The sequence below is a fragment of the Tamandua tetradactyla genome, chromosome X (genome assembly GCF_023851605.1).
Source record: "Tamandua tetradactyla isolate mTamTet1 chromosome X, mTamTet1.pri, whole genome shotgun sequence".
NCBI lineage: Eukaryota > Metazoa > Chordata > Mammalia > Pilosa > Myrmecophagidae > Tamandua > Tamandua tetradactyla.
In genome coordinates, this window is record NC_135353.1 from 22,359,909 (window position 1) to 22,420,856 (window position 60,948).

The window sequence follows — 60,948 nt, forward strand, 5'->3', positions numbered from 1 at the left end:
CACTCGGTCCTTGGGAATTTAGTGCTCTACTCTCCCCCTCCCCCACAAACCTCAGAACTAACTCCAAAAGCCGGAGTGATCTGGTCCCTAAGGATGCAAGTTTCCCTCTTGAAACCCAGGGGGACAGACAGGGACATCTATTGTGGAGCCTGCCCTATTCTACCCAGGACTGGGGGAGGTCTGGTTTAGACTCAGAACCTAGGAAGGGCCTTCACTGTAGTCCTTCCACCTGGACTTGAAACGCCAGCTTCCCCAAGGTGAGGGAATTCTCCTAGCCCCCTGCGAGTCCAGGTTCTGCTTGATGAGTCTGGCATTTAAGGCGTTTTACAAACATGGCTTCCTCCCGACCAAGGCCAGATCTAATCAATTTACGTAATTCAATCTGAAGGCTGGTGGTCATGACTTTTGCGTTATTTCTTATTTGGCTTGGAAAAAACACACACACACACTAAGAACGAATATTTCTTTCCTACTGAGCATTATTTCTCCCATTAGTGTTAATAACTTAGAGCTGGCTCCAAAGCTCTCTAGGGACTTTAACCTGTGACCTGAGCATTATTCACTACTATCTGCTTGGCATATAATCATAATTCACCCTGGAAAGGTAATCATTACTATGAAGAAGAAAAGAAACAATTGCTGGTAAATTCCACTCCCCACCTCCCAGATACCTGGTAACATTTTAGCATATTTCCTTCCTGTTATAGTCTCTCCTTTTTTTATTTTTTTAGGTAGTTCATGTTGTATGACCTTGGACCTTCTTTTCTTTTCCTTCTACATTCTCTCCTTGCGTGGTCTCATCCATTTTGATGGTTCGTACTACCATCTCTAAGGTAACAATTCAGCCCAAATCACAGCTCTGGGCACCAGATTTCTCCACCCCTTTCCTCAGCAAGCTTTTCCATTTTAGTAAATGGCATCGCTATCTGTCCTAATGTCAGATATTTTGGGAGCCCATCCATAATTACTGTTCCTATTTCCTCATTCTCACCTCAGTCCTTTCCCCATCTGATGATTCATTAGCAAATTCCGTCCCCTCTGCCTGTCTTATGAGTCTAGCAATTGTTCCCTCCTCCCCCAAGTTTACTGCTGCCACCCCTATTCAAACTGCCCTCCTCTCCCTCCTGTCTGCTCCTACAGCCACCTTATTGGTGTCCTTGCTTCCGTACAAGGTCCTACAATCTCCCAATGGATTCTAAGGGGCTGTCTACCTCGGTCCCTGGTACAAATCACAACATGCAATTATTTGGTTTGTTAATTTTAATTTCTTTTCCACGAGTACGACTGGTAGATAAAATATCAGATGCCCAGTTAAATTTGAATTTCAGTTAAACAACAAATGATTTTTAGTCTAGAAATCTGGGACATGTTTTTGCTAAAAAATTATTTCTTGTTCACGTGAAATTCAAACTTAATTGGACGTCCTGTGTCTCTACTTGCTAAGTCTGGAAAACTTACCCACGAGGATCTCTGCCCTTGTTTGGCATATTCTGAGTTGTACCATCAAGGCCTAGCCCCGAGTCTAAGTAAGATGAAACTGTATGGCGTTTTATGTTTTTACCTCACTGCCATTTATTTATCAGAATGTCACCCCATTCAGGCAAAATTCTTGGTTAAGCTAATTTTGGAAAACGTAGTTTATTACCTAACTTCTTTGTTTTCTATTTCTGTAAAATTGAGTTAGCAGGAGAATCTACACTCAGCATGTTGTGAGAATTAAACGAGTTAGTGGGTGTAAAGTGTTTAACACCGTCCGGACCTGTAGAACGCTGAATAAATTTCAGTTCTTTATTCAAGAAAGCCTGCGCACCATTTTAGCAGAAAGCAAAAACGCGGGTTTGGGCCTGACGGGTGGGGGTAGGGAAAACGGTTAGAAATGGGCGCCGGCCGGAACGCAGACGGCCCGGGGGGAAGGGGCAGAGCGAAGAGTGAATGACAAGGGTGGCAACCAATGGAGAGACTGGGAACTGCTCCCCTCCCTTTGCCTTTCAAATTCTAAGCTCCGTTTCCATCCGGGTATTTCAGCCTCGTTCCCGGGCAGTATAAAGTTTGCTGTCTCCTTTGTTCGCCCTCGTTGCGCAGTAGAGCTAGCGGCTTCCCCTTCCTCTCCTCCAACTCGACCCGGCTGCCCTTACGCGTGCTGAGCTTCTAGAAAGCGTCTGTCGGCAAGCTCGTGGAAGCTTGAAATCATCCTCACCTCGCTCCGGTACGTACATCCTTTGAGAGATCCATATGTTCTCACGTTAGAACGTGGGATTATTTCCCTAGAGACGGGGGTGGCGGCCGCCATTTTAAGAACCCAGAGGCGCCAAGGTACTCGATAAAGCTGAGGGTCGAGGAGGAATACTCAAGGGATACTTTTTCGTTGTAAGCCTCTGGAGAAATTCTGGAGGTCGCCTGCGGGAATAATAACGGAGATTGGGGCTTGTGGGCTGGAGCGGGACGACACCGCGCCGCCTCGCTCCCTGCATTGGGCTGGCGCTGGCGCTATAGATGGGCATGTGGACGTTATGGCGGGGTCCTCGTTCATTGGCGGCCGAAGGGAGGAAGCCCTGTGAATTTTCTTTCTCAGTCACCGTTGGTAAAAGTTAGTCCGCCTGATGGATGCCGATTGTTCTGGGCTGACGCCAAGTGTCGCCATTTTGTCTTTTCCACGCGGTATTTAGTGACCGGTTTTAATTAGGTTCTGCTGCAGTCTTGGAAGTGTTAAGTGTGGCTGCCATGTGCGCTTCCACATTCCGCTATTTAATAGAAAACCACGTTGATGCTCCGTTTTTGTTTTTGTTTTTTTTGTTTTTAGTTCAGATAGTAGCCTTTTCGCTGAGGCGGGGGCTGGGCGCACAACTTGGCTCAAACTTGAGATAACTGCTGATTACAATTACTAGGGAATCCCACTGAGGAACAGGAGCCGTTGGAAAAGGGCATGGTATTAATCTTAAGGTCCTGCGTCTGAACTGTGACCTTGAATTGGCGCGTTAGTTTTTAAAAAATTCTATCTTTAGGATATTTGGGTTGTAGAAAGCAACAGAAGTTTAGGATTAAAGGAACATTGGTTTTTTAAAGTCCTGAGTAGCCAACAGCTAAGGAGGTTTAAGGAGAGTGGTAAAACATAAGTTGGCACCTTTAACCAGGTTAAAGTAACTTACGTTAAGAAACTTGGCAATTTAAATTCACATTCGGTACTTTGGTTATTTAGGAATAATAGTTTTAGTAAAACATGAAACATGTGCCACAAGAAATATATGTTTAAACTTGAGGCATTTCAGGGAGGTAATAACTATTCTTTTTCAACAGACTCTGGGGGGAAAAATGGTTGAAGCAGATCGTCCAGGAAAGCTCTTCATTGGTGGGCTCAATACAGAAACAAATGAGAAAGCCCTTGAAGCCGTGTTTGGCAAATATGGACGAATAGTGGAAGGTGAGTTATCTGAAAGTATGTGCTGGTCTGTTGGTAAAAGGGGAAGCTGTGATGAATTTGATTGTCTTGATCATCTGAGATGATTTTTGTCCTCTAAGAAGTTCTGAGCATTTCCTTATTAAAGGATTCTCCTGTTATTTCATTTGAACTAGGGTTAATACTTTTCCCCCCTAAAAACTACTTTTTTAGTACTCTTGATGAAAGACCGTGAAACCAACAAATCGAGAGGTTTTGCTTTTGTCACCTTTGAAAGCCCAGCAGATGCCAAGGATGCAGCCAGAGACATGAATGGAAAGGTGAGACTTGTGCTGTATTTCCTGATATGTAAAAAAGTACGCTATGCTCTGAATCATGCAAGTCTTCCAGATCAGCTCTTGAATTTTTGTGTTGATTTCTAGGGCCCTATGACCACAACCCTTTGTAGTAACATTCTAAAGAGTATTTTGTAATATGTGAACAAGTTTTGTAGCCAATGTGTGGAGTATTCTCTTTAACGAGAGTCTTGGTTTAAAATACCACGTGGCAATATTTTATCTTGGCGTCCACAAACGTGATTTAATAGCTTGCTTTTTCCCTTTGCATATTTTATAACAAGTCGCTACCCATCTGGCATGGCTTTAAATTCTATTTAGCAGTAATAAGTGCCTTTGATTCAGGTCTTTAAAGATTGAGTAAATGTTTGGAGTCCCACTTTTACCTAATTAATACTGTCTTTAGCATTTTACTCATTGGTGAGTGGAATTTACCTGTCTAGAATATTTCTAATTGCATTTTGAAGGAGATTTTCGCAACTCACAAAAGATTATTAAATCTTGATCTAATCATTACGATGGTTTTTTTTTTTTTTTAGTCTTTAGATGGAAAAGCCATCAAAGTGGAACAAGCCACTAAACCATCATTTGAAAGTGGTAGACGTGGGCCACCTCCACCTCCAAGAAGCAGAGGCCCTCCCAGAGGTCTTAGAGGCGGAAGAGGAGGAAGTGGAGGAACAAGGGGACCTCCTTCACGTGGAGGACACATGGGTAATGATTTGGGTAGAATGTGGGGCCTTGGTTTTATGAGATTGGGGACTGTAACACCCCCCCCCCCCCAATATGCTTTGGTCAAGTTCTTCTCCAGCTTTTGAAATTAACAGTTGACTCATCTCCCAAGTGATTGTGGCTTAAAAGGGAAACAGAAGACATCATAAATTAAGATCTTGAGTGAATTGAGTGGTGGATAATCTATTCCTTATTAAGTATTTTATTCTGTAGGAGAAATGTGAGGAAAATTTCCTTTTTGGTCGTTTTTGGTTGGGCATTTAAACATGAAACAATTTGGAAGTAGCTTTTAAGACTGACCTTCAGTCTTACTTTTCCAGTCTATATGACTTCCTCACACTCAGTACAAGTGAGAACTAGGCTCCAACTGAACAGATGGTCTGGTCCTATTTTCCAGATAGGCATAGAACACAGCTTTTAATGATTCTTGTGATTGTTATTAACTTATTTGTTTCTTTATTTTAATATAGATGATGGTGGCTATTCCATGAATTTTAACATGAGTTCTTCCAGGGGACCACTTCCAGTAAAAAGAGGACCCCCACCACGAAGTGGGGGTCCTCCTCCTAAAAGATCTGCCCCCTCAGGACCAGTTCGCAGCAGCAGTGGAATGGGAGGAAGAGGTAAATGTTCATTTATAATAATCTGCACCTACCACCATAATACAAGAAAGAGTTAAGATGAATTCTAAAATTATTAAGACTGACACATGGACTTCAGGGCATCTAGAGACATGCAGTTAATGAGCATTGAAAAGAATAGGAAACTTAGAGAAGATCTTGCTCAATTTTTTCACATTTGAACCACTAGTGAGTTTACTTTCATGTTTTAAATTTTATCTTTGGGTATACTTAAAAATAATTTTTCCCCTCAAGCTCCTGTATCACGTGGAAGAGATAGTTATGGAGGCCCACCACGAAGGGAACCTCTGCCCTCTCGTAGAGATGTTTATTTGTCCCCAAGAGATGATGGGTATTCTACTAAAGACAGGTAAAAGAAAGTATATGGCTTCTCCTTATCATTTGTAATTAAGGGTGAAGGAGAAATCTTGATCTAAATTACTTTTGTTTTCATAGCTATTCAAGCAGGGATTACCCAAGTTCTCGTGATACAAGAGATTATGCACCACCACCAAGAGATTATACATATCGTGATTATGGTCATTCCAGTTCACGTGATGACTATCCATCAAGAGGCTATAGGTATGTGATTTCACTTCTATGGCTTGAGGCAAAAATTGCTGGAACATTGATGCTCTGAGACTTAACAGTTTCTTTATAATTTAGTGATAGAGATGGCTATGGTCGTGATCGAGACTATTCAGATCATCCGAGTGGAGGATCCTACAGAGATTCATATGAGAGTTATGGTAAGATTCTGGTTGAGGGTCTTGAATATCACCAGCTTGAGATTTTAGGTTCGTGAGCCAGTTTTATTAGGCTGTGTGGTGCTTGCTTTAAAAGGGACGTTTGCTTGCTTTTGAGAGGGGGTAATTTTATCAGCTGGGCTTTTCCTAGTTTTGTGAGGGGCTTGTTTTTTTCCTAAGTTTTTTTGTTTTGAGGCTGTTTGCTTGCTTTGGAGGGAATTTTGCTTGCTTTAAATTGGCAGCCTTATGTGTTTTCCCCCAACAGTGAAAATACAATTTAAAAATTTTATTAACAAGATCAAATGTTTACCATTGCAATATGAAGGAAAGTCTACAGTTCAAAATTGCAACTTATCACTGGAAAGTGGCTGAGTTTCTACTATAAAATAACAAGCTGTCTGGAATATCCTCTTGAAATACACACCGTCTTCAGTCTTTTCAAACAAACCTTAAAATCAATCCATTTCCGTATCTCAGCAGATGAGCAAATCCCTGTTATGGCCAGCAATGGCAGAGTTTAAAACCTCCCAGTTGAGAAAGTAAACGTTTAATACAGGAATTCTGTAAATTCAGATTTAATTGTTGTATATATACAATTTATAGTGTTGCCATATTACCTGACCATTGACCCTGCAGGTAACTCACGTAGTGCTCCACCTACACGAGGGCCCCCGCCATCTTATGGTGGAAGCAGTCGCTATGATGATTACAGCAGCTCACGTGACGGATATGGTGGAAGTCGAGACAGTTACTCAAGCAGCCGAAGTGATCTCTACTCAAGTGGTCGTGATCGTGTTGGCAGACAAGAAAGAGGGCTTCCCCCTTCTATGGAAAGGGGGTACCCTCCTCCACGTGATTCCTACAGCAGTTCAAGCCGCGGAGCACCAAGAGGTGGTGGCCGTGGAGGAAGTCGATCTGATAGAGGGGGAGGCAGAAGCAGATACTAAAAACAAATACAACTTTGGACCAAAATCCCTGTTCAAAGAAACAAACAAAAAGTGGAAACTGTTATAACTACCCAAGGACTACTAAGGAAAAATTGTGTTACCTTTTTTAAATTTCCTGTTAAGTTCCCCTCCATAATTTTTATGTTCTTGTGAGGAAAAAGTAAAACATGTTTATTTGATTTATGACATTGCTTTCAACAAGCAAATGTTAAGTGTGTAAGACTTGACTTGTGTATTAGTGTTGTAACTTTCCAAGTAAAAGTGTCCCTAAAGGCCACTTTCTGATTTTTCCCAGTAAATGCGGCAAGCACGCCTAAAAGCTTCCACAAACATCTAGCCATCTAAAATGGAGAGATGAATCTTTCTGCTTATACAAACAAGCTTAGATAATTAGAGGGTGGTCGGGGTAATGCTACTCTTAGGATTTCAGGATGTCTTCAAACTGAAATCTCAATGTTCTCAGTATGAAAACCTGAGATCAAATGCTTATGTAAGGAAAGTGCTATTCACCCAGTAAACCCCAAAAAAGCAAATGGATAATGCTGGCCATATTTTGCCTTTCTGACATTTTCTTAGGAATCTGCAAGAACCTCCCCTTCCCCCTCCCCCAATAAGACCATTTAAGTGTGTGTTAAACGACTACAGAATACTAAATAAAAAAGTTTGGCCAAAACCAACCATGAAGCTGCAAACGATGCTTGCTCTTACTGTTTCAAATTTTTGCAACTCTGTAGTGTCTCACTTTTAAAGGAACAGCTTGATTGCAAAGGAGAAAATAGATAAGCAATGAAGTTATCTACAACTTCTCAAAGGCTTATGACTTCTAAAAAGTGAATCTATCAGCATTCCACATCAGATTTAAAGCATCAAATGCCTGTGAAACAGCAAAGATGGTAAGCAAAGCAAACTAGTTTTTCCGTCTAAGTCGAAATTGAACAGTTACCTTCCTCATAGTACAGTGAAACATACTGTACATGGCAATGGAAATGCTTTCTAGATTTTAAAAAACCTTTTGGAAAAGCAAATGTTCAATAGCGTATTAGAAGTCCTCCAAATTCAGCACTTGGATTTTTTTAAAAAGCATGTCTGACACTTAAAGGCCTTAATACAACTGTTGTTTACCAATAGTGATCTGGGGTTTGGGAGGGGGGATCTTTTTTTTAAAGGCTATTTTTGATGAAGACCTTTAAACATGCTTCATATATTTTAACATTTTTTTCAAATTAGTCTTTTAATCAATATAGGAGATGGCTTAAGTTTGGGGGCCCCCACTTTAGCCCTGTAAGCCATTGCAAACTTGACATTTAGTTGGATGCCTGACTTGTTTTTAGTTCTATGGAACTACACTGTATGGAGAAAATCTATTGCAAGTGGTCTTTATAAAGCAAAACCTGAGGCAACATGACCCAGGTCCAGCCATGAAGTTGAAAAAGATGCTGTTGAATGTAGTAAACTTGAAGACCTCCAACTAAAAATCTTACACTGCATTTATTCCTTCAAATAAGTTTTGTCCGTTCAACTTAAGGATTTAACATGGCAGTGCATCATTGGAACAGAATGAGATCCATAAGCCATGCAACTTAACCATTTTAAGCCATTCCAGTCCATCCCAAGCCAGTGAATCTTCCACCACTTAAGAGAAATAGTAGAACATGAAATACATTAAGCTGCAAGTCTGAACTTGCCTTTTCTTTCTGGAAAGAGGGCAGTTATAGGCAAGTTGTAAATAAGTTCCTTAAGAGATAACTAGTCAACTTTAATTTTTACAGGTTGAGCATTATGGTCATTATGGTCTTGGAGTGCTGATTTATTCACACTAGATAAAGCTGGCAGCAAGAGATATCAAATGCTAAGGTAAGTTTTAAAAGCAGTCGACTTTATAGGTTTAAACAACTATTGCTATGATCTTGACAAGTTATTTGATTCTAGTTGCACCCATAAAAGGGATAATAAAAAAACCTGTGAGTTATGAGGATCAAAGTGCTGTAACGTGGAACTGGCACGTTGACTTATTTTCCATTAAGTCCATTTAAATGTTTGAGCTTATCTTAACATATAGGTATACTTCTGTTAGTTATGTGGTATTTTTAACTATTTCTGAACTCAAAACTTTCTAATACCCTCATGCAATGCAGGTTTTGGTATATGAGCAAACCTCACTGGTAAATGAAATTCAAGCTTGCTTCCATGCGTTTTGTATAAGGACATTTCGAAATTAAACCAGTGCTTGCTTGTTTGCACATCTGCAGTACAACTTGGAGTTACTGATGCAGCTGCTACCAAATTCCCTGCTTGAGCATTGTAGTCACATTAGCGTAATGACATAGTATGGAACGTTAATATTCCCAACTTGATCAGTTATTGTAATGGGTCTTTATGGTTGCGTTTTAGAGCTTGCAGTTTTAAGCAAATATTTTGTTGCCAGTTCACTATTTAAATCATAGGTAAGGGTGGTGGGAAATAATTTCTGATATAAGATAATACCCTGTGACTTGATCTTACATTTTTCATTTTACAGAGTTGAAGCAGAAGAATGCTGATCGACGATGAGGCACCACAGATGCATTAGCAGCACTGATCAGAGTTGGTTTGTAGCAGGCAGATTTTGCCTTCAAGGGTTCCTGTGGACCTGACTGAAGGAAGACATATTAATGTGTTGGTAGCACTCTTAACTAGGGAAGGGCTAGTTACTTAAAGCAAGTAATTGACCAAACGGAGAAGGAAGCAAGGAAATTGGTAAGTTGAAGGTAGACAGGAAGTTCTTGTGGTTCTTTATGTAGATTTCATAGCTTTGAATTTCATTTTGTTTAGCTAAAGTCATAGGGGTAACGGCTATTTAGAACATTTTAAGGTAGCATTAAAATGATTCAAAGTTAAATTTAAAAGATGAAAGGCGTAAGTGGTAAGTCTTGGTCCAGTAAAGTGATTTTCAGCACCTTTAAGTGTATCCAGAAACAGTTCAGTTGTAAAGGGAAGAATAAAAATCTGAAAACAACCTGAAGCATTGCTAAAATTATCAAAAGTATACTTAACTGGTAACAATTATACAAGTCACCTCATTTCCTTTTGTAAGCCTACTTGAGCCCCATCTCCTATTTTGGAATTAAATCAAGGTACAGCTTTAGTTTATTGCTTTGGAAACTAGAACCGATAATATAAAAACTAATATTCTCAAAGGAAACATGAGTTTTTGAACCAATTCAACAATGTTATAAAATGGGGGAGAATATTTAATATTCATTTTGACAGATTCTAATTAGATTGAGGACATTGGCCAAGTTTAAATAGCTTTTGCACTTACATAACAGTTTTAGCTCAATCTTTTCCTTGATCTGATTACTTGGGTAAATGCTTCTGAGGATGCTTCAGCTCTTTACATTTTATTTTGATAATCTTGAAGATAGTATTGAATGCAGAAATTATCTAGAAAATACGAAGAATTCAAAGTATGCTTTAATGAGCAGACACCTATATGCCATAGTTTACTGACCCAGCAGACTGAATTCTACTCCTCTTTGAAAAATTGGTTTTGATTCTTCTGACTTCATACTCATTGTAAAAGAAACAGAATGATAGAAAATGCTTTGTTTACCTGATAGTCAAACAGGTCTTAGGAATTACATTCACTTCACTTTCAGGAGTCTTGTATTTGAAACTTAATAAAATTTCACATGGCTTTTTTTTTTTTTGTGAAAGTGAGTTCTTTTTATGCTTTTAGGAAATACTTAACAGGCTTTAAATATTTCCCTCCTGCTCAATCTGGTATTTGATGCATTTAATCAGTTAGTTACAAGGAAATGTCCAGGCACTGAGGTGGCCTGCTTTCTATGACTAGGTCTCCTTTTATAGCAGTGAGCTTCAGCTATATGTTAACGCAATTCATATTTCATTAACTCCTTACATTAAGAACTAGAGGCTAAAATACCAAGGAGATACATACATATACACACACACATATGTATATACACGTATTGTAGTCCATTTATCCCCATTTCCTGCTTAACTGATTGGAACAGTTGGTAGTGAGTCTCACTTGGACAAAACAAACCAGCAGCACAGATGTGCAGCTGTATATGCTTGCAGTTTCCAGTTTCTTGACAATTTAGCCTTTGCACCAGTAACGATGTTTATTTACACCTAGAATGACATGAGTTATATGACCAGTTTAAAAACGAATGTAGCTGAACATCAAGATGACAGATAAAATCTGAAGTCTTTTCATCCTGTGAGAATATCCTCAGTGTCACATTATCATGGAAAAATACCAGTTGAAGTTGCACACATCAGTATATTTCTCTGAAAAACATTTGACTAGGCATCATTAAGCTTTCAATAAGGATTTTTTTTTGAAACCACGACTACAAGTATTCATTGAATTCTTCCTAACTAAAGAGAAAAATCAAGGCTCTAGATCAATGGGAAAAGAAAACCAAAGGTGCATATGCACAGCCTTTTGCTAATCAAGACGAGGGTATTTTGGGCAAAACATTTTGGTTCTCCAACTGATTTGAGATCGTGTTTTCCATAAAGAGGCCTTGCACATGGCCTGGGTAATTCAGATCTAGCCAGCCTTTTGTGCCCATTCATGGGCATTGGCTGTAGACATGGTGAAGGTAGCTACAGGTGAAGGAGAAGGCAAGTGGGAATTTGACCAGGTCTGCCTTACTCTAGACCCTGTCTTCTGTCCTCAGAAAGTGCAGGAAAAAAATCAGTTGTCACTCTGAAGTTCTCTCTGGTCCCATCCTTGAGAGGGCCGTATTTTAAGCCCAAGCTGTCCAGTTTAAACGGGTCTTCATAGGGACCTGTGCTTCATTTAATGCCTTGCTGTTATCTTGAAATTCTTAATATGTTGAGCAAGAGACGTTTTATTACTTTGCACTGGGCCCTACGAATTTTGTAGCTTTTCCTGGTTTTAATATATTCCATCCTCTTTCTTGCTCTTTCTGTATACCTGTAGTTTGTGTAGTGTGCCCATCCTATCTGGTAGAGGTATTTGAAGAATGAACTCGGTCCCGATATCAGTCCTGCTGCCTAGCACACTGAATTATAGCTGTTGGTCTTCTCCCAGCTCTCTACTGCACCTCTTACAGGCAAAAGCTCCAACCTTAGGTAGCCACTGTGTCCTCTTGGCATTTTACCCAGGAGAACAACATTGCTGGTGCACCCTGTGTATAGTGGTTTCACACAGCTGGAGACCTGTATGCTGAGCACTGGGTGAGGTCTGGAGGAGCATGCACCATTGACTTGCCTCCCAGGAGCTTATGCTTGAATTGGGAGCATAAAGACCTAAAAAATATCTTTATAAAAAATGCTTGTTCAACATTTATTGACCTAGTTACAATGCAAGTTTCATGATGGTTTGACTCACTACTTCATTCCCAGCTTATTGTATCTGGCACCGTAGAGAAGACATTCATTAAGCTATTGCTTTAGTGTTCAATAAGGATTTTTAAAGTGAAATTGGAATCTGAAATGTTCAAATATTAGAAGGTACGATAACCTGAGATTTCAAAATACGCTATCAAAACATTGCTGGCAAGGCCAAGGATGTACCTTGTGGCCAGACAATTCCTTCCCTGAGCCCTCATGGGGCAAGCACAGATGTTTTAAGTTTTCATAGTTGAGTGTTTTAGTACAAGTTTGGATGTAATTACTGAGAAATGGAAATACCTCATTGTGGGATTGATGGATAAGGTTTGAATTTTTTACCTACCATCAGGTTCTGGTTATATCATGGTATTGCCAGTGTTTGATAAATTTTGCCATCCTGGTACACACACTGCATCTCACTGTTTCAATTTGTATTTACTTCATGAATGACAAGCACTTAAATTTTTTTAATGAGTTATTTACAGTGAAATGCACAAGTTTCCGGTGTACGGTTGAATCAGTTTTGAAAAATGCTTTTATGTAATGCATGCTTATCAAGATGCAACATGCACTCCAGCAAGTTCCATTGTTCCCCTTTTCTACTTAATAGCCTATCTTCTACCCCAGAGAAATAACACTGACCTGGTTTATATCGTTATAAGATACTGCATTTTAAAATGTTTCTTGTAAATTGTACGCTATATTGATGTGCGTTTTTGTGTCAAGTTTTTTTTTGCACAGCATAATATATTTTGAGATTCATCCATGGAGTTGCATTTTTCAGTAGTTCTTTATTGCAAGAATAGAATTGCAATGTATGAATATTCCATTCTGTTGATGGACTTCTCTTACCAGTTTTTAGCTAATAGGAATAATGCTGTCAGTATTCTTGTATGGGTCTTTGTGGAAATAACTTCATTTTTTTGGATAAATACGTTGGAGTGGAATTGATGAGTGGTAGTGTAGATTGCTAAATGAATTTTTTTCTTTCTACCTTTATTAATATTTATTTAGAGAAGATGTAAGTTTACAGAAAAATCATATATAAAAGTGTCCATATACCACTCTGTTATTAACACCTTGCATTAGTATGATACTTCTGTAAAATTGATGAAAGAACATTTTTATGATTGTACTATTAACTTTAGTCCATGGTTTACATTAGGCTTCACTGTGTTGTACTGTTCCATTTTTAAAAGTTTTATTCTAGTAACAACTAGTTTTTAAGATGCTGCCAAATAGATTTTCCAAGGTTTTTGTACCATTTTATGCTCTCATTAGTAATGTACGAGGGTTCTGGGTGCTTCACAAAATATAACATACCCATTTCATTTTAACCGTCATGCTGGGTGAAGCAGTAGTATCACACTTGAGTTTTAATTTCCCTGATTGAGTACTTTTTAAAAAATGAACTATTGTGGGATAATTTTCTAGGAGAGTTGCAAATATAAAAGAGTTCCCGTATGTCCTTCATCCAGGTTGCCCAAATTTTAATATCCTACATAATTTAACGTTTTCTAGCCTTAAGTGTCCAAGTCTTTGGTTCATTTTAAACACATTTATTACATGAGTTAGGGTGGGAGGGAGGAATTATTTGCCTTTCTAGGCCTTGACTTTCTTCAGATAAAACTCCAGCTCCTTGCCTTCTAGCACACAGTTATCTGTTCACCCACACTAGCCTGGCCTCGAAGCAGTACAGGCAAGAAGCTTGCCCTGCTGGTACTGCTCCTTGAGAAGACCGCCTATCTTGGTGTTCTTTTTCCTTTCAAGCATATTCTGAACTTTGATGGTTTTTTTTTCTTTCTTTTAGTTTGTTTTATGTTTTTCTTTTAATCGTTTTTTGTTTAAAATTTCTTCAGCAGTCAGCTTGGCCTCTGTGCTGTTTTGAAAGGATTTACGTAGCCTGGAAAAGCCATGTTTTGATACTAATCAGTCTTGTGGGAGCAGTGGTTTCTTCTGATCCTTACTCAGTACTATAGTTTGGAAACTTGACTAGTTTACTGTAATCCTATAAAAAGTATTTTGGAGAAAGCTTCAGAATGCTGCAGAGCCACGAAGCCGAGTCCACCAGCCAGCGACTTGGAGACGAAGAAGGAAAACGCCTCCTGGGGAGCTTAATAAGACAGGCCTGGAGAGAAAGCAGACACAGCCCTGTTCGCCATATTCCCTTCCAGCTAAGAGAGAAACCCTGAACTTCATCGGCCTTCTTAAACTAAGGTGTCTTTCCCTGAATGCCTTAATCAGACATGTCTATAGACGTGCCTTAATTGGGACATTTCCATGACCTAAAAACTGTCAACTTGCAACTTATTAAATTCCCCATTTTAAAAAGCTGTTCCGTTTCTGGTATATTGCATTCTGGCAGCTAGCAAACTGGAACAGCCCACTTCTTGCGGCCCAGGGACAGAGCACAGTGGGACTCATACTACTGTTGGCATGGTGTGCTGTCAATGAGCACAATACAGTTCTTCACCACAGGCTTGGTATGGACCAGCTCATTGGATGCATTGTAGAAAACATCGATGATCCTTGCTTTGTGAGTATGACACTCAGAATCCCAGGAGAAGTTCCCCACATCCAGCTTCAGGGCAGGGTACTCTCACCCAAACTGTGTATGTGATGGGGGTCAATCTTTGTGTTGGCAGCTGGGCATCCTAACTCATATTTTCGCTTCCTTTGGTAAGGCTTTCTCTTGCCCCCAGTCTTGGGACACTTGTGCCAGTTGTCCTGGGAGATAGATGCCCATCACACAGCGCTGGCTGGAAAGAACTTGGGTCCTTTTTTTTTTTTTTTTTTTACTGTTCATTGTTTGCCTCTTTAATGGTGAAATATATATACAAAAAAGCAATAAATTTTCAAGTACTTTTGTGCACAACTTTTTTTATTTTTATTTTAAAAAATTTAAACTAAAACATTAACATGAGATCATTTCGTTCTACATATATAATCAGTAATTCACAATATCATGACTTAGTTGCATATTCATCATTTCTTAGAACATTCGCATCAATTTAGAAAAAGATAAAACGAAAGCAGAAAAAAAAGATTATACATACCATACCCCTCACCCCTTGCTTTAATTGAGTACTAGCATTTCAAACTAAATTTATTTTAACATTTGTTCCCCCTATTATTTATTTTTATTCCATATGTTCTACTCATCTGTTGACAAAGTAGATAAAAGGAGCATCAGACAAGGTTTTCACAATCATAGTCACATTGTGACATCTATATCATTCAATCATCATAAAGGAACAGCTACTGGAACACAGCTGTACATTTTCAGGCAGTTCCTTCAGCCTCTTCATTACATCTTGAATAACAAGGTGATATCTACTTAATGCGTAACAATAACCTCCAGGATAACCTCTCAGACTCTGGAATCTCTCAGCCATTGACACTTTGTCTCATTTCATTCTTCCCCGTTTTGGTCGAGAAGGTTTTCTCAATCTCAATGCTGAGTCTCAGCTCATTCTAGGATTTCTGTCCCATGTTGCCAGGAAGGTCCACACCCCTGGGAGTCATGTCCCACGTAGACGGGAGGGTGGTTGAGTTTTGTGCACAACTTTTTGCAAATAAAGTTTATTATAGAAAGGTATCACAGAGATAGAAAAGATATCATAAGTACCCAAAAGAGCATTATTGCTTCATTGTTTTCTTAAAATACAATTTTTTTAAAGCTGTTTAAAGGTTCTTAAAATACAGTATTTATCCAGAGAAAAATTTGGATAGCAAATAGGATCATTATTTTATGTGACACACCACTAGAGGGAAAGGGAAAAAAAAGAATCCCCGCAGTTATGATGTATTGAAGACAAGTTTTATGCAACTTTTCTACTTCATCTTCTGTTTGTTGGGTTTTTTTTTTTTTTTTTTGTACAAACCTCAGCAAGGTCTGGTTAAGCTGCTATGAAATATAACAATAACAACTGACAATCTTTTGTTTATTAATGCCTCATCTAATGTAAACCTTACAACAACCCAATGATAAGTGTTCCTGTTTTAGTTCCCCTCAATTAACAAATTACAGAAGTAAACTTTCCCAAATTTACCCAGGTATTTTAAATAACAAAGCCATTTCTGACACTCCTGTACTCTGAGTAATCACTCTCTGGCCTGAGGTTTATTTCCTCCAGATTTAGCAGACTCCCTACTCCAGACACACACAGATACACACTGAGATTAGGTGACTTCGGTCCTGGGTCAGAAGACATAATTCAGCTCAAATTTTCTGATGATCATCCTTCAGGACCAGGTGAAAGGCAATTGCCTCTCATGATAAACTGTATTTCCAAGTACATTTTTTTTCAAAAAATTTTTATTGATATATATTTTATATATTCACAAACCATGTAATCATCAAAAGTGTATAATCAGTGATTCACAATATCATCATATAGCTGTGCAATTATCATAATCGACTTTTTTATTTTTTGTGAAAAATAAAAAAGCAATAAATTTCAAAGCACATTGTAACAATTAGTTGTGGAACAGATTTCAGAGTTTGGTATGGGTTAAAAATCCTTAATTTTAGGATTTTTACTTCTAGCTGCGCTGTGATAGTAGAGACTAAAATATCAGTTTAATAATTCAGAAATCATATTCATTTGTTAGACCTTACCAACTCTGTTTAACAAAGCTAACCTTTCTTTTTTAAAAAAAAATTATTTATTAATTAAGAACAAACAAAAAGATTAACATATTCCGTTCCACATATATATTCAGTAATTCTCAACATCATCACAATGATGATATTCATCATTTCTTAGAACATTTGATCTGTTCAGAAAAAGAAATAAAAAGACAATAGAAAAAGAAATAAAACGATAACAGAGAAAAGAAAAAGATTATACATACCATACCCCTTACCCCACGCTTTCATTTATCACTAACATTTCAAACTAAATTTATTTTAACATTTCTTCCCCCTATTTATTCCATATGTTCTACTCGTCTGTTGATAAGGTAGATAAAAGGAGCATCAGACACACGGTTTTCACAATCACACAGTCACATTGTGAAAGCTATGTCATTATACAATCATCATCAAGAAACATGGCTACTGGAACACAGCTCTATATTTTAAGGCAGTTCCCTCCAGTCTCTCCATTAAATCTTTTTTTAAAAACTTTTTTTATTAATTAAGAAAAAATTAACAAAACATTAAGATATCATTCCATTCTACATATACAATCAGTAATTGTTAATATCATCACATAGTTGCATATTCATCATTTCTTAGTACATTTGCATCGATTTAGAAAAAGAAATAAAAAGACAACAGAAAAAGAAATAAAATGATAATAGAGAAAAAAAAGACTATACATACCATACCCCTTACCCCTCGCTTTCATTTACCACTATTACAAACTGAATTTATTTTACCATTTGTTCCCCCTATTATTTATTTTTATTCCATATGTTCTACTCTTCTGTTGATATAGTGGCTAAAAGGAGCATCAGACATAAGGTTTCACATTCACAGAGTCTCATTGTGAAAGCTATATCATTGTTCAATCATCACCAAGAAACATGGCTACTGGAACACAGCACTACCTTTTCAGGCAATTCCCTCCAGCCTCTCCACTACATCTTGAACAACAAGGTGATATCTACTTAATGCGTAAGAATAACCTCCAGGATAACCTCTCGACTCTGGAATTTCTCAGCCATTGACAATTTGTCTTATTTTACTCTTCCCCCTTTTGGTCGAGAAGGTTCTCTCAGTCTCTTGATGTTAATTCTCAGCTCATTCTAGGGTTTTTCTGAGTCCTTTGATGCTGAGTCTCAGCTCATTCCAGGATCTTTGTCCCACGTTGCCAGGAAGGTCCACACCCCTGGGAGTCATGTCCCACGCAGAGAGGGGGAGGGTGGTAAGACTGCTCGTCGTGTTGGCTGGAGAGAGGGGCCACATCTCAGCAACAAAAGAGGCTCTCTTGGGGGTGACTCTTAGGCCTAAATTTTAAGTAGACTTGACCTATCCTTTGTGGGGTTAAGTTTCATATTAACAAACCCCAGGACTGGGGGCTCAGCCTATAGCTTTGGCTGTCCACACTGCTTGTGAGAATATCAAGAATTCAACTTGGGGAAGTTGAATTTCTCCCCACTCTCACCATTCCCCGAAGGGGGCTTGCAAATACTTTTCCAGTCACTGATCAAATCATTCTGGGATTCATCGGGGGATCACTCTGGACAAACCAACAAAATCTCATGTGCTACCTGAGATTCCAAGTACTTATGACATTCAATCAAACTATCTACATGAGTTATATTAGAAAATGCTCTAGTCAAAATCTAAATTTTGTAACAAATAAACATTTTTTGCTTTAGTTTCACACATAAGGTGACATTTTAAAGTATTAATTATCATCTATTTTCAGCACCCTGCAATAATGACATTCCTTTGTTCTTCCTCATGCCAAAACATTTTTAAAATTTGTACATGTACATTTCACTATTATTAAACCCTCTAAGCATTCCTAGATTATACCATCTCGATCTTTAACATCTATGTTTCTTTCTGATTTCAGTTATGTCCCCAGCCCTCCTCCCTCTATCATTCTCACATGCAGCTTCATTCAGTGTTTTAACATAATTACATTACAGTTAGGTAGTATTGTGCTGTACATTTCTGAGTTTTTCTATCCAGTCCTGTTGCACAGTCTGTATCCCTTCAGTTCCAATTACCCACTATCTTACCCTATTTCTATCTCCTGATGGTCTCTGTTACCAATGACATATTCCAAGTTTATTCATTAATGTCAGTTCATATCAGTGAGACCATACAGTATTTGTCCTTTAGTTTTTGGCTAGTCTCACTCAGCATAATGTTCTCTAGGTCCATCCATGTTGTTACATACTTCATAAGTTTATTGTCTTAAAGCTGCATAATATTCCATCGTATGTATATACCACAGTTTGTTTAGCCACTCGTCTGTTGTTGGACATATTGGCTCTTTCCATCTCCTGGCAATTGTAAATAATGCTGCTATAAACATTGGTGTGCAAATGTCCGCTTGTGTCTTTGCCCCTTAAGTCTTCTGAGTAGATACCTAGCAATGGTATTGCTGGGTCATATGGCAATTCCATATTCAGCTTTTTGAGGAACGCCAAACTGCCTTCCACAGTGGTTGCACCATTTGACATTCCCACCAACAGTGAATAAGTGTGCCTCTTTCTCCACACCCTCTCCAGAACTTGTCATTTTCTGTTTTGTTGATAATGGCCATTCTGGTGGGTGTGAGATGATATCTCATTGTGGTTTTGATTTGCATTTCTCTAATGTCCAGGGACATTGAGCATCTCTTCATGTGCCTTTTGGCCATTTGTATTTCCTCTTCTGAGAAGTGTCTGTTCAAGTCTTTTTCCCATTTTGTGATTGGATTGGCTGTCTTTTTGTTGTTGAGTTGAACAATCTCTTTATAAATTCTGGATACTAGACCTTTATCTGATATGTCGTTTCCAAATATTATCTCCCATTGTGTAGGCTGTCTTTTTACTTTCTTGATGAAGTTCTTTGATGCACAAAAGTGTTTAATTTTCAGGAGCTCTCATTTCTTTCTTTCTTTCTTCAGTGCTCTTGCTTTAGGTGGAAGATCCATAAAACCGCCTCCAATTATAAGATTCATAAGATATCTCCCCACATTTTCCTCTAACTGTTATATGGTCTTAGACCTAATGTTTAGATCTTTGATCCATATTGAGTTAACTTTTGTATAGGGTGTGAGATACGGGTCCTCTTTCATTCTTTTGCATATAGATATCCAGTTCTCTAGGCACCAATTATTGAAGAGACTGTTCTGTCCCAAATGAGTTGGCTTGACTGCCTTATCAAAGATCAAATGTCCATAGATGAGAGGGTCTATATCTGAGCACTCTATTCGATTCCATTGGTCAATATATCTATCTTTATGCCAGTACCATGCTGTTTTGACGACTGTGGCTTCATAATATGCCTTAAAGTCAGGCAGCGTGAGACCTCCAGCTTCATTTTTTTCCCTCAAGATACTTTTAGCAATTCGGGGCACCTTGCCCTTCCAGATAAATTTGCTTATTGGTTTTTCTATCTGAAAAGTAAGTTGTTGGAATTTTGATTGGCATTGCGTTGAATCTGTAAATCAATTTAGGTAGAATTGACATCTTAACTATATTTAGTCTTCCAATCCATGAACATGGTATGCCCTTCCATCTATTTAGGTCTTCTGTGATTTCTTTTAACAGTTTCTTGTAGTTTTCTTTGTATAGGTCTTTTGTCTCTTTAGTTAAATTTATTCCTAAGTATTTTATTCTTTTAGTTGCAATTGTAAATGGAATTTGTTTCTTGATTTCCCCCTCAGCTTGTTCATTGCTAGTGTATAGAAACACTACAGATTTTTGAATGTTGATCTTGTAACCTGCCACTTTGCTGTATTCGTTTATTAGCTCTAGTAGTTTTGCTGTGGAGTTTTCAGGGTTTTTGATGTATAGTATCATATCATCTGCAAACAGTGATAGTTTTACTTCTTCCTTTCCAATTTTGATGCCTTGTATTTCTTTTTCTTGTCTAATTGCTCTGGCTAGAACTTCCAACACGATGTTGAATAACAGTGGTGATAGTGGACAACCTTGTCTTGTTCCTGATCTTAGGGGGAAAGTTTTCAGTTTTTCTCCATTGAAAATGATGTTAGCTGTGGGCTTTTCATATATTCCCTGTATTATGTTGAGGATGTTCCCTTCTATTCCTATCCTTTGAAGTGTTTTCAACAAGAGAGGATGTTGACTTTTGTCAAATGCCTTTTCTGCATCAATTGAGATGATCATGTGGTTTTTCTGCTTTGATTTGTTGATATGGTGTATTGCATTAATTGATTTTCTTATGTTGAACCATCCTTGCATACCTGGGATGAATCCTACTTGGTCATGGTGTTTAATTTTTTTAATGTGCTGCTGGATTTGATTTGCAAGAATTTTGTTGAGGATTTTTCCACCTATATTCATTGGAGAGATTGGTCTGTAGTTTTCTTTTCTTGTAATATCTTTGTCTGGCTTTGGTATGAGGGTGATGTTGGCTTCATAGAATGAGTTAGGTAGCTTTCCCTCCTCTTCAATTTTTTTGAAGAGTTTGAGCAAGATTGGTACTTATTCTTTCTCGAATATTTGGTAGAATTCACATGTGAAGCCATCTGGTTCTTGACTCTTCTTTTTGGGAAGCTTCTTAATGAGTGATTCAATTTCTTTACTTGTGATTGGCTTGTTGAGGTCATCTATTTATTCTCGAGTCAATGTTGATTATTCCTGCCTTTCTAGAAGTTGTCCATTTCATGTATATTTTAGAGTTTATCAGCATAAAATTGTTCATAGTATCCTGTTATTACTTCCTTTATTTCTGTGAGGTCAGTGGTTATGGCTCCTCTTCCATTTCTGATTTTATTTATTTGCATCCTCTCTCTCCTTCTTTTTGTCAACGTCGCTAAGGATCCATCAATCTTATTGATTTTCTCATAGAACCAACTTCTGATTTTGTTGATTTTCTCAATTGTTTTCATGTTCTCAATTTCATTTATTTCTGCTCTAATATTCATTATTTCTTTCCTTTTGCTTGCTTTGGGGTTAATTTGCTGTTCTGTCTTTAGTTCTTCCAAGTGGATAGTTAATTCCTCGATTTTTGCTCTTTCTTCTTTTTTGATATAGGCATTTATGGGAATAAATTTCCATCTTAAGTTGCTCCTTGTTTTCATTGCAGAAACATATATACAACATAAAGCTTCCCATTCCAATCTATACCAAGCAAATCAATCAGAGTGATTTATCATAATTACAATGATATTCCCATACTACTAACCACCACCAGAATCCTCCCCTCATCCCCCAAAGAAACTCTATATTCACTTTGCATCAATTCCCCTATTGTCACTGCACCCCAATCATAGGAACCTGTGCTCCATTTTCTGTTGCTATGAGTTTCTGTATTCTCTGATATTTTATTTGTGATTAACTAATTAAAGTAATTAAATGCCTAAACGCCAGCAAAAAAATAACAAATCACACTAGGAAAATTGGAGATATGGCCCAGTCAAAGGAACAAACCAACAATTCAGATGACATACAGGAGCTGAAACAATTAATTCAGAATATACGAACAGACATGGAAAACCTCATCAAAAACCAAATCAATGAATTGAGGGAGGATATAAAGAAGGCAAGGAATGAACAAAAGGAAGAAATTGAAAGTCTGAAAAAACAAATCACAGAATTTATGGGAATGAAAGGCAAGGTAGAAGAGACAAAAAAAAAACAGTGGAAACCTACAATGGTAGATTTTGAGAGACAGAACATAGGATTAGTGAACTGTAGGATGGAACATCTGAAATCCAGGAAGAAAAAGAAAATATAGGGATAAAACTGAAAAAATAGGTGCAGGGACTCAGGGAATTGAAAGACAATATGAAGTGCATGAATATATGTGTTGTGGGTGTCCCAGAAGGAGAAGAGAAGGGGAAAGGAGGAGAAAAACTAATGGAGGAAATTATCACTGAAAATTTCCCAACTCTTATGAAAGACTTAAAATTACAGATCCAAGAAGTGCAGCGTACCCCAAACAGAATAGATCCACATAAATGTACTCCAAGACATTCACTAATCAGAATGCCAGAGGTCAAAGAGAAAGAGAGAATCTTGAAAGCAGCAAGAGAAAAGCAATCCATCACATACAAGGGAAGCCCAATAAGACTATGCGCAGATCTCTCAGCAGAAACCATGGAGGCAAGAAGACAGTGGGATGATATATTTATTATTAAAAGAGAAAAACTGCCAATCAAGAATTCTGTATCCAGAAAAGTTGTCCTTCAAAAATGAGGGAGAAATTAAAACATTTTCAGACAAAAATCACTGAGAGAAGTTGTGACCAAGAAACCAGCTCTGCAAGAAATACTAAAGGGAACACTAGAGACAGATATGAAAAGACAGAGGTGAGAGGTGTGGAGAAGAGTGTGGGAAGGAAGACTATGAGTAAAGGTAAAAAGAAGGAAAATTAGTTATGACATATAAAATCCAGAAGGCAAAATAGTAGAAGAAAATATTACCCATGCAGTAATAACACTGAATGTTAATGGATTAAACTCTCCAATCAAAAGGCATAGTCTGGCAGAATTGATTAAAAAACAGGACCCATCTATATGCTGTCTCTACTTGAAGGACATGAGGGCAAGGACACAAATGGACATTTACACACCAATGTTTATGGCAGCATTATTTACAATTACCAAGAGATGGAAGCAGGCAAAATGTCCATCAACAGACAGTTGGCTAAACAAACTGTGGCATTTACATAAGATGGAATATTATGCAGCTGTAAGACAGAATCAAGTTATGAAGTATGTAACAACATGAATGGACCTTAAGGACATTATGCTGAGTATGATTAGCCAGTAACAAAAGGATAAATACTGTATGGTCTCATTGATATGAACAGACATTAGTGAATAAACTTGGAATATTTCGTTGGTAACAGAAACCATCAGGAGATAGAAATAGGGTAAGATATTGGGTAATTGGAGCTGAAGGGATACAGATTGTGCAACAGGACTGAATATAAAAACTCAGAAATGGACAGCACAATATTATTTAACTGTAATACAATTATGTTAAAACACCGAATGAAGCTGCATATGAGAATGGTAGAGGGAGGAGGGCTGGGGCATAAATGAAATCACAAAGAAAGATAGACAATAAAGATTGAGCTGGTATAATCTAGGAATGCCTAGAGTGTATAATGATAGTGACTAAATGTACAAATTTAAAAAACGTTTTTGCATGAGGAAGAACAAAAGAATGTCATTACTGCAGTGTGCTGAAAATAGATGGTAATTAATATTTTAAAATTTCAATGTAAGTGTGAGACTAAAGCAAAAAATATTTATTTGGTGCAAGTTTATACCTTGACTAGTGCATCTCCTAATATAACTCATGTAGATAGTTGGTTGAACACCTAAAGTACATGAAACTGTATAGGACATGAGATTTTGTTGGTTTGTCCAGGTGATGCCCTGATGAATCCCAGAGTGATTTGATCAGTGAGTGGAAAAGTATTTGCAAAGTCCCCTTCGGGGAATGGTGAGAACAGGGGAACACTCAACTTCCCCAAGTTGAATTCTTGATATTCTCACAAGCAGTTTGGGCAACCAAAGCTATAGGCTGAGCCCCCAGTCTTGGGGTTTGTTCATATGAAACCTAACCACACAGGGGATAGGTCAAGCCTACTTAAAATTAGGCCTAAGAATCACCCCCAAGAGAACCTCTTTAGTTGCTCAGATGTGACCTCTCTCTCCAGCCAACACAGCAAGCAAACTCACCACCCTCCCCCCGTCTACGTGGGACATGCCTCCCAGGGGTGTGGATCTTCCTGGCAACATGGGACAGAAATCCCAGAATGAGCTGAGATTCAGCATCAAGGGAGAGAGAAAAACTCTAGAATAAGCTGAGACCCAGCATAAGGGATTGAGACAATCTTCTCAACCAGAAGGGGGAAGAGTGAAATGAGACAAAGTGTCAATGGCTGAGAGATTCCAAACAGAGTCGAGAGGTTATCCTGGAGGTTACTCTTATGCATTAAGTACATATCACCTTGTTAACCAAGAGATGTAATGGAGAGGCTGGAGGGAACTGCCTGAAAATGTAGAGCTGTGTTCCAGTAGCCATGTTTCTTGATGATGATTGTGTAATGATATAGCTTTCACAATGTGACTGTGTGATTGTGAAAACCTTGTGTCTGATGCTCCTTTTATCTACCTTGTCAACAGACGAGTAGAACATATGGAATAAAGATAAATAATAGGGGGAACAAATGTTAAAATAAATTTAGTTTGAAATGCTAGTGATCAATGAAAGGGAGGGGTAAGGGGTATTATGTAAAATTTTTGTGTGTGTGTTTTTGTTTTATTTTTCTGTTGTCTTTTTATTTCTTTTTCCGAATTGATGGAAATGTTCTGGAAAATCATCATCATGATGATTATGCAACTATGTGATGATATTGTGAATTTTTGAGTGTATGTGTTGGGAATGTTTGTGTTTCTTTCTTATATATATTTTTAATTAATAAAAAGAGATTACAAAAAAAAAAGAAAAATATGACCAGGAACTCAGGGAATTGAATGATAATATGAAGCATGCAAATATACATGTGGTGGGTGTCCCAAAAGAAGAAGAGAAGGGAAAAGGAGGAGAAAAACTAATGGAAGAAGTTATCACTGAGAATTTCCCAACTCTTATGAAAGACCTAAAACTACAGATCCAAGAAGTGCAGCATACCCCAAAGAGAATAGATCCAAATAGAAGTTCTCCAAAACACTTACTAGTCGGAAAGTCAGATGTTAAAGAGAAAGAGAGGATCTTGAAAGCAGCAAGAGAAAAGCAATCCATCACATACAAGGGAAGCCCAATAAGACTATGCGCAGATCTCTCAGCAGAAACCATGGAGGCGAGAAGACAGTGGGATGATATATTTATTATTAAAAGAGAAAAACTACAACCAAGAATTCTGTATCCAGCAAAGTTGTCCTTCAAAAATGAGGGAGAAATTAAAACATTTTCAGAGAAAAAATCACTGAGAGAATTTGTGAGCAAGAGACCAGCTCTGCAAGAAATACTAAAGGGAGCACTAGAGACAGATACGAAAAGGCAGAAGAGAGAGGTGTGGAGAATAGTGTAGAAAGAAGGAAAATTAGATATGACATATAAAATCCAAAAGGCAAAATGGTAGAAGAAAGTACTACCCATACAGTAATAACACTAAATGTTAATGGATTGAACTCCCCAATCAAAAGACATAGACAGGCAGAATGGATTAAAAAACAGGATCCTTCTATATGCTGTCTACAGGAAACACATCTTAGACCCCAAAATAAACATAGGTTGAAAGTGAAAGTTTGGGAAAAGATATTTCATGCAAATAACAACTAAAAAAGAGCAGGAGCAGCTATACTAATATCCAACAAATTAGACTTCAAATTTAAAACAGTTAAAAGAGACAAAGAAGGATACTATGTATTAATAAAAGGAACAATTCAACATGAAGACATAACAATCATAAATATTTATGCACTGAACCAGAATGCCCCAAAATACATGAGGCAAACACTTGAAACACTGAAAAGGGAAATAGACACATCTACCATAATAGCTGGAAACTTTAGTTCCCCACTCTCATCAATGGACAGAACATCTAGAGAGAGGATCAATAAAGAAACAGAGAATTTGAATATTACAATAAATGGGCTAGCCTTAACAGATATTTATAGGACATTACACCCCACAACAGCAGGATACACATTTTTCTCAAGTGCTCATGGATCATTCTTAAAGATAGACCATATGCTGGGTCACAAAAATAGTATATATACAAAACAGCAATAAATTTCAAAGCACACCACAACAATTAGTTATAGAATAGATGTCAGAGTTTGGTATGGGTTACAGTTCCACAATTTTAGGTTTTTCCTTCTAGCTGCTCCAAGACACTGGAGACTAATATAAATATCAATATAATGATTCAGCAGTTATTATTTAAATCCTATCTTCTCTGTTATAACTCCACCATATCCTTTGATCTTTTCCCAATTCTTTAGGGTATTTCCCATGTTGGAAAGGACTGTCAAATATAAGGGGATGGGGGATGGAACTAGTTGATGTTCTGGAGAGCCTAGCCTCTCTGGGTTTCAGGACTTATCTGCCCTAGGAACCCATCTGGAGGTTGTAGGTTTCTGGAAAGTAATCATAGTGCATGGAACTTTTGTATAGTCTCAGATAAAGCCCAAGGAGTTTAGGGTTGGCTGGAATGGTTTGGTTGGGGGTTGGCAAACCATGATAGCTAGAATGGCTAGATGAAGCTTGCATAAGAGTAGCCTCTAGAGCAGCCTGCCAACTCTATTTGAACTCTCTCAGCCATTGATACCTTATATGTTACAGTTTTTCCCCCACTTTTGGTCAGGATAGTGTTCTAGTTTGCTAGCTGCTGGAATGTAATATACCAGAAACAGAATGATTTTTAAAAAGGGGAATTTAATAAGTTGCTAGTTTACAGTTCTAAGGGTGAGAAAATGTCCCAATTAAAGCAAATCTGTAGAAATGTCCAATCTAAGGCATCCAAGGAAAGATACCTTGGTTCAAGAAAGCCAATGAAGTTCAGGGTTTCTCTCTCAAGTGAGAAGGCATGTGGTGAACACAGTCAGAGTTTCTCTCTCAACTAGTAAGGCACATGGTGAACGCGGTCAGGGTTCCTCTCTCATCTGGAGGGGCACATGGCAAGCACAGCATCACCTGCTAGCTTCTTCTCCTGGCTTCCTGTTTCATAAAGCTCCCCGGGAGGCATTTTCCTTCTTCATCTCCAAAGGTTACTGGCTGGGGGACTCTGCTTCTCGTGGTTATGTCTTTCTGCTCTGCTCTCTCTGAATCTCTTATTCTCCAAAATGTTTCCTCTTTTATAGGACTCCAATAAACCAATCAAGACCCACCAAAATGGGTGGAGACATGTCGTCACCTAATCCAGTTTAACAATCACTCTTGACTAAATCACATCATCCAGGGAGATGATCTGATTACTGTTTCAAACATACAGTATTGAATAGGAATTATTCTGCCTTTATGAAACGGGATTTTGATTAAAACATGGCTTTTCTAGGGGGCATACATCCTTTTAAACCAGCACACTTGGCATTGTTGATCCCATGGTGCCAGGGCCAGTCTCATCCCTGGGAGTCATATCCAATGTTGCCAGGGAGACTTTCACCCTTGGATGTCATGTATCTACAAAGCAAGGAGCATAATGATTTTACTTGCAGAGTTGGGCTTAGAGAGAGGCCACATGTGAGCAACAAAACGGTCCTTCAGAAGTAACTCTTAGGCATACCTATAGGTAGGCTTGGCTTAGCTTCTCTGCCTCATAAATAAGCTTCAGAAAAGCAAGCCTCAAGATTAAAGGCTTACTTGATCTTAGGGTTCGCCCCTGTGAAGCTTATTCCTGTAAAGGATGGGCTAAGCCTACTTTGAATTGGGTTTGAGAGTCACCCCTGGAAAGCCTCTTTATTGCTCAGATGTGGCCTCTCTCTCTAGGCTGATGGGATAGGTGAGCTCACTGCCCCTCCCACCACACATGTGGGACATGACTCCATGGGGTATAAATCTCCCTGGCAATGTGGGACAGAGATCCTAGGATTAACCAGGACCTGGCATCAAGGGATTGAGAAAGCTTTCTTGACCAAAAGTGAAAGAGAGAAATGAGAAAAAATAATCTGTCAATGGGTGAGAGATTTCAAGCAGAGTTGAGAGGTTGTCCTGGGCATTGTTCTTATGCATTGTATAGATATCCCTTTTTAGTTTGTGGTGTGCTGGAGTGGCTTGAAGGAAGTACCTGAAGCTGGTGAGCTGTATTCCAGTGGCCTTGTTTGTATAGTGATTGTATAATGATATAGCTCTTACAGTGTAGCTGTGTGGTTGTGAAAACCTTGTGTCTGATGCTCCTTTTGTCTAGGATGTGGACAAATGAATAAACAATATGGAAGGAAAATAAACAAATAGTGGGGATGACATATGTTAAGGTGAATTGGGTGGATGAAAATAGTGGTCAATGAGAGGGAGGGGTGGGTATGTATGAGTTTATTCATTTTTCTTTTTTTCTTTTTCTGGAGTGATGCAAATGTTCTAAAAAATGATCATCATGATAAATACACAACCATGTGATGATGTTGTGAACCATTGATTGTACACCATGTATGGAATGTTTGTATGTCAAGTTGTATCAGTAAAAATATTTTTTTAACTTTTTTTATTAATTAAAAAAATTAACAGACAAAACATTAAGATATCATTCCATTCTACATATACAATCAGTAATTCTTAATATCATTACATAGTTGTATATTCATCATTTCTTAGAACATTTGCATCGATTTAGAAAAAGAAATAAAGACAACAGAAAAAGAAATAAAATGATAACAGAGAAAAAAAAAAGATTATACATACCATACCCCTTACCCCTCGCTTTCATTTACCACTATTACAAACTGAATTTATTTTATCCCCCTATTATTTATTTTTATTCCATATGTTCTACTCTTCTGTTGCTATAGTAGCTAAAAGGAGCATCAGACACAAGGTTTTCACATTCACAGAGTCTCATTGTGAAAGCTATATCATTGTTCAATCATCCTCAAGAAACATGGCTACTGGAACACAGCTCTACATTTTCAGGCAGTTCCCTCCAGCCTCTCTGCTACATCTTGAACAACAAGGTGATATCTACTTAATGCATAAGAATAACCGCCAGGATAACCTCTCAACTCTGTTTGGAATCTCTCAGCCATTGACACTTAGTCTCATTTCACTCTTCCCACTTTGGTCGAGAAGGTTCTCTCAATTCCCCGATGTTAATTCTCAGCTCATTCTAGGGTTTTTCTCAGTCCCTTGATGCTGAGTTTGAGCTCATTCCAGGATCTCTGTCCCACGTTGCCAGGAAGGTCCACACCCCTGGGAGTCATGTCCCACGTAGAGAGGGGGAGGGTGGTGAGACTGCTCACCACAAGTATTTTAATCTACTCAATTTATTTTAAGCTTTGTTCCCACTACTATTGGCTTATTTTTATCCATGTTTTTTACTCATCTGTCCATACTCTTGATAAAAGAAGCATCAGATATCACCTTGCTTTTCAAAATGTAATGGAGACTTCAGGCTGGAGGGAACTGCCTGAAAATGTAGAGCTGTGTTCCAGTAGCCATGTTTCTTAAAGATGATTGTATAATGATATAGCTTTCACAATGTGACTGTGTGATTGTGAAAACCTCGTGTCTGATACTCTTTTTATCTACTTTGTCAACAGATGAGTAGAACATATGGAATAAAAATAAATAATAGGGGAAACAAATGTTAAAAATAAATTTAGTTTGAAATGCTACTGATCAATGAAAGGGAGGGGTAAGGGGTATGGTATGTATAAATTTTTTTTTCTGTTTTGTTTCTTTTTCTGAATAGATGCAAATGTTCCAAGAAATGATCATGATGATGAATATGCAACTTGTGATGATATTGTGAATTACTGATTATATATGTATAATGGAATGATCGAAATAGGAATGTTTGCATTTGTTTGGTGTTTTTTTTTTTTTTTTTAAACATGGGCAGGCACTGGGAATCGAACCCGGGTCCTCTGGCATGGCAGGCAAGCCTGCTGAGCCACCATGGCCTGCCCAGTTTGGTGTTTTCTGGTATTTAAAAAAATAAAATTAAAATTTAAAAAAAAGGAGCCTCAGAGACAAGGTTTTCACAACCATATAGTCACATTGTAAAAGCTACAATGCTATAATAATACAATCATCTGCAAGAAGCATGGCTACCGGAACACAGCTCTACAGTTTCAGGTACTTCCCTCTAGTCACACCAAATCATCATAAACTAAAAAGGGACTATCTATATCATACATAAGAATAACCTCCAGGATAACCTCTTGACTCTGTTTGAAATCTCTCAGCCACTGACACTTATTTTGTTTCATTTCTCTCTTCTCCCTTTTGATTGAGAAGATTTTCTTTACTGCTTGATGCTTGGTCCTGGCTCATCCCGGGATTTCTGTCCAATGTTGCCAGGGAGATTTAGACCCCTGGAGTCATGTCCTATGTAGGTAGGGGAAGGCAATGAGTTCACTTGCCATGTTGGCTTAGAGAGATAGCCCACATCTAAGCAACAAAAGAGGTTCTCTGGGAGTGACTCTTAGGCCTGATTTTAAGTAGGCTTATCCTATCCTTTGCAGGGATAAGTTTCATAGGGAAGAACCCCAAGATCGAGGGCTTGGCCTTTTGATTTGGTTGTCCTCACTGCTTGTGAGAATATCAGAAATTCTCCAAATGGGGAAGTTGAATATTTCCCCCGCTCTCCCTATTTCCTCAAGGGGACTTTGCAAATATTTCTTTATTCACTGTTCAGATCACTCTGGGTTTTATCGGGGCATCACACTAACCTGGACAAACCAACAAAACCTCATGCCCTATTCAAGATTTCATGTACTTACAGTGTTCAAAGAAACTGACCATACAAGTTAAATAAGGAAATGCACTAGTCAAAATATAATTTTTTTGAATTTTCTATGATATTTCATTTATTTATTTATAAAATTGTACTATATGAGGCAGGGTGCAAGGGTAGTTCAGTGGTAGAATTCTCGCCTGCCATGCAGGAGACTGGGGTTCAATTACCCGCCCATGCACTTCCCAAACAAACAAGTAAGACAAACAAATGAAAAACCAAAACAAAGGAAAAATTCAGCAAATGGTACTGCAATAAGGGAATACTCCCATGAAAAAAGAATGAAATGTGACCCCCACCATATAGCATACAAAAAAAATTGAACTATATGAAATTGTGGGTTAGCCTAGTACAATTCTGCTTAACAAATCAGCTCAAAATTTGTAACTTATAATAACCACAGTCTTTTATTATCCCGCATGGCTTCCTGGATCAAGAATTTAAGACAAGCCCAACTTGGAAATTTTGCCTGGGGCTTCTCTCTTTCTTTTTTCTTCCTTTTTTTTTTTTATTATTTTTAAAATTTTAAAAAAACATATAACAACAAACACAAACATTCTTTTTTTAATTTTTTAAAAAATATAGCAACAAACAAGCACAAACATCTAACTTATGATCATTCCGTTCCACATATATAATCAATAATTCACAATATCATCACATATTTGCATATTCATCAACATGTTCATTTCTTAGAACATTTGCATCAATTCAGAAAAAGAAATAAAAAGACAGCAGAAAAAAATTCATACATACCATGGCCCTTACCCTTCCCTTTCACTGATCACTAGCATTTCAATCTAAATTTATTTTAACATTTGTCCCCCCATTATTTATTTATTTATTTATTTATTTATTTATTTATTTATTTATTTATTATTTTTTTACATGGGCAGGCACCGGGAATCAAACCTGGGTCCTTGGGCATGGCAGGCAAGCACTCTTAGCTGCTGAGCCACCGTGGCCCGCCCACTATTATTTATTTTTATTCCATGTTTTACTCATCTGTTGATAAGGTAGATAACAGCAGCATCAGACACAAGGTTTTCACAATCACACATTACATCGTGAAAGCTGTATCATTATACAATCATCTTCAAGAAATATGGCTACTGGAACACAGCTCTACATTTTCAGGCAGTTCCCTCCAGCCTCTCCATTACATCTTGACAAACAAGATGATATCTATTTAATGTGTAAGAATAACCTCCAGGATAACCTCTCGACTCTGTTTGGAATCTCTCAGCCATTAACGCTTTTTTTTATATTTATTTTTTGTCTCATTTCACTCTTCCCCTTTTTGGTCGAGAAGGTTTTCTCAATCCCTTGATGCTGAATCTCAGCTCATTCTAGGGTTTCTGTCCCATGTTGCCAGGAAGGTCCACACTCCTGGGAGTCATGAGCCAAGTAGTCAGGGGGAGGGGAATGAGTTTGCTTGTTGTACTGGCTGGAGAGAGAGGTCACATCTGAACAACAAAAGAGGTTCTCTTGGGGGTGACTCTTAGGCCTAATTTTAAGTAGGCATGACTTATCTTTTGTGGGGTTAAGTTTCATATGAACAAACTCCAAGATTGGGGGCTCAGCCTGTTGCGTTGGGTGTCCCCACTGCTTGTGTGAATATCAAGAATTCAACTTGGGGAAGTTGAATTGTCCCCCTTTCTCATCATTCCCTGAAGGGGACTTTGCAAATACTTTTTTATTCACTGTTCAGATCACTCTGGGATTTATCAGAGCATCACTCTGGACAAACCAACAAAATCTCATGTTCCATGTATTTGTGGTGTTAAGCTGTCTACATAAGCTATATTAGAAATGCACTACTCAAAATATAAATTTTGTACCAAATAAACATTTTTTGCTTTAGTCTCACACATAAGTTAAAATTTTAAAATATTGATTATCATCTATTTTCAACACCCTGCAGTAATGACATTCCTTTGTTCTTCTTCATGCAAAAACATTTTTTAAATCTGTACACTTAGTCACTATCATTATACACTCTAGGCATTCCTAGATTATACCATCTCAGTCTTCATCATCTATCTTTCTTTCTGATTTCATTTTACACAAACATTCTTAACTTATGATCATTACGTTCTATATATATAATCAGTAATTCACATCATTACATAGTTACATATTCATCATCATGATCATTTCTTAGAACATTTGCATCAATGCAGAAAAAAAATTAAAGACAACAGAAAAAAATTCATGCATAACATACCCCTTACCCCTCCCTTTCATTGATCACTACCATTTCAATTTGAGTTTAACATTTGTTCCCCCTATTAATTTTTAAAAAATTTTTGATCATTCTGTTCTACATATATAATCAGTAATTCACAATATCATCACATAGTTACATATTCATCACCATGATCATTTCTTGGAACATTTGCATCTATTCAGAAAAAAGAAATAAAAAGAAAACAGAAAAAAAATTCATACATGCCATACCCCCACCCCTCCCCCTCACCGATCACCAGAATTTCACTCTAAATTTATTTTAACATTTGTTCCCCCTATTATTCATCTTTATTCCATATGCTTTACTCGTCCGTTGATAAGGTAGATAAAAGGAGCCTCAGACACAAGGTTTTCACAATCACACAGTCACATTGTGAAAGCTATATCATTATACAATCATCTTCAAGAAACATGGCTACTGGAACACAGCTCTACATTTTCAGGCAGTTCCCTCCAGCCTCTCCATTACATCTTGACTAACAAGGTGATTTCTATTTAATGCGTAAGAATAACCTCCAGGATAACCTCTCGACTCTGTTTGGAATCTCTCAGCCATTAACGCTTTTTTTTTTTTTGGTCTCATTTCACTCTTCCCCTTTTTGGTGGAGAAGGTTTTCTCAATCCCTTGATACTGGGTCTCAGCTTATTCTAGAATTTCTGTCCCACATTGCCAGGAAGGTCCACACCCCTGGGAGTCATATCCCGTGTAGAAAGGGGGAGGGCAATGAGTTTGCTTGTTGTGTTGGCTGGAGGGAGAGGCCACATTTGAGGAACAAAAGAAGTTCTCTTGGGGGTGATTCTTAGGCCTAAATTTAAGTAGACTTGACCTATCCTTTGTGGGGTTGTTTCATATGAACAAACCCCAAGATTGAGGTCTTGGCCTATTGCTTTGGTTGTCTGCACTGCTTGTGAGAATATCAAGAATTCAACTTCGGGAAGTTGAATTTTCCCCCTTTGTCACCATTCCCTGAAGGGGACTTTACAAATAGTTTTTTTTTTTTTTTCACATGGGCAGGCACCGGGAAACGAACCTGGGTTCTCTGGCATGGCAGGTAAGCATTCTTGCCTGCTGAGCCACCGTGGCCCGCCCTGCAAATACTTTTTAATTCACTGTTCAACTCACTCTGGGATTTATCAGGGCATCACTCTGGACAAACCAACAAAACCTCATGCCCTACTCAAGGGTCCATGTACTTATGGTGTTCAATTATGCTGTCTACCTAAGTTATATTAGGAAATGCACTAGTGAAAATATAAATTTTGTACCAAATAAACACTTTTTGCTTTAGTCTCACACATAAGGTAAAATTTTAAAATATTAATTACCATCTATTTTCAGCACCCTGCAGCAATGACATTCATTTGTTCTTCCTCATGCAAAAACATTTTTTAAATTTGTACATTTAGTCGCTATCATTATACACTTTAGGCATTCCTAGATTATACCATCTCAGTCTTTATCATCTATCTTTCTTTCTGATATCAGTTGTACCCCCAGCCCTCCTCCCTCTATCATTCTCACATTCAGCTTCATTCAGGGTTTTAACATAATCATATTACAGCTGGTAGTATTGTGCTATCCATTTCTGAGTTTTTACAATCATTCCTGTTGCACAATCTGTATCCCTTCAACTCCAATTACCCAATGTCTTACCCTGTTTCTGTCTCCTTTGGTCTCTGTTACCAATGAAATTCTCCAAGTTTATTCACTAATGTCAGTTCATATCAGTGAGACCATACTGTATTTGTCCTTTTGTTTCTGGCTAATCTCACTCACCATAATGTTCTTAAGGTCCATCCATGTTGTTACCTACTTCATAACTTTATTCTGTCTTACAGCTGCATGATATTCTATTGTATGCATATACCATAGTTTGTTTAGCCACTCATCTGTTGATGGACATTTTGGCTGTTTCCATCTCTTCACAACGAAATATAAATTTTGCATCGAATAAACATCTCACCCTTTAGTCTCCTATAGAAGGTGAAGTTTTAAAATATGAATGATATTGTCCTGTACCCAGTGTTCTAATATACCTAATCCTATCCAGATAAGCTTCATTCATATCTCTACTTGATGTCTGATCCTTTTACAACTTTTTAAACAGTTCCTGTATGGGGTACTGCTAAGTTTCATAATTTCAGAGCTCTAACCTTGAGTCTCAGGTGTCACATAAATACCCGAATTTTGTGGGAAGGACCATGTTATATACAAACAACTTAGTATCTGAGAATTTAGAATTAACAATTACATCTCTTAAATATATATGACTGCTCTAAGAGCTTACAATCTAGGACCCTTCACAGTATGCCCCGACATGATATCCCACACTCTCAACTTTAGTTCACAGAATTTTAATATTATAGTTAGTCCATATATTGAGGCGTTATAATATTTGTCTTTTTGTTCCTGACATTTCATTCAAAGTAGAGCTCTTAATGTTCATTCATCTAGTTGCATGCCTCGCAACTTCATTCCTTCTTGTGGCCACTCAGTAGTCCATTTTATGTATACACCATGGTTCCCCTTCCATTCCTCAGTCCTTGCACCCTTAGGACACCTCCCTTCAGTGTGGATCACAAACAATGCACCAGAAACACCAGTGTGCAAGTGTCCATTCGTGTCCCCACACTCAGCTCCTCCAGGTATATACTGAGCAACTGGGTTTCAGGATCATATGGCTGCATTATATTTTTGCAAAATGCTTTTGGTACTTGGCAATAATGTACATAGTTTTCAGTAAATAAATGTATAGAGCTATATTTAAAAAAATGCCAACTGATGGAAACAGTCCAAATGTCCATCAACAGATGAGCGATGAAACAAGCTGTGATATATACATATGATGGAATATTATGCAGCTGTAAGATAGAATAAAGTCATGAGGCATGTAACAACATGGATGAACCTTGGGGACATTACGCTGAGTTAAATGAGCCAGAAAGAAAGAAACAAATACTGTATGGTCTCACTAGCATGAACTAACATTAATGAGTGAACTTTGAGAGATAAAGTTAAGAACATGGGTAATTAGGTGATAGAAAGAGGGTAGAGACTGGAAATTTGGTGCTGAAGGAAGGAACACAAAATGTGCAACAAAACTGACTATAAACATTTGAAAAAGAATAATACAATACTATCTGATAGTAGTACAATAATATAAGTATACTGAATGAAGCTGAATGTGAGTATGGATGAGTGAGAAGGGCTGGGGGCATGTGTGACACTAGAATCAAAGGTAGAGAATAAAGACTAAGATGGTATAACTTAGGAATGCCTAGAGTGGACAATGATGATTATTAAATGTACAAATATAAAATACTTTTGTATGGGGGAGAACAAATGAATGTGAAATTTGCAAGTTATTGAGAATGGATAGTATGCAGGAAAAATTACATGTGGGAGACCTGGATTTGATTCTTGGCCCATGCACTTCCCAAAAAACAGAAAACAAGCAAGACACACAAAAAATTCAACAAATGGTGCTGAATAATGGGATACTCACATGGAAAATAATGAATTGTGATTCCGCCACACAGCATACAAAAAAAAAAAAGTATTTGCAAAGTCTCTTTGGGGGACTGGAAAGAAATATTAAACTTCCCCTTTTGGGGTCCCACATGCTATTTTCAGTCATACCTGGAAGCAGGATTCCAAGTGGTATGGGTTTTCTGAGAACCGCTCGCAGCTGAGCCAGTCTACAGTCAACATTTCCAGCAGGGACAACAACAAGCTACCCAAAAACTAGCCACAGTTGCAGAATCTGATCAAGCGGGACCCACTGGCCTACACTGAGGAGTTTCTACAGCAATATAATCACTACAAATCCAATGTGGAGATTTTCAAATTACAACCAAATAAACCCAGCAAAGAACTGGTGGAGCTAGTGATGTTTATGACACAGATTGGTCACTGCTTCCCATAACATCTAAGTAACTTTCCTCAAGATCTGAGAGATCTGCTCTCTTACAATTACACTGTCTTGGATCCAGATCTTTGAATGAAATCTTGCAAAGGTTTGATCTGCTGAGAAATAAGAATCTCATTAATCCTCCAAGTTTTCTAGAACTCTTTTTGAACTTCTGCATTGCCATGATAAACTTCTGTGAAAGACTTTGTACACTCATATTGTGGCTGATATCAAGAATATAAATGCAAAACATAGGAACAGTAAAGTGAATATAGTATTGCAGAATTTCATGTACAGTTTGTTAAGAGATAGCCGTGCAACTGTAGCCAAAATATCTTTGGATGTGATGATTGAATTCTATAAAAGAAACATCTGTATGATGCCAAAACTGTCAATGTTAACACAACTGTATGTTTCTACAAAGTCACCAAGATATTAGTTGCTGCTTTGACATTCTTCCTAGGGAAAGGTGAAGAGAAGAAAGAGGACAGTGACTCAAAATCCAAGGATGAAGGACCAGCAACAAGAGACCTGCTAGTACAGTATACCACAGGGAAGAAAAGCTCCAAATACAAGAAAAGGTTAGAAAATGTGATGGAAGTGCTCAAGAAACAAAAGAAGAAGAAAAAGCCATAAGTGTTTAACTTTTCAGTTGTTCACTTGATTCATGATCCCAGGTTTTGCAGAAAAGTTACTATAGCAACTAGAGAGCTCTATAGAGAGGTTTAAAGTGAAGATGATACTCACGAAACTTATTCTGAGATTGGTGGGAATTCATGAGCTTTTTCTCTTTAACTTCTATACCTTTGTGCAGAGGTTTCTGCAACCCCACCAAAGAGAAGTTACAAAGATCCTACTGTTTATTGCACAAGCATCTCATCACCTGGTACTCCCAGAGATCATTCCGTTGTTTCTAATGACTGTGGCCAACAGTTTTGTTACCAAAAAGAACTCTGGTGAAGGCATGACAGTAGGAATCAGTGGTATAAAAGAGATAGCAGCTTGATATCCTCTGGCCATGAATGAAGAACTTTTCCAAGACTTGGCCCAGTATAAAACATACATAGATAAAAATGTGATGATGTCTGCTAGAGCTTTGATTCAGCTCTTCTGAACAATAAATCCTCAGATGTTGTAGAAGATATTCCAGGGTAAATGTACAGAAGCTTTGATTGAAGCAAGAGTGCATAAATATGAAGAATTAGATGCTAAAGATTGCGTTCCATGAGCAGAAGTTCTGGAAGTTAAGAAAGAGAAAGAGCATGCTGAAAATTTATTGGGAAGTGCCAGTATCAGCAAGGAGGAGGATGCCGACAGTGACTGGGTGGATGTGCACCACTCTTCCAATGAAGAACAGCAAGAAATCTCCAAGAAGCTGAACAGCATACCCATGGAAGAGTAGAAAATCAAAGCTGCAGCCATAGCACTAGGCAGGTTTTAACTCAAGAAGACTTCCAGAAAATCTGCATGGCCTAAAGGAATAAAGAACTCAGTATTATCCCCGGGAAAACTGAAAAGAGGAAATATATCGAAATAGACAGTGATAAGGAGTCCAGGGGTGAGTTACTTTCACTTCAGAACATTGAGCACCTTCATAAAAAGCCAAAGTCTGACAAGGAGACAAGACTAGCAACCGTAATGGATGGAAAGACAGACCAGAAAGGCTTTGTGAGGAAGAAAACCCAAATGAATCCATTTTCCAGTTTCACAAATAAAGAGAAGAAAAAAACGGAAGAGATTTATGATATCACAGTGTAACCAGAATGTCCAGTCAAAAAATAAATGTTCCTTTAGAGAAAAACAGATGGCATTACACAATGCACTTTTGAAAAAGAGAAAAAGAATGAAGTAACTACCAAGCAAGTTTTTCATTCCCAGGAAAATGCTGTATTTGTTTTACTACTCTGAAAATTAGTAAATCAAGAATGTTTGTTTACATAAAAAAATCCAGAAGCACTATATGTTGGAAATTGAAACAAAACAAAACAAAAATTTCCCCATCTGGGGAATTCTTGATATTCTCACAAGCAATGGGGACAAGCAATTTAATAGGCTGAACCCTTTATCTTGGGGTTTGACCCTATGAAATTCATTCCTGCAAAGGAGAAGCTAAGCCTACTTATAATTATGTTTAGAGTCACTGCCAGAGAACCTCTTTTATTGCTCAGATGTGCCCCTCTCTCTAAGCCAACTCAACAAGGAAACTCACTGTCTTTCACAAGATATGACTCCCATGGGTGTAAGTCTCCTTGGCAACATGGGACAGGACTCGCAAGATGAGCAGGGACCTGGCATCATGGGATTGCAAAAGCCTTCTTGACCAAAAGGTGAAAGAGAAAAATGAGACAAAATAAAGTGTCAGTGGCTGAGAGATTTCAAACAGACTTGAGAGGTTATCATGGAGGTTATTCTTATGCATTATATAGATTTCCCATTTTAGTTTATGGTATATTGGAGTGACTAGCGGGAAGAACCTGAAACTGTTAAATTGTGTTCCAGTAGCCTTGATTCTTGAAGGGGAAACTTCTACAATATGACTGTGTGATTGTGAAAATCTTTCCTCTGATACTCCTTTAATCCAGAGTATGGACAGATGAGTTGAAAAATAAATAAATAAAACATGGGGGGGATAAGGGGTTAAAAAAATGAGTATATTTAAGTACCAGTGGTCAGTGAGAGGGTGGGGTAAGGGGTATGGGATATGTGAGTTTTTTCTTCTCATTTCTATTTCTGGAGTCATGCAGATGTTCCAAAAATGGTCATGGTAATGAATATACAACTATGATGATATTGTGAGCCATTGATTGTGTACTGTGGATAAACTGTATGTGTGTGAAGATTTCTCAATAAAAATATATTTTTTTTAACATGAAGGGGAGTTTAAAATCTTTTCAGACAGTTACTGGGAGAGTTTGCAACTGAGTAATGGGCTTTATAAGACATATCAAAGAGACCACTACAATCAGATAGGAAAAAGAAAACATTCTGGAGAATAGTGTATAAATGAAGATTAGCAATAAAGGTGAAAAGGGAAAAAAATAAGATATGACATAGAAAATCCAAAAGCCAAAATTATAAAAGAAAGTACTGCCTTTACAGTAATAATATTACATTTTTGAAGTGTTCATTGGTGATGAATGTATTCAAGAAAATGCATAATAAGGAAACCTAAATTTTTCTGAATGTAGCTTGTTTTGTAGATTTGAATTTTTTAATGCAATTTTATTGAGGTTGCAGATTTGAATTTAAGGCGATGTAGAAGGTTTAACAATTGTAAAATGAAATTAAATCAAAATGAAATTAAAAGAAAGTTTTTAAAAATAAAACTGAAAGTAAACAAACATGCCTAGTCACATGTTGATTTAATGTTTAGACCACCCACAAAGGATTGTTGGGTGTTTAAAACAGAAAATATGTCCTCATTAGGGTAGAGCTAGGATCCAAGTCCAGAACATCAGGGCTAAGTCAATGCCTTTTGCTTCAGACATCAGGTTGTTGTGGGCTGTCTGTGCATGTCAAGGGCTCTCAGGTCATCCACTGCACACAAGAGCCTGGAGCCTCAAATTCACAAGAAGCCTCTGACCTCCTCACCCTCTGCTTCACTGATCTCCTTCACTCTTTCCTCATTCCTCTGAGGGACCTTCCTGGTTCAAGGGTTAAGCTTCTGCATGCAACTCAAGCTGCAGCTGGAGTTCCTGTGTTCCCAGAGGTATCTGAACTGATGATTAGCACCTATTCATTCAATCCAGACACAGATCCTGACTTAGATTTACTACATGTTTCAAACAGAGCCCCTGCAAAGCACTGTGCAAGGCCCTCTGTAGGGAAGGACAATGTACATAATGAAAGCTCTCTTGTTCTTAGTTTCCACCTATGTATAATGGAGACGAAAATAACCTGGACTGGGTTCAAATTCTGACACTCTCACATACCAGCTGTGTGCCCTTGGGCAAGTCACTTCCTTGAATGAGTATCAACCCCTCCTCTGAGTATTCTGAGCAGCAACTATGAAAAGGATCCAATATAGCAACCAAATTCCAAAAAGTCTCATTAATTTGAAGAAAAGTATATAATGGCATTTTCTGAGATACAGGTCAAGTGGTTGGGGTGTCATACCTAAAATTTTTATTTCTGTCCTTTGCTTTCAACAACATTAAATTTTAATTATTTAAACCCACTAATCAAGAGATAGACAGGCAGAATGTATTAAAAAATAGGACTCAGAATGTATTTAAAAATTAGACTTCAAAATGTAAAACACTTAAAAGACACAAAGAAAGACACAATCTATTAATAAAACAAACAATTCATCAAAAGACATAGCAATCATAAATATTTATATATTGAGCCAGAGTACCCCAAAATACATGAGGCAAACATTGACAACACAGAAGAGAGAAGTATAAACTCCTACAATAGTAGCTGGAGACTTCAATTAACTGCTTTCATCAATGGACAGAACATCTAGACAGAGGATTAATAAGGAAACAGATTTTGAATAATGCAAGAAATGAACTAGACTTAACAGACATTTACAGAACATTACATGCCACGACAGCAGAATACACATTTTTCTCAAATGCTCATGGATCATTCTCAAGGATAGATCATATGCTGGGTCACAAAACAAGTCTTAATAAATTAAAAAAGATTAAAATTATACAAGACACTTCCTCAGATCACAATGGAATGGAGTTGGAAATCAATAACAGGTAGAAGGGCCAGAAAATTCATGAATATATGGAGACAAAACAACCACACTTAAACAATCAGTGAGTCAAGGAAGAAATTACAAGAGAAATTAATAAATGTCTCTAGGGAAATGAAAATGAAAACACAATATATCAAAACTTATGAGATGCAGCAAAGGTGGTGCTGAGAGTGAAATTTATTGCCTTAGATGCCTATATTAAAGAAGAAGAAAGAGCAAAAATTGATGAATCAACTGTTCACCTGGAAGAACTAGAGAAAGGACAGCAAACTAAAGCCAAACCAAACAGAAGAAAAGAAATAACAAAGATTAGAGCATAAATAAATAAAATTAATTACATGAAAATAATAGAGAAAATCAACAAAACCAGACAATATCAGTAAAATCAAGGGATCCTTAGCTAGAATGAAAAAAAAAGAGAGAGAGAGAGAGAGAATGCAAATAAATATAATCAGGAATGGGAGACAGGATACAACCACAGACACCATAGAAATAATGGAGGCCATGGAAGGATACTACAAACAACTATATGCTAATAAACTAAACAGTGCAGAAGAAATGGACAACTTTTGAGACAACCATGAACAGCTGTATTAGTCAGTGTTCTCTAGAGAAACAGAACCAACAAGACAGGTCTGTAAATATGAGATTTATAAAGGTGTCTCATGCAGTCATAAAAATGGAAGATTCCAAAATCTGTGGGACAGGCTGTAAAGCTGGCAGCTGCAATGAAAGTTCTGAATGTACTTCACAGGAGAGGTCCTGTGGGTGAAGAAGCAGTGAGTCTCTCTTTTTCCTTAAAAACCTTTAATTGATTGGATTTTCCCATTGTGGGAGACATGCCTTAGTTGATCACAGATATAATCAACCACAGATGCAATCAACTGACTGATGATTTAATACACCAGCCTTCTGGTTTATCAACCAGCCACAAAATAACCTTGTAGCAATGGTCAGGCCAGTGCTTGCCTGATCAGACAACTGGACATCATCAATTGGCCAAGTTGACACCAGAACCTAACCATCGCAGTTCATTCCTTGTCAACTTGGCAGCTATACACATCACCTTGAAACATGCTTAATTCCCAAAAAGAACACAATAATAGACATATGTTTCACTTAACAATATGCAACTGTCCTGAGTACAGCCAGAAATGCACTACATCTCTCCAGAATAGAGTGTAAGTCCTGAGGTAACATTCACTTTTTTAAAAAATATATTTTTATTGATAAAACAACATACAAACATACTAACATTCTTAACACACAAACATTCCATACATGGTGTACAATCAATGGCTCACAATATCATCATATGGTTGTGTATTCATCACCATCGTAATTTTTTTAACCATTTGCATTACTCTGGAAAAAGAAATAAAAAAGAAAAGAGAAAAAATTCATACATACCATTCCCCTTACCACTCCTTCTTGTAGACTACTAATATTTCCATCTACCCAATTTATTTTACCTTTGTTCCCCCTTTGCTGTCCCCTTTGGCAGAGAACCTCTTTTGTTGCTGAGATGTGGCCTAAGTCAACAAGGAAGGTGAACTCACTGCCCTACCCTCTCCATGTGACATGACTCTCAAGTATAAATCTCCCTAGAAATATGGGACAGAACTCCCAGGATGAGCCAGGACCCAGCATCAAGGGATTGAGAAAGCCTTCTTGACCAAAAGGGGGAAGAAAGAAATGAGACAAACTGAAGTTTCAGTGGCTGAGAGATTTCAGAATTGAGAGGTTATCCTGGAGGGTATCCTTATGGATTATATAGATATCCCTTTTTAGTTTATGGTGTATTGGAGTGGCTGGAAGTACCTGAAATTGTTGTGCTGTGTTCCAGTAGCTTTGATTATTGAAGGCAATTGTATAAAGATATAACTTTTACAATGTAACTGTGTGTGTGAAAACCTTGTGTCTTATGCTCCTTTTATCCAGGGTATGGACAAATGAGTAAAGAAATACAGATAAAAAAAATAAATAATAGGGGGTGAGGGGTGAAATACGTTATGCTAAGTGAAAGAAGCCAGACACAAAAGGGACACATATTGTAGATTCCACTTATATGCAATATCTGGAATGGCAAATCTATAGAAACAGACGGCTCATCAGTGCTTGCCTGGGCCTCTCTTGCTAGAAACAAGGATTAATAGTAAATGGATATTATTGGGTTGAAAATATTCTTAAACTGATTTATAGTGACAGTTACACAACTTGATTAATTTACTAAAAAATCGTTGAATTGTACATTTGAAATGGATGATTTATATGATACAAAAATATTCCCCAATAAAGTTTCTTTTTATAAAGCTGGTGAATCTTAGGGGGCTATAGTGGTTACTATTGTTCAGCCCAAATACTTTTCAATCCCTTTAACAAATTTTGAGTGCCCCTCCCTTGGATTTTGCGTATGTTTATTTCTAAAGGTCAGCAACAGTGTCTCTCTGGCTCTCTTGGAGGGTTGTTTTTGAGTTAATGGAGTTTCTTTTCTTGTACATGCAGAGAGGTAGCTGGAAATGCCTTTGAGTTTGGATCCTTCCTTATACCACTTTGCCTCACTCATTGGACAGTCATTACCCAATGATGGACTAGTGTGGGAATATGAAAGTTTAGTTCCTTTGCCTTAAATAGGGACAAACTCTGAGTCATAATTTATGCTCAGATTTTCTCTCTGGAATTACGGTGAAGTAACACTCCATGAGATGTTCCTGAAATCACATTTTACTTAGCTTCCTCCCTTTTCCTGTATTGCTTCCTTCATTCCCGTATTGCTTCTTATTGGAACATTTCTTTAATTATGTCACACATGTACATTAGTCCTCATATCAGGATTTGCTTCTGGTGAACCCAAACCAAGACAAAGGGTCTTTACTTATTCCCTCTTCTTTTGGTGCAAAGACATCCATTCAAATAAAACCCAGGATACTCAATGCCCCTGTGGTAGTTTGGAGGTGTCATGTACTCCAGAAAAGGCCATGTACTTTTGTTTTTTTTAATTTTTATTAATAAAACCAATCAACATACAATATGAACATTCTTTTTATTTCCATCACATAGTTGTATATTCATTATCATTATCATTTTTTGGAACATTTGCATCAATTCAGAAAAAGAAATAAAAAGAAAACAAAAAAAATTCATACATACCATACTCCTTACCCCTCTTTTTCATTGATCACTAGCATTTCAATCTGCTAAATTTATTTTAACATTCATTCCCCATATTATGTATTTATTTTTAATCCATATGTATTACTCATCTGTCCATAAGGTAGATAAAAGAAGCATCAGACACAAGTTTTTCACAATTACACAGTCACATTGCAAAAGATATATCATACAATTATCTTCAAGAAACATGGCTATCAGAACACAGCTCTACATTTTCAAGCAGTTCCCTCCAGCTTCCCTGTTACACCTCAACTAAAATGGTGATATCTATACAATGCATAAGAATAACCTGCAGGATAACCTCTCGACTCTGTTTGGAATCTCTCAGCCATTGACACTGTATTTTTTCATTTCCTTCTTCCCCCTTTCAGTCGAGAAGGTTTTTTCAATCCTTTGGTTCTGAGTCCCAGCTCATTCTACAATTTCTGTCCCACATTGCCAGAAAGGTCCACATCCCTGGGAGTCATGTCCCAAGCAGAGAAGGGGAGGACGGTGAGTTTGCTTGTCATGTTGGCTGAGAGAGAGAGGCCATATCTGAGCATCAAGAGTTTCTCTTTGGGGTGACTCTTAGGCCTAATTTTAAGTAAGCATGACTTATCCTTTGTGGGGTTAAGTTTCATATGACCAAGCCCCAAGACTGGGGGCTCAGCCTATTGCTTTGGTTGTCCCCACTGCTTATGAGAATATCAAGAATTCTCCACTTGGGGAAGTTGAATTTTATCCCTTTCTTACCGTTCCCCCAAGGGGACTTTGCAAATACTTTTTAATTCACTGTTGAAATCCTTCTGGGATTTATTGAGGCATCACATGGAACAAACCTACAAAATCTCATGCCCTACTCAAGGTTCCATGTACCTAGGGTGTTCAATTAAGCTGTCCCCATAAGTTATATTAGGAAATACACTAGTCAAAATATAAATTTTGTACCAAATAAACAATATTTGCTTTAGTCTCACACATAAGTTAAAGTTTTAAAATATTAATTACCATCGATTTCCAACACCCTGCACTATTGACATGCCTTTGTTCTTCCTCATGCAAAACATTTTTAAATTTGTACATTTAGTAACTATCATTATACACTCTAGGCATTCCTAGATTGTACTAGCTCAGTCTTTATCATATATCTTTCCTTCTGATTTCATTTGTGCCCCTAGGCCTCTTCCCTCTACCATTCTTACATTTGGATTCAGTCAGTGTTCTAACATTATTGTATTGTGCTCTCCATTTCTGAGTTTTTGCAATCAGTCCCACTGCACAATCTGTATCCCTTCAATTCTAATTACCCAATATCTACCCTATTTCTATCTCCTGATGACCTTTGTTCTTAACTGAAATTATCCAAGTTCATTCATTAATGTCAGTTCATATCAGTGAGACCATACAGTATTTGTCCTTTTGTTTCTGGCTGATCTCACTCAACAAATGTCCTTAAGGTCCATCCATGCTGTTACATACTTCATAATTTTATTCTGTCTTACAGCTGCATAATATTCCATTGTACCACAGCTTGTTTAGCCACTCGTCTGTGGTGGACATTTGGGCTGTTTCCATCTCTTTGCAATTGTAAATATTGCTGCTATAAACATCGGTGTGCAACTATCCATTTGGGTCTTTGCCCTCATGTCCTCTGAGCAGATACCTAGCAATGGTATTGCTGGGTCATATGGCAATTCTACACTTAGCCTCCTGAGGAACCACCAAACTGCCTTCCACAGTGGTTGTACCATTTAACTTTCCCACCAACAGTAGACAACTGTGCCGCTTTCTCCACATCATCTCCAGTACTTGTCATTTTCTCTTTTATTGATAATGGCCATTCTGGTGGGTGTGAGATGATATCTCATTGTGGTTTTGATTTACATTTCCCTTCCCAGTGAAGTTGAGCATCTCTTCATGTACCTTTTGCCCATTTGTATTTCCTCTTCTGAGAAGTGTCTTGTTCAAGTCTTTTGTAATTGGATTGTCTGTCTTTGTGTGTGTGTGTGTGTGGGCAGGCATGGGGAATTGAACCCGGCTCTCCAGCGTGGCAAGTGAGAACTCTGCCACTGAGCCACCATTGCACCACCCAGTTGTCTGTCTTTTTGTTGTTGAGTTGAACAATCTCTTTACATATTCAGGATACTAGATCTTTATTCGATATATCGTTTCCAAATATTGTCTCCCATTGTGTAGGCTGTCTTTTTACTTTCTTGACAAAGTTCTTTGATGCACAAAAGTGTTTAATTTTGAGGAGTTCCCATTTATTTATTTATTTATTAAATGCTTGTGCTTTGGGCGTAAGATCTAGGAAACCACCTCCTATTATAAGATTTATAAGATATTTCCCTACATTTTCTTCTAACAGTTTTATGGTCTTAGATCTAATGCTTAGGTCTTTGATCCATTTTGAGTTAATTTTTGAATAGGGTGTGACATATGGATCCCCTTTCATTCTTTTGCATATGGATATCTAGTTCTCTAGGCACCATTTATTGAAGAGACTGTTCTGTCCCAGGTGAGCTGGCTTGACTGCCTTATCAAAGATCAATTGTCCGTAGATGGAGAGGGTCTATATCTGAACACTCTATTCAATACCATTGGTCAGGATATCTATCTTTATGCCAGTACCATGCTGTTTTGTCCACTGGAGTTTTGTAATACGCCTTAAAGTCAAGTGGCATGAGACCTCCAATTTCATTTTTCTTTCTAAGGATACTTTTAGCTAATAAGGGCACCCTGCTTTTCCACATAAATTTGGTTATTGGTTTTTCTATTTCTGAAAAGTAAGTTTTTGGGATTTTAATTGGTATTGCATTGAACTTGTAGATCAATTTAGGTAGAATTGACATCTTAATTATACTTAGTCTTCCAATCCATGAACATGGTATGCCCTTTCATTTATTCAGGTCTTCTGTGATTTAACAATTTCTTATAGTTTTCTATATATAGGTCTTTTATCTCTTAGTTAAATTTATTCCTAAATATTTTATTCTTTTGGTTCCAGTTGTAAGTGGATTTTTTTTTCATGATTTCCGCCCTCCAATTGTTCATTACTAATGTATACAAAGACTATAGATTTTTGAGTGTTGATCTTCTAAACTACCACTTTGGTGTACTCATTTATTAGCTCTTGTAGTTTTGCTGTGAATTTTTCAGGGTTTTTGACATACAGTATCATATCATCAGCAAAAGTGAGAGTTTTACATTCCAATTTGGATGCCTTGTATTTCTTTTCCTGGTCTAATTGTTCTGGCTAGAACTTCCAACACAATGTTGAATGACAATGGTGATAATAGACATCCTTGTCTTGGTCCTGATCTTACAGGGAACATTTTCAGTTTTTCCCCATTGAGGATAATGTTAGGGGTGGGTTTTTCATATATTCCGTTTATCATGTTGAGAAAGTTCCTTCTACTCCTATCCTTTAAAGTGTTTTCCACAAGAGAGAATGTTGACTTTTGTCAAATGCCTTTTCTGCATCAATCGAGATGATCATGTGCTTTTTCTGCTTTGATTTGTTGATATGGGGTATTACATTAATTGATTTTCTTATGTTGAACCATCCTTGCATACCTGGAATGAATCCTACTTGGTCATGTTGTACAATTTTTTTAATGTGCTGCTGGATTCGATTTGCAAGAATTTTGTTGAGGATTTCTGCATCTATATTCGGTACAGAAATTGGCCTGTAGTTTTCTTTTCTTGTAATATCTTTGTCTGGCTTTGGTATGAGGGTGAGGTTGGCTTCGTAGAATGAGTTAGGAAGCTTTCCCTCCTCTTTAATTGTTTTGAAGATTTTTGAGCAGGATTGGTACTAATTCTTTCTTGAATATTTGGTAGAATTCACATATGAAGCCATCTGGTCCTGGACTTTTCTTTTTGGGAAGCTTCTTAAGGACTGATTCAGTTTCTTTACTTGTGATTGGTTTGTTGATGTCGTCTATTTCTTCTCGAGTCTATGTTGATTATTCCTGCCTTTCTAGGAAGTTGTCCATTTCATCTACATTGTAGAGTTTATCAGCATGAAGTTGTTCATAGTTTCCTCTCATTACTTTATTTCTGTGGGTCAGTGGTTATGTCTCCTCTTTCATTTCTGATTTTATTTATTTGCATCCTCTCTCTCCTTCTTTTTGTCAACCTCGCTAAGGATCCATCAATCTTATTGATTTTCTCATAGAACCAACTTCTGGTTTTGTTGATTTTCTCGATTGTTTTCATGTTCTCAATTTCATTTATTTCTGCTCTAATCTTCATTATTTCTTTCTTTTGCTTGCTTTGGGGTTAGTTTGTTGTTCTTTCTCTAGCTGTTCCAAGTGGACAATAAATTCCTCAATTTTTGCCCTTTTGTCTTTTTTGATAAAGGCATTTAGGCAATAAATTTCCCTCTTAGCATTGCCTTTGTAGCAGCCCATAAATTTTGATATGCTGTGTTTTCATTTTCATTTGCCTTAGGATATTTACCGATTTCCTTTCTAATTTCTTCCTTGACCCAGTGGTTATTTAACTCTGCCTATTATTGATTTCCAACTTCATTCCTTTATGATCTGAGAAAGTGTTTTGCATAATTTTAATCTTTTTAAATTTATCAAGACTTGCTTTGTGAACAAGCATATGGTCTGCCCTTGAGAATGATCCATGAGCACTTGAGAAAAAGGTATATCCTTCTGTTGAGGGGTGTAATGTTCTATAAATGTCTGTTAAGTCTAGCTCTTTTATTGTAATATTCAAATTCTCTGTTTGTTTATTGATCCTCTGTCTAGATGTCCTGTCCATTGATGAGAGTGGGGAATTGAAGTCTCCAACTATTATGATAAATGTGTCTATTTCTCTTTTCAGTGTTTGCTTCATGTATTTTGGAGCATTCTGGCTTGCTGAATAAATATTTATGATTGTTATGTCTTCTTGTTGAATTGTTCCTTTTGTTAATACATAATGTCCTCCTTTGGCTCTTTTAACTGTTTTTCATTTGAATATCAATTTGTTGGATATTAGTATAGCTGCTTCTGCTCTTTTCTGATTGTTATTTTCATGAAATATCTTTTCCCAACCTTTCACTTTAAACGTATGTTTATCCTTGGGTCTAAGATGTGTTTCCTGTAGACAGCATATAGATGGGTCCTGTTTTTTAATCCATTCTGCCAGTCATGTCTTTTTTTTTTTTTTTTTTTTGCAGTAATGACATTCCTTTATTCTTCCTCATGCAAAAACATTTAAAAAATTTGTACATTTAGTCACTATCATTATACACTCTAGGCATTCCTGGATTATACCATCTCAATCTTTAACATCTATCTTTCTTTCTGATTTCATTTATGCCCCCAGCCCTCCTCCCTCTATCATTCTCACATGCAGCTTCATTCACTGTTTTAACATAATTATACTACAGTTAGGTAGTATTGTGCTGTCCATTTCTGAGTTTTTGTATCCAATCCTGTTGCACAATCTGTATCCCTTCAGCTCCAATTACCCACTATCTTACCCTATTTCTATCTCCTGATGATCTCTGTTACCAATAAAATATTCCAAGTTTATTCACTAATGTCAGTTCATATCAGTGAGACCATACAGTATTTGTCCTTTTGTTTTTGGCTAATCTCACTCAGCATAATGTTCTCAAGGTCCATCCATGTTGTTACATGCTTCATAACTTTATTCTGTCTTAAAACTGCATAATATTCCATCGTATGTATATACCACAGTTTGTTTAGCCACTCGTCTGTTGATGAACATTTTGGCTGTTTCCATCTTTTTGCAATTGTAAATAATGCTGCTATAAACATTGGTGTGCAAATGCCCGTTTGTGTCTTTGCCCTTATGTCCTTTGAGTATTGCCAAGTATTGGCCGGGTCAGTCTATGTCTTTTGATTTAGTGTTATTATTGTACAGGCAGTACTTTCTTCTACCAGTTTGCCTTTTGGATTTTACATGTCATATGTAATTTTCCTTCTTTTTACCTTAACTGATAGTCTTCATTTCTACATTCTTCTCCACACCTCTCTCTCCTGTCTTTTCATATCTGTCTGTAGTGCTCCCTGTAGTATTTCTTGTGGAGCCAGTCTCCTGGTCACAAATTCTCTCTGTGATTTTTAGCTTGAAAATATTTTAATTTCCCCCTCATTTTTGATGGACAATTTTTCTGGATGTAGAATTCTTCGTTGAAAGTTTTTCTCTTTTAGTAACTTAAATATATCTTCCCACTCTGTTCTCACCTACATGGTTTCTGCTGAGAAATCTATGCATTGTCTTATTGGGCTTCCCTTGTATGTGATGGATTGCTTTTCTCTTGCTGCTTTCAAGATTCTCTCTTTCTCTTTGACCTCTGACATTCTGTTTAGTAAATGTCTTGGAGTATGTCTATTTGGATCTATTCTCTTTGGGGTACGATGCACTTCTTGGATTTGTAATTTTAAGTCTTTCATAAGAGTTGGGAAATTTTCAGTGATAATTTCCTCCATTAGTTTTTCTCCTCCTTTTCCCTTCTCTTCTCCTGGGACACCCACAACACATATATTCATGTGCTTCATGTTGCATTCAATTCCCTGAGTCTTTGCTCATATTTTTCCATTTTTTCCCTATATTTTCTTTTGCTTTTCAGATTTCAGATGTCCTGTCTTCCAGTTCACTAATCCTATCTTCTGCCTCTTGAAATCTGACATTGTAGGTTTCCATGCTTTTTTTCCTCTTCTACTGTGCCTTTCATTCCCATAAATTCTGTGATTTGTGTTTTCAGACTTTCAATTTATTCTTTTTGTTCAGTCCTTGCATTCTTTATATCCTCCCTCAATTCATTAATTTGATTTTTGATGAGGTTTTCCATGTCTGCTCGAACATTCTGAATTAATTGTTTCAACTCCTGTATCTCATTTGAATTGTTGGTTTGTTACTTTGACTGGGCCGTATCTTCAATTTTCCTAGTATGAGTCCTTATTTTTTGCTGGTGTCTAGGCATTTAATTATCTTAAATAGCTTATTCTGGAGATTGTTTTTCACTTGCTTTACCTAGGATTTTCTTGCTGTATGATTTTGTTGTCTATCTGTTCTTTGACATTCAGTTCAGCTTATTCTGGACCTCTAGCTTAGGTTTTGTTTAACAGATCAGAATTTTTCAGTTCTTGTTTTCTTGTTTCTTGCCCTGCCTGTATGGTGCCTTTTCTTCCTTACTTAGGAGAGTCTCCTTAGGTATCATAGACCCCAGCCAGATTTTCCCAGACCAAACTGGCCAGAGGAAAGAGTTACATGCATCAGTTTTCCCTGAGGATGAGACCCAACAGATTGAAAGCTTTCCTATGAAGCTTCTGGGCTCTCCGTTTTTCCTATCCTACCCAGTATGTGGCACTTGTCTGCCTGCAGGTCCCACCAGCATAAGGTGATGCAGTACCTTTAAGTTCAGCAGACTCTTCCTGCTGGGGGCATGGTGGAGACAGAGGAGAGGTTGTAATCTGGTTTTGATCGCTTCACTTTTCCAGACCCTGGGGTCTGAACTCCTTGAGGGACAGATTGCACCTGAGCTGGGCCCCACCACTCTCCTGCAGAAGGCACAAGCTCCAGACAAACACTCAAACAAGCTTAGTTCTGCCTATGCCTGGGGTGGTGGAGCCTGAGAAACCTTGCAGCTGTATCCAAAGAGCAGTCAAGCCGTAGGAACACAGCCACCAAAATAAAAGAGAAAAATCCTTTTCAGAGCAGGACTCCTGTTCCTCGGGTTTGCAAATCAAGAGCTTAAGTTGATACGTTGCTCTGTGTATCTCTGGGTCCTATGTGCCCTCTCCTTTCCTGCAGGGCCCAGACCTTTTCACATCCAAAACGTCCTCTGTTGTTTTTTTTTAAATTTTCTTTTTATGTCAGCCCTGCCCCCTCTGCTCCAGGGCAAAAACCAATGACCTCCGCTTTTACTCAAGGTTTAGCTGAGCTGGGGGCCTATTTTTAGTAGTCAGAATTTGTTAATTAATTCCACAATTGGAATTTTGTTGCGCTCAGGCTCTGCTGTTGGTAAACTATCTTTCCTTTCCCCTCTGGGAAGCAGCCTGTGGGGAAGGGGTACCAGCCACTATGGCTTGGGGGAACTCAAGGTTCTGGGTGGGCTCGCAGCCAGTCCAGCTGGTGCAATCTGGTGTACGCTGTGTGTCCCATCACTGACATGGCCCAAGCAGTTGTTCTGTACTTTTCCTGGCTATTTATTAGCTGCTCTGGAAGACGAACTAAATTCCACACCTCACTAATCTGCCATCTTGCCAAAATGTCAGGCCATGTTCTTTTAATCCATTTCTGTGGGTGCGGATCAATTGTGGGTGGGACCTTTTGGTTTGGTTGTTTCAATTGAGCCATGACCCATTCAGTTCAAAGTGGGTTTTAATCCTTTACTGGAGTTCTTTATTACAGCAGAAAAAGCAAGAGAGCTTAGAGAGAGATTTGCCCCAGAGATGTTAAGAGAGGACCTAAAGAAGCTCAGAGAGGAAGGCACTAGTATCAGAAACTGAAGCAATGGAACCCTGGAGCAAAGGGCCAGCAGACACCAGTTATGTGCCTTCCCATGTGACAGAGGTGTCCTAGATGCTCGTGGTCTTTCATCAGAGAAGATATCCTCTTGTTAATGCCTTTAGTTGGACATTTTCATGGCCTTAGAATTGTAAATTGTAACCTATTAAATCCCTATTGTTAAATGTTAGCCAATTTCTAGTATATTGCATTTCTGCAGCTTTAGTAAACTAAAACGATCCCTCACTTTCTTCTCCTCATGGGAAGAGGATGTCATGCTGAATTGTAAGTTTGTGAGTAGGAATTTGGCATATGTGACTGTGCTGGTTTAAAATTGTTGTGTACCCCATAAAAGCCATGTCCTTTAGTCCTGATTCAATATTGTAGGTCAGAAACTCTTCTGATTAGATTATCTCCACAGAGGTGCAAGGCTGCCAAGACTGTGGCCTTTGATGAGATTATCTCTATGGAGACGTGGCACGCTCAATTGTGGCTGTGACATTTTTGGTTTGATGGAGTTGTGACTCCACACATTCAGGTGGGTCTTGATTATCTGGCTGGAGTCCTTTAAACATTTTGGAGAAAGCCCACAGCAGATGCAGACACTTGGAGAACAGCTGCTTCAGAGCTGCCAGAGCCAACATGAGACTCAGACATTTGGAGGTGCAGGGCACAGCAGACATTGCTGCATGCCTTTCCATAAGATACTAAACAGGCCAGAACCTAGAATTGTTTCCTGAAGGAGCTAAGTGGAGGCCTGCAGATACCAAGTGAGGAAGCCCCACAGGAAACAGGCTGAAAGCAATGGAGTCCAGGAGCAAGGAATCAACTAATGCCTTCTGTTCTAGTTTGCTAGCTTCCAGAATGCAATATACCAGAAACTCAACAGCTTTTAAAAGGAGGAATTTAATAAGTTGCAAGCTAACAGCTTTTAGGCCATGGAAATGTCCCAATTAAAGCAAGTCTATAGAAATGTCCAATCTAAGGCATCCAGGAAAAGATACCTTGATTCAAGAATGCTGATGAAGTTCAGGGTTTCTCTCTCAAGTGTAAAGGCACATTGTGAACATGGTTAGGGTTTCTCTCTCAACTGGAGGGGCACATGGTAAACACTGTATCATCTGCTAGCTTCCTCTCCAGGTTTCTGTGAGGCGATTTCCTTCTTCATCTCCAAAATTCGTTGGCTGGTGGACTCTCTGATTGATGGTTCTGTGGCATTCTGTTATCTTTCTCTACTCTCTCTGAATCTCCCTTTTATAGGATTCCAATAAAGTAATCAAGACCCACTTAGAATGGGTGGAAACATGTCTCTACCTAACCCATCTTAAACAACCACTCTTTATTGAATCACATCTCCAGGGAGATGATCTAATTAAAGTTTCAAATATACAATACTGAATAGGGATTAGAAGAAACAGCTGCCTTTATAAAATGGGATTAGGATTAAAACTTGGCTTTTTAAGGGTACATACATCCTTTCAAACCAGCACACATTCCCAGCTGAGAGAGGTGTTCCAGGCAACATCAGCCTTTCTTGAGTGAAGGTAACCTCTTGCTGGTGCCTTAGTTCGGACATTTTCTTGGCATTAGAACTGTAAACTTGTAATTTATTAAATTCCCTTTTTAAAAGCCATTCCATTTCTGGTATATTGCATTCCAGCAAACCAATAAAGTGACAGCTTCTTTCCCTCCTTTTTGGGATCTTCCTGCTTGAAGACAGTATGTGTTCTGGCCTACTCTCCACAGTGCAGTAAGCTCAATGAAAAAGGTTCTGCCCTTGCAGGTAAAGCCTGAAATTTTCTAAGATTACTATGACTGGGTGGAAGTCATAAACTGATTTCCCTAGAAGCAGAGCCTGTGGTAGTGATTTGGGTACATGAGATTTATTGAAGGAAGACTCTTTAAGGAAAACCTCTAAAATAATGAGTGTAGCACAACAGAAAAGGGGAGGCAATGTGGTTCTAGGAAAAGTAGCCTTGTCCTGTTCCATGTGGTAGGCAGTGGCTGAGGAGTTCCCTCACCATTGGGTGAGTGGGTTAGGCCTATTAGTTCAGTCATTGGTCACTCCTGGTGGTGGTGGTATTGGATGGGGGTTGGTTAGAGGATTGGGGTTGGGCAGTGTCTGAACTTCCCAGTTGTCCTCAGGGAAGGTGGCTCCCTTGTACCAAAGATAATTATTTGGAGATGGTTGAAGGTGTAAACTATTAGTTGCAGCACTCACAGCAGCTGGAGTCTGGATCCACGAGCTAGTAAAGAGGATCAAGTTCAGGCAATTAATCCTTCTCTTGTTCCCTCATATCTACTTGGTACTCCAAATTAAGCTCACTCTATTCTGGCATAGTTTTTCCAGGATACTGGTTGGTCACAATTCCTTTAGAAACTTATAAGAGATTTGGTTAAACAAACTATAGCCTTGGCTGCTGCAGTTAGTCCTGAGATTGTAAGTGACAGTCATCCTGTCATTTTTCTTCACCCATTGGAGATTCCCCTCACCTTTGTCTAGTACTTTGCTGTTCTGTGTGACTTGCCTGGTGGGATGGTCTAGAAATTCATTCTTCTGGGATCTGAGCCCCAGTTCCCATACCCTTATTGGGTATGTACAGCAACAATTAAACTGGGCATGGAAGTAAAAGAGATGCCCAAATAAATCACTTAAATCTCAAACATACTTTTCATTCCCCATTATGTAGCAGCAACTCTATATCCTCATGATGATCAGGGCCAATTACCACTGCCAATTTGGTAACTCTTTTCTGTACCCGTTGTCTACTGGTAGAAGCCTAAAGTGATCAGACAGTAATTATAGCTTTATGTTAACAAGACTCTTTTACTTCCTGATCCTTCTCTGAGAACCAGGATCTCTATTTCTACACTCTTTTCCAGACCTCTCACTCTTGTCTTTTCCTATGTGCCTGTAATGCTTCTTTTAGTATTTCTTGTAGCAACAGTCTCTTAGACACAAATTCTCTCAGTGATTCTTTGCTAAAAATGTTTTAATCTCCCCCTCATTTAAAACAATTTTTACATACTTTTATTGAGATATCTTGATATATCATACAATCTATCCAAGTATACAATCGATGGTTCACAATAACAGCACATACCTGTGTATTCATCACGATGATAATTTTTAGAACATTTCATTCCTCCATAAAATGAAATTAAAACAAAAAGAAACCCCAAACATTCCATATCCCTTGCTCCTTCCTCTTATTGACCACTAGTATTACAATCTACCCAATTTTAAGACTTACAATAGAAGTCGGTTAACAAAGACAGTGTAGTATTGACAGATATATGTCAGTGGAACAAAACAAAGCATCCAGAAGTAGATCCATTCAAGCACAGACAACTGACTTTCTTTTTGCAATATATATATATATATATATCTTTCTGGTTTCATACGTGCCCCCAGCCCTTCTCCCTCTATCATACTCACATTCAGCTTCATTCAGTGTACTTATATTATTGTGCTACAATCAGGTAGTGTTGTGCTATCCATTTCTGAATTTTTATGCTCATTCCTGTTGCACAATCTGTATTCCTTCTGCACCAATTGCCCAATCTCTACCTTATTTCTATTTCCTGATAATATGTGTTTTTTAACGTCAATTCTTGAAGTTTGCTCATTAATGTTAGTTCATGTTAGTGAGACCATACAGTACCTGTCCTTTTGATTCTGGTTAATTTCACACAGTATAATGTCTTCAAGGTCCATCCACTTTTAAACGTGCTTCATGACTTTATTCTGTCTTACAGTTACATAATATTCCATCATATGTATATACAACAGCTTGTTTAGCAATTCATCCATTAATGGATGTGTGGGCTCTTTCCATCTCTTGGCAATCATAAATGATGTTGCTATAACCATTGGTGTGCAAATGTCCACTTGTTTCCTTGCTCTCAGGTACTCTGAATATATATCTAGTAATGAGATTGCTTAAATATATTTAGTCTTCCAATCCATGAACACAGTATACCCTTCTATTTATTTAGGTGTTCCATGATTTCTTTTAGCATGATTTCTTTTAGCATGTACTTTTAGCATGATTTCTTGTAGTTTTCTGTGTATAGGTCTTTTGTATCCTTAGTTATAAATTTATTCCTAAATATTTTATTCTTTTGGTTGCTATTGTAAATGGAATTTTTTTCTTGATTTTCTCAGATTGCTCATTGCTAGTGTATAGAAACACTACTGATTTTGGTGTTAATCTTCAACCCTGCCATTTTGCTGTACTCATTTATTAGCTCTAGTAGTTTTGCTATAGATTTTTCAGGATTTTCAACATATAGTATCATATCATCTGCAAACAGTGAGAATTTTACTTCTTCCTTTCCGATGTGGATGCCTTTTATTTCTTTTTCTTGCCTAATTGTCCAATACAATGTTGAATAACAATGGTGACAGTGGGCATCCTTGTCTTGTTCCTGATCTTAGAGGAAAAGCTTTCAACCTTTCCTCATTGAAGATGATGCTAGCTGTGGTTTTTTCATATAATCCCTTTATCATGTTGAAGAAGTTCTCTTCTATTCCTATCCTTTGAAGTGTTTTCATCAAGGAAGAATGTTGAATTTTGTCAAATGCCTTTTCTGCATCAATTGAGATCATGTGGTTTTTCTTCTTTTGTTTGTTGATATGATGTACTACCTTAATTGCCTTTAATTTCAGCAGACTTTCCCTGCCAGGGTCATGGTTGAGACAGAAGTTGCAGTAGTAGATGGGCTTTGATTGCTTCTGTTTTCCATCCCCTGGGGACTGAATTCCCTGAAGGAGTGCTTCCACTTGAGTTGGACCCTACCCTCCTTTCTTGGGGAAGATGCAGCCTTTGGGGAATTAACCCCTTTCACCTGATTAGTTATTTTGCTCTCAAGCATGCCTTAACTCTGCCTTTGCCTGGGGTAGTGCTGGCAACTGAGAGTGCTTGCAGTTCTATTGAGCTGTTTAGAGGTAAAACACACACACACAGACACACACACAGGCTTGTATTAGTTAGGGTTCTCTAGAGAAACAGAATCAACAAGACGTATTCATAAATAAAAGATTTATAAAAGTGTTTCAGGTAACCGTGGGAATGTAGAGTCCAAAATCTGTAGGGCAGGCTGCGAAGCTGACAATTCCAATGGAGGGTCTGGATGAACTCCACAGGAGAGGCTCGCCAGTTAAAGCAGGAAGAGATGCTGTCTCTTCTGAATCCTCCTTAAAAGACTTCCAGTGATTAGATTATCACTCATTAAAGAAGACATTCCCCTTGGCTGATTACAAATGTAACCAGCTATGGATGTAGCCGATGTGATCATTATTTAATTCCATGAACTGTCCGCATAGCAAAAGACAGGTCAGCACTTGCCCAACCAGACAAACAGATACCACCACCTGGCCAAGCTAACTCATGAACCTGACCATGACAATACTTTACAGAGCCACATCCTTGCTCCCCAGGTATGCCAATCAAGAGCTTGACTTGATTGACCCCTTTTCTTGGGGTCAGCTATTTTCCAGTATTTTGTGCTGTCCAACTCAAAAAGTCTCTGTTTCCACCCTCCCCCATCATCCCCACCCTGTCTCTGTGGAGTGAAAACTCCTGGTTCTTTTAGTGCTTATTTCAAGTTTATCCATGGTTGGGGCCTGTTTTCAGTAGTTAGAATTTGTTAAGTAATTCTGTAATTGGAGCTTGGTTGAGCTACACCCTTGTTGCTAGTAAAGTTTGTTTCCTTTCCCATTGGGGAACCACCTTATCATGTCTGTGTGTGTGTGTGTGTGGGGGGGTGCCAACCTCCAGAACTTGTGAGGCATACAGTTCTGTGTGGAATCTCAGCTGTTCCACTGCTTCCAGACTTGTGCACACTATGTGTCTGGTCACTGAAGTCCCCCCAGCGATTGTTCTGTAGAGTTCCAAGCTATTTACTAGCTGCTCTAGCAGACAAACTAAATTCAACATCTCACTATGCTGCCATCTTCTCCTGCCTTCTTCTGAATCAGGACCTCTAGACCCACAGAGCTTAAAGAGATGGAGATGGGAAGCACAAATTCTCCAAATGGTGCATTGGAACTGATAATGGAGAAGCATTCTTATTTTTTTTTTTTTTTAACCCACTGGGGACAGAGTACGATATAATGACCATTGGTTTGGAAGAAGAGTCAGAAATTTTTTCTGTTAAGGGCCAAACCATAAATATTTTATGTTTTTCAGACCACATTGCTTCTGTTGCTCCTAAGCCACTCTGTTATTGTAGCGTGAAAGCAACCAAAGATGATACATAAAGTAATGAGCATTGCTTATTCAAAAAATTATTTTTAAAAAAACATGTAGTGGGCCAAATTTGGCTGGTTGGCTATAATTTGCTAATCTTTAGTTTAGAGTATGTATTATAACCTGAAGGTTAGTGCCCCATCTTCACAGGAGGGATTTACTGGTGTCAAGGTGTGCCTTACAAATATCTTTCTTTCACTCTATTAAGTCATCAGCTTCTGGATGGTGCAGAATATGGTAGGACCAATGGATCCCATTGTCATGTATCCACAGCTGCATCCCCTCTTCATAAAAGGAATCCCTTGGTTTTTGGTGACACTATGAAGGATCTGATATTGGTAGATCAGATGCTAAAATAGCCTTCAGATAGTGGTGCTGGCTGAGACCTTGCAAGCAGAAAAAGCAAATCCATATCCAGCATATGTAAATACTGTCAGAATGAACTGCTGACTTTTTCAGAGAGAAGGGATGGAATGTAATAATTTGAATATTAAGTTGATATGCTCAAGAGATAGTGCTTATTGGGGACTTGGTGTTGGTCTCTCTTATCTAGACCTGCTCCAGGACATTGGAGGCTAGAAGGAATATATATATATATATTTTATCATCACTTTTTTCTTTTTTGTGAAAAATAACTTGCATACAAAAAAGCAATAAATGTCAAAGCATGGCACAGAAATTAGTTGTAGAACAGATTTTAGAGTTTGGTATGGATTACAATTCCACAATGTTAAGTTTTTACTCTTAGCTTCTCAAAGATACTGGAGACTAAAAAAAAACCAATATGATTCAGCAATCATATTTATTTCTTAAATGCTAACTTCTCTGTATAAGTCCACCATCACCTTTGATCTTTCTCCCACTCTTAAGGGGTATTTGGATTATGCTTATTCTACCTTTTTCATTTTCAAAGGGTTGTCAATAATAAGTGGTAGGGAGATGGAATTAGATGATATTCTGGAAAGACTGGCTCCTCTAGATTTCAGGACTTATCTGATCTAGGGA

General features: G+C 37.9%; 1 protein-coding gene, 1 non-coding gene and 2 pseudogenes across 2 annotated transcripts; 3 read left to right on the plus strand and 1 right to left on the minus strand.

Moving 5' to 3' along the window:
* The first annotated feature begins 2,013 nt into the window (after positions 1-2,013).
* On the plus strand, positions 2,014-14,474 carry RBMX (RNA binding motif protein X-linked). Its single transcript, XM_077145612.1, has 11 exons — positions 2,014-2,206; positions 3,295-3,418; positions 3,608-3,714; positions 4,269-4,440; positions 4,929-5,081; positions 5,334-5,448; positions 5,535-5,660; positions 5,745-5,827; positions 6,461-7,664; positions 8,541-8,625; positions 9,290-14,474. Exons 2-9 carry the CDS (start codon positions 3,310-3,312, stop codon positions 6,769-6,771), a joined length of 1,176 nt encoding a protein of 391 aa, XP_077001727.1. The 5' UTR covers positions 2,014-2,206; positions 3,295-3,309; the 3' UTR covers positions 6,772-7,664; positions 8,541-8,625; positions 9,290-14,474.
* On the plus strand, positions 3,464-3,529 carry LOC143672356 (small nucleolar RNA SNORD61). The gene has a single exon (XR_013169810.1). It is a non-coding gene; the product is annotated as a small nucleolar RNA SNORD61 (small nucleolar RNA).
* Positions 14,475-14,506: 32 nt separating the features above from the next.
* LOC143671707 (small ribosomal subunit protein eS8 pseudogene) lies at positions 14,507-14,874 on the minus strand (annotated as a pseudogene).
* Positions 14,875-36,022: 21,148 nt separating this feature from the next.
* On the plus strand, positions 36,023-39,199 carry LOC143671708 (protein SDA1 homolog pseudogene; annotated as a pseudogene).
* The last annotated feature ends 21,749 nt before the right edge of the window (positions 39,200-60,948 follow it).

Bases quoted from the DNA above. Each gene is read 5' to 3' on its own strand.
- RBMX (XM_077145612.1), top strand. From the start codon at position 3,310: ATGGTTGAAGCAGATCGTCCAGGAAAGCTCTTCATTGGTGGGCTCAAT. The intron at 5,082-5,333 runs GTAAATGTTCAT...TTTCCCCTCAAG, and splicing joins CAGTGGAATGGGAGGAAGAG to CTCCTGTATCACGTGGAAGA. The intron at 5,828-6,460 runs GTAAGATTCTGG...TTGACCCTGCAG, and splicing joins AGATTCATATGAGAGTTATG to GTAACTCACGTAGTGCTCCA.